Here is a 72,089-nt window from a genome sequence, read left to right on the forward strand (position 1 = left end):
CTGAAGATGATTCCAGCATTAATTTCATTGTGCTTATGCTCATTTTTAAGATTTTGACATTTTCACCTTAAGTGTACAATCAGGGGCTGAAAACGCGTTTAAAGCAATAAAAAGTTCATTTTGGCTCTCACACCTAAACTAAACGTTGTAGACTCAAAGTTTTTGCTGTATTTAGTGTATTCTAGCATCCTGAAGATGATTCCAGCATTAATTTCATTGTGCTTATGCTCATTTTTAAGATTTTGACATTTTCACCTAAAGTGCACAATCAGGCTGAAAACGCGTTTAAAGCAATAAAAAGTTCATTTTGGCTCTCACACCTAAACTAAACGTTGTAGACTCAAAATTTTTGCTGTATTTAGTGTATTCTAGCATCCTGAAGATGATTCCAGCATTAATTTCATTGTGCTTATGCTCATTTTGAAGATTTTGACATTTTCACCTTAAGTGTACAATCAGGGGCTGAAAACGCGTTTAAAGCAATAAAAAGTTCATTTTGGCTCTCACACCTAAACTAAACGTTGTAGACTCAAAATTTTTGCTGTATTTAGTGTATTCTAGCATCCTGAAGATGATTCCAGCATTAATTTCATTGTGCTTATGCTCATTTTTAAGATTTTGACATTTTCACCTAAAGTGCACAATCAGGCTGAAAACGCGTTTAAAGCAATAAAAAGTTCATTTTGGCTCTCACACCTAAACTAAACGTTGTAGACTCAAAATTTTTGCTGTATTTAGTGTATTCTAGCATCCTGAAGATGATTCCAGCAATAATTTCATTGTGCTTATGCTCATTTTTAAGATTTTGACATTTTCACCTTAAGTGTACAATCAGGGGCTGAAAACGCGTTTAAAGCAATAAAAAGTTCATTTTGGCTCTCACACCTAAACTAAACGTTGTAGACTCAAAATTTTTGCTGTATTTAGTGTATTCTAGCATCCTGAAGATGATTCCAGCATTAATTTCATTGTGCTTATGCTCATTTTTAAGATTTTGACATTTTCACCTAAAGTGCACAATCAGGCTGAAAACGCGTTTAAAGCAATAAAAAGTTCATTTTGGCTCTCACACCTAAACTAAACGTTGTAGACTCAAAATTTTTGCTGTATTTAGTGTATTCTAGCATCCTGAAGATGATTCCAGCATTAATTTCATTGTGCTTATGCTCATTTTGAAGATTTTGACATTTTCACCTTAAGTGTACAATCAGGGGCTGAAAACGCGTTTAAAGCAATAAAAAGTTCATTTTGGCTCTCACACCTAAACTAAACGTTGTAGACTCAAAATTTTTGCTGTATTTAGTGTATTCTAGCATCCTGAAGATGATTCCAGCATTAATTTCATTGTGCTTATGCTCATTTTGAAGATTTTGACATTTTCACCTAAAGTGCACAATCAGGCTGAAAACGCGTTTAAAGCAATAAAAAGTTCATTTTGGCTCTCACACCTAAACTAAACGTTGTAGACTCAAAATTTTTGCTGTATTTAGTGTATTCTAGCATCCTGAAGATGATTCCAGCAATAATTTCATTGTGCTTATGCTCATTTTTAAGATTTTGACATTTTCACCTTAAGTGTACAATCAGGGGCTGAAAACGCGTTTAAAGCAATAAAAAGTTCATTTTGGCTCTCACACCTAAACTAAACGTTGTAGACTCAAAATTTTTGCTGTATTTAGTGTATTCTAGCATCCTGAAGATGATTCCAGCATTAATTTCATTGTGCTTATGCTCATTTTTAAGATTTTGACATTTTCACCTAAAGTGCACAATCAGGCTGAAAACGCGTTTAAAGCAATAAAAAGTTCATTTTGGCTCTCACACCTAAACTAAACGTTGTAGACTCAAAATTTTTGCTGTATTTAGTGTATTCTAGCATCCTGAAGATGATTCCAGCATTAATTTCATTGTGCTTATGCTCATTTTGAAGATTTTGACATTTTCACCTAAAGTGCACAATCAGGCTGAAAACGCATTTAAAGCCATAAAAAGTTCATTTTGGCTCTCACACCTAAACAAAACGTTGTAGACTCAACATTTTTGCTGTATTTAGTGTATTCTAGCATCCTGAAGATGATTCCAGCATTAATTTCATTGTGCTTATGCTCATTTTGAAGATTTTGACATTTTCACCTTAAGTGTACAATCAGGGGCTGAAAACGCGTTTAAAGCAATAAAAAGTTCATTTTGGCTCTCACACCTAAACTAAACGTTGTAGACTCAAAATTTTTGCTGTATTTAGTGTATTCTAGCATCCTGAAGATGATTCCAGCATTAATTTCATTGTCTTATGCTCATTTTTAAGATTTTGACATTTTCACCTAAAGTGCACAATCAGGCTGAAAACGCGTTTAAAGCAATAAAAAGTTCATTTTGGCTCTCACACCTAAACTAAACGTTGTAGACTCAAAATTTTTGCTGTATTTAGTGTATTCTAGCATCCTGAAGATGATTCCAGCATTAATTTCATTGTGCTTATGCTCATTTTGAAGATTTTGACATTTTCACCTTAAGTGTACAATCAGGGGCTGAAAACGCGTTTAAAGCAATAAAAAGTTCATTTTGGCTCTCACACCTAAACTAAACGTTGTAGACTCAAAATTTTTGCTGTATTTAGTGTATTCTAGCATCCTGAAGATGATTCCAGCATTAATTTCATTGTGCTTATGCTCATTTTGAAGATTTTGACATTTTCACCTTAAGTGTACAATCAGGGGCTGAAAACGCGTTTAAAGCAATAAAAAGTTCATTTTGGCTCTCACACCTAAACTAAACGTTGTAGACTCAAAATTTTTGCTGTATTTAGTGTATTCTAGCATCCTGAAGATGATTCCAGCATTAATTTCATTGTGCTTATGCTCATTTTGAAGATTTTGACATTTTCACCTAAAGTGCACAATCAGTCTGAAAACGCATTTAAAGCCATAAAAAGTTCATTTTGGCTCTCACACCTAAACAAAACGTTGTAGACTCAACATTTTTGCTGTATTTAGTGTATTCTAGCATCCTGAAGATGATTCCAGCAATAATTTCATTGTGCTTATGCTCATTTTTAAGATTTTGACATTTTCACCTAAAGTGCACAATCAGGGGCTGAAAACGCGTTTAAAGCAATAAAAAGTTCATTTTGGCTCTCACACCTAAACTAAACGTTGTAGACTCAAAATTTTTGCTGTATTTAGTGTATTCTAGCATCCTGAAGATGATTCCAGCATTAATTTCATTGCGCTTATGCTCATTTTTAAGATTTTGACATTTTCACCTAAAGTGCACAATCAGGCTGAAAACGCGTTTAAAGCAATAAAAAGTTCATTTTGGCTCTCACACCTAAACTAAACGTTGTAGACTCAAAATTTTTGCTGTATTTAGTGTATTCTAGCATCCTGAAGATGATTCCAGCATTAATTTCATTGTGCTTATGCTCATTTTGAAGATTTTGACATTTTCACCTTAAGTGTACAATCAGGGGCTGAAAACGCGTTTAAAGCAATAAAAAGTTCATTTTGGCTCTCACACCTAAACTAAACGTTGTAGACTCAAAATTTTTGCTGTATTTAGTGTATTCTAGCATCCTGAAGATGATTCCAGCATTAATTTCATTGTGCTTATGCTCATTTTGAAGATTTTGACATTTTCACCTTAAGTGTACAATCAGGGGCTGAAAACGCGTTTAAAGCAATAAAAAGTTCATTTTGGCTCTCACACCTAAACTAAACGTTGTAGACTCAAAACTTTTGCTGTATTTAGTGTATTCTAGCATCCTGAAGATGATTCCAGCATTAATTTCATTGTGCTTATGCTCATTTTGAAGATTTTGACATTTTCACCTAAAGTGCACAATCAGTCTGAAAACGCATTTAAAGCCATAAAAAGTTCATTTTGGCTCTCACACCTAAACAAAACGTTGTAGACTCAACATTTTTGCTGTATTTAGTGTATTCTAGCATCCTGAAGATGATTCCAGCATTAATTTCATTGTGCTTATGCTCATTTTTAAGATTTTGACATTTTCACCTTAAGTGTACAATCAGGGGCTGAAAACGCGTTTAAAGCAATAAAAAGTTCATTTTGGCTCTCACACCTAAACTAAACGTTGTAGACTCAAAATTTTTGCTGTATTTAGTGTATTCTAGCATCCTGAAGATGATTCCAGCATTAATTTCATTGTGCTTATGCTCATTTTTGAAGATTTTGACATTTTCACCTTAAGTGTACAATCAGGGGCTGAAAACGCGTTTAAAGCAATAAAAAGTTCATTTTGGCTCTCACACCTAAACTAAACGTTGTAGACTCAAAATTTTTGCTGTATTTAGTGTATTCTAGCATCCTGAAGATGATTCCAGCATTAATTTCATTGTGCTTATGCTCATTTTGAAGATTTTGACATTTTCACCTTAAGTGTACAATCAGGGGCTGAAAACGCGTTTAAAGCAATAAAAAGTTCATTTTGGCTCTCACACCTAAACTAAACGTTGTAGACTCAAAATTTTTGCTGTATTTAGTGTATTCTAGCATCCTGAAGATGATTCCAGCAATAATTTCATTGTGCTTATGCTCATTTTTAAGATTTTGACATTTTCACCTAAAGTGCACAATCAGGGGCTGAAAACGCGTTTAAAGCAATAAAAAGTTCATTTTGGCTCTCACACCTAAACTAAACGTTGTAGACTCAAAATTTTTGCTGTATTTAGTGTATTCTAGCATCCTGAAGATGATTCCAGCATTAATTTCATTGTGCTTATGCTCATTTTTAAGATTTTGACATTTTCACCTAAAGTGCACAATCAGGCTGAAAACGCGTTTAAAGCAATAAAAAGTTCATTTTGGCTCTCACACCTAAACTAAACGTTGTAGACTCAAAATTTTTGCTGTATTTAGTGTATTCTAGCATCCTGAAGATGATTCCAGCATTAATTTCATTGTGCTTATGCTCATTTTGAAGATTTTGACATTTTCACCTAAAGTGCACAATCAGGCTGAAAACGCATTTAAAGCCATAAAAAGTTCATTTTGGCTCTCACACCTAAACAAAACGTTGTAGACTCAACATTTTTGCTGTATTTAGTGTATTCTAGCATCCTGAAGATGATTCCAGCATTAATTTCATTGTGCTTATGCTCATTTGGAAGATTTTGACATTTTCACCTTAAGTGTACAATCAGGGGCTGAAAACGCGTTTAAAGCAATAAAAAGTTCATTTTGGCTCTCACACCTAAACTAAACCTTGTAGACTCAAAATTTTTGCTGTATTTAGTGTATTCTAGCATCCTGAAGATGATTCCAGCAATAATTTCATTGTGCTTATGCTCATTTTTAAGATTTTGACATTTTCACCTTAAGTGTACAATCAGGGGCTGAAAACGCGTTTAAAGCAATAAAAAGTTCATTTTGGCTCTCACACCTAAACTAAACGTTGTAGACTCAAAATTTTTGCTGTATTTAGTGTATTCTAGCATCCTGAAGATGATTCCAGCATTAATTTCATTGTGCTTATGCTCATTTTTAAGATTTTGACATTTTCACCTAAAGTGCACAATCAGGCTGAAAACGCGTTTAAAGCAATAAAAAGTTCATTTTGGCTCTCACACCTAAACTAAACGTTGTAGACTCAAAATTTTTGCTGTATTTAGTGTATTCTAGCATCCTGAAGATGATTCCAGCATTAATTTCATTGTGCTTATGCTCATTTTGAAGATTTTGACATTTTCACCTAAAGTGCACAATCAGGCTGAAAACGCATTTAAAGCCATAAAAAGTTCATTTTGGCTCTCACACCTAAACAAAACGTTGTAGACTCAACATTTTTGCTGTATTTAGTGTATTCTAGCATCCTGAAGATGATTCCAGCATTAATTTCATTGTGCTTATGCTCATTTTGAAGATTTTGACATTTTCACCTTAAGTGTACAATCAGGGGCTGAAAACGCGTTTAAAGCAATAAAAAGTTCATTTTGGCTCTCACACCTAAACTAAACGTTGTAGACTCAAAATTTTTGCTGTATTTAGTGTATTCTAGCATCCTGAAGATGATTCCAGCATTAATTTCATTGTGCTTATGCTCATTTTTAAGATTTTGACATTTTCACCTAAAGTGCACAATCAGGCTGAAAACGCGTTTAAAGCAATAAAAAGTTCATTTTGGCTCTCACACCTAAACTAAACGTTGTAGACTCAAAATTTTTGCTGTATTTAGTGTATTCTAGCATCCTGAAGATGATTCCAGCATTAATTTCATTGTGCTTATGCTCATTTTGAAGATTTTGACATTTTCACCTTAAGTGTACAATCAGGGGCTGAAAACGCGTTTAAAGCAATAAAAAGTTCATTTTGGCTCTCACACCTAAACTAAACGTTGTAGACTCAAAATTTTTGCTGTATTTAGTGTATTCTAGCATCCTGAAGATGATTCCAGCATTAATTTCATTGTGCTTATGCTCATTTTGAAGATTTTGACATTTTCACCTTAAGTGTACAATCAGGGGCTGAAAACGCGTTTAAAGCAATAAAAAGTTCATTTTGGCTCTCACACCTAAACTAAACGTTGTAGACTCAAAATTTTTGCTGTATTTAGTGTATTCTAGCATCCTGAAGATGATTCCAGCATTAATTTCATTGTGCTTATGCTCATTTTGAAGATTTTGACATTTTCACCTAAAGTGCACAATCAGTCTGAAAACGCATTTAAAGCCATAAAAAGTTCATTTTGGCTCTCACACCTAAACAAAACGTTGTAGACTCAACATTTTTGCTGTATTTAGTGTATTCTAGCATCCTGAAGATGATTCCAGCATTAATTTCATTGTGCTTATGCTCATTTTTAAGATTTTGACATTTTCACCTTAAGTGTACAATCAGGGGCTGAAAACGCGTTTAAAGCAATAAAAAGTTCATTTTGGCTCTCACACCTAAACTAAACGTTGTAGACTCAAAATTTTTGCTGTATTTAGTGTATTCTAGCATCCTGAAGATGATTCCAGCATTAATTTCATTGTGCTTATGCTCATTTATGAAGATTTTGACATTTTCACCTTAAGTGTACAATCAGGGGCTGAAAACGCGTTTAAAGCAATAAAAAGTTCATTTTGGCTCTCACACCTAAACTAAACGTTGTAGACTCAAAATTTTTGCTGTATTTAGTGTATTCTAGCATCCTGAAGATGATTCCAGCATTAATTTCATTGTGCTTATGCTCATTTTGAAGATTTTGACATTTTCACCTTAAGTGTACAATCAGGGGCTGAAAACGCGTTTAAAGCAATAAAAAGTTCATTTTGGCTCTCACACCTAAACTAAACGTTGTAGACTCAAAATTTTTGCTGTATTTAGTGTATTCTAGCATCCTGAAGATGATTCCAGCAATAATTTCATTGTGCTTATGCTCATTTTTAAGATTTTGACATTTTCACCTAAAGTGCACAATCAGGGGCTGAAAACGCGTTTAAAGCAATAAAAAGTTCATTTTGGCTCTCACACCTAAACTAAACGTTGTAGACTCAAAATTTTTGCTGTATTTAGTGTATTCTAGCATCCTGAAGATGATTCCAGCATTAATTTCATTGTGCTTATGCTCATTTTGAAGATTTTGACATTTTCACCTTAAGTGTACAATCAGGGGCTGAAAACGCGTTTAAAGCAATAAAAAGTTCATTTTGGCTCTCACACCTAAACTAAACGTTGTAGACTCAAAATTTTTGCTGTATTTAGTGTATTCTAGCATCCTGAAGATGATTCCAGCATTAATTTCATTGTGCTTATGCTCATTTTTAAGATTTTGACATTTTCACCTAAAGTGCACAATCAGGCTGAAAACGCGTTTAAAGCAATAAAAAGTTCATTTTGGCTCTCACACCTAAACTAAACGTTGTAGACTCAAAATTTTTGCTGTATTTAGTGTATTCTAGCATCCTGAAGATGATTCCAGCATTAATTTCATTGTGCTTATGCTCATTTTGAAGATTTTGACATTTTCACCTAAAGTGCACAATCAGGCTGAAAACGCATTTAAAGCCATAAAAAGTTCATTTTGGCTCTCACACCTAAACAAAACGTTGTAGACTCAACATTTTTGCTGTATTTAGTGTATTCTAGCATCCTGAAGATGATTCCAGCATTAATTTCATTGTGCTTATGCTCATTTTTAAGATTTTGACATTTTCACCTTAAGTGTACAATCAGGGGCTGAAAACGCGTTTAAAGCAATAAAAAGTTCATTTTGGCTCTCACACCTAAACTAAACGTTGTAGACTCAAAATTTTTGCTGTATTTAGTGTATTCTAGCATCCTGAAGATGATTCCAGCATTAATTTCATTGTGCTTATGCTCATTTTTAAGATTTTGACATTTTCACCTAAAGTGCACAATCAGGCTGAAAACGCGTTTAAAGCAATAAAAAGTTCATTTTGGCTCTCACACCTAAACTAAACGTTGTAGACTCAAAATTTTTGCTGTATTTAGTGTATTCTAGCATCCTGAAGATGATTCCAGCATTAATTTCATTGTGCTTATGCTCATTTTGAAGATTTTGACATTTTCACCTAAAGTGCACAATCAGGCTGAAAACGCATTTAAAGCCATAAAAAGTTCATTTTGGCTCTCACACCTAAACAAAACGTTGTAGACTCAACATTTTTGCTGTATTTAGTGTATTCTAGCATCCTGAAGATGATTCCAGCATTAATTTCATTGTGCTTATGCTCATTTTTAAGATTTTGACATTTTCACCTTAAGTGTACAATCAGGGGCTGAAAACGCGTTTAAAGCAATAAAAAGTTCATTTTGGCTCTCACACCTAAACTAAACGTTGTAGACTCAAAATTTTTGCTGTATTTAGTGTATTCTAGCATCCTGAAGATGATTCCAGCATTAATTTCATTGTGCTTATGCTCATTTTGAAGATTTTGACATTTTCACCTAAAGTGCACAATCAGGCTGAAAACGCATTTAAAGCCATAAAAAGTTCATTTTGGCTCTCACACCTAAACAAAACGTTGTAGACTCAACATTTTTGCTGTATTTAGTGTATTCTAGCATCCTGAAGATGATTCCAGCATTAATTTCATTGTGCTTATGCTCATTTTGAAGATTTTGACATTTTCACCTTAAGTGTACAATCAGGGGCTGAAAACGCGTTTAAAGCAATAAAAAGTTCATTTTGGCTCTCACACCTAAACTAAACGTTGTAGACTCAAAATTTTTGCTGTATTTAGTGTATTCTAGCATCCTGAAGATGATTCCAGCATTAATTTCATTGTGCTTATGCTCATTTTTAAGATTTTGACATTTTCACCTAAAGTGCACAATCAGGCTGAAAACGCGTTTAAAGCAATAAAAAGTTCATTTTGGCTCTCACACCTAAACTAAACGTTGTAGACTCAAAATTTTTGCTGTATTTAGTGTATTCTAGCATCCTGAAGATGATTCCAGCATTAATTTCATTGTGCTTATGCTCATTTTGAAGATTTTGACATTTTCACCTTAAGTGTACAATCAGGGGCTGAAAACGCGTTTAAAGCAATAAAAAGTTCATTTTGGCTCTCACACCTAAACTAAACGTTGTAGACTCAAAATTTTTGCTGTATTTAGTGTATTCTAGCATCCTGAAGATGATTCCAGCATTAATTTCATTGTGCTTATGCTCATTTTGAAGATTTTGACATTTTCACCTTAAGTGTACAATCAGGGGCTGAAAACGCGTTTAAAGCAATAAAAAGTTCATTTTGGCTCTCACACCTAAACTAAACGTTGTAGACTCAAAATTTTTGCTGTATTTAGTGTATTCTAGCATCCTGAAGATGATTCCAGCATTAATTTCATTGTGCTTATGCTCATTTTGAAGATTTTGACATTTTCACCTAAAGTGCACAATCAGTCTGAAAACGCATTTAAAGCCATAAAAAGTTCATTTTGGCTCTCACACCTAAACAAAACGTTGTAGACTCAACATTTTTGCTGTATTTAGTGTATTCTAGCATCCTGAAGATGATTCCAGCATTAATTTCATTGTGCTTATGCTCATTTTTAAGATTTTGACATTTTCACCTTAAGTGTACAATCAGGGGCTGAAAACGCGTTTAAAGCAATAAAAAGTTCATTTTGGCTCTCACACCTAAACTAAACGTTGTAGACTCAAAATTTTTGCTGTATTTAGTGTATTCTAGCATCCTGAAGATGATTCCAGCATTAATTTCATTGTGCTTATGCTCATTTTTGAAGATTTTGACATTTTCACCTTAAGTGTACAATCAGGGGCTGAAAACGCGTTTAAAGCAATAAAAAGTTCATTTTGGCTCTCACACCTAAACTAAACGTTGTAGACTCAAAATTTTTGCTGTATTTAGTGTATTCTAGCATCCTGAAGATGATTCCAGCATTAATTTCATTGTGCTTATGCTCATTTTGAAGATTTTGACATTTTCACCTTAAGTGTACAATCAGGGGCTGAAAACGCGTTTAAAGCAATAAAAAGTTCATTTTGGCTCTCACACCTAAACTAAACGTTGTAGACTCAAAATTTTTGCTGTATTTAGTGTATTCTAGCATCCTGAAGATGATTCCAGCAATAATTTCATTGTGCTTATGCTCATTTTTAAGATTTTGACATTTTCACCTAAAGTGCACAATCAGGGGCTGAAAACGCGTTTAAAGCAATAAAAAGTTCATTTTGGCTCTCACACCTAAACTAAACGTTGTAGACTCAAAATTTTTGCTGTATTTAGTGTATTCTAGCATCCTGAAGATGATTCCAGCATTAATTTCATTGTGCTTATGCTCATTTTTAAGATTTTGACATTTTCACCTAAAGTGCACAATCAGGCTGAAAACGCGTTTAAAGCAATAAAAAGTTCATTTTGGCTCTCACACCTAAACTAAACGTTGTAGACTCAAAATTTTTGCTGTATTTAGTGTATTCTAGCATCCTGAAGATGATTCCAGCATTAATTTCATTGTGCTTATGCTCATTTTGAAGATTTTGACATTTTCACCTAAAGTGCACAATCAGGCTGAAAACGCATTTAAAGCCATAAAAAGTTCATTTTGGCTCTCACACCTAAACAAAACGTTGTAGACTCAACATTTTTGCTGTATTTAGTGTATTCTAGCATCCTGAAGATGATTCCAGCATTAATTTCATTGTGCTTATGCTCATTTTTAAGATTTTGACATTTTCACCTTAAGTGTACAATCAGGGGCTGAAAACGCGTTTAAAGCAATAAAAAGTTCATTTTGGCTCTCACACCTAAACTAAACGTTGTAGACTCAAAATTTTTGCTGTATTTAGTGTATTCTAGCATCCTGAAGATGATTCCAGCATTAATTTCATTGTGCTTATGCACATTTTTAAGATTTTGACATTTTCACCTAAAGTGCACAATCAGGCTGAAAACGCGTTTAAAGCAATAAAAAGTTCATTTTGGCTCTCACACCTAAACTAAACGTTGTAGACTCAAAATTTTTGCTGTATTTAGTGTATTCTAGCATCCTGAAGATGATTCCAGCATTAATTTCATTGTGCTTATGCTCATTTTGAAGATTTTGACATTTTCACCTAAAGTGCACAATCAGGCTGAAAACGCATTTAAAGCCATAAAAAGTTCATTTTGGCTCTCACACCTAAACAAAACGTTGTAGACTCAACATTTTTGCTGTATTTAGTGTATTCTAGCATCCTGAAGATGATTCCAGCATTAATTTCATTGTGCTTATGCTCATTTTGAAGATTTTGACATTTTCACCTTAAGTGTACAATCAGGGGCTGAAAACGCGTTTAAAGCAATAAAAAGTTCATTTTGGCTCTCACACCTAAACTAAACGTTGTAGACTCAAAATTTTTGCTGTATTTAGTGTATTCTAGCATCCTGAAGATGATTCCAGCATTAATTTCATTGTGCTTATGCTCATTTTTAAGATTTTGACATTTTCACCTAAAGTGCACAATCAGGCTGAAAACGCGTTTAAAGCAATAAAAAGTTCATTTTGGCTCTCACACCTAAACTAAACGTTGTAGACTCAAAATTTTTGCTGTATTTAGTGTATTCTAGCATCCTGAAGATGATTCCAGCATTAATTTCATTGTGCTTATGCTCATTTTGAAGATTTTGACATTTTCACCTTAAGTGTACAATCAGGGGCTGAAAACGCGTTTAAAGCAATAAAAAGTTCATTTTGGCTCTCACACCTAAACTAAACGTTGTAGACTCAAAATTTTTGCTGTATTTAGTGTATTCTAGCATCCTGAAGATGATTCCAGCATTAATTTCATTGTGCTTATGCTCATTTTGAAGATTTTGACATTTTCACCTTAAGTGTACAATCAGGGGCTGAAAACGCGTTTAAAGCAATAAAAAGTTCATTTTGGCTCTCACACCTAAACTAAACGTTGTAGACTCAAAATTTTTGCTGTATTTAGTGTATTCTAGCATCCTGAAGATGATTCCAGCATTAATTTCATTGTGCTTATGCTCATTTTGAAGATTTTGACATTTTCACCTAAAGTGCACAATCAGTCTGAAAACGCATTTAAAGCCATAAAAAGTTCATTTTGGCTCTCACACCTAAACAAAACGTTGTAGACTCAACATTTTTGCTGTATTTAGTGTATTCTAGCATCCTGAAGATGATTCCAGCATTAATTTCATTGTGCTTATGCTCATTTTTAAGATTTTGACATTTTCACCTTAAGTGTACAATCAGGGGCTGAAAACGCGTTTAAAGCAATAAAAAGTTCATTTTGGCTCTCACACCTAAACTAAACGTTGTAGACTCAAAATTTTTGCTGTATTTAGTGTATTCTAGCATCCTGAAGATGATTCCAGCATTAATTTCATTGTGCTTATGCTCATTTTTGAAGATTTTGACATTTTCACCTTAAGTGTACAATCAGGGGCTGAAAACGCGTTTAAAGCAATAAAAAGTTCATTTTGGCTCTCACACCTAAACTAAACGTTGTAGACTCAAAATTTTTGCTGTATTTAGTGTATTCTAGCATCCTGAAGATGATTCCAGCATTAATTTCATTGTGCTTATGCTCATTTTGAAGATTTTGACATTTTCACCTTAAGTGTACAATCAGGGGCTGAAAACGCGTTTAAAGCAATAAAAAGTTCATTTTGGCTCTCACACCTAAACTAAACGTTGTAGACTCAAAATTTTTGCTGTATTTAGTGTATTCTAGCATCCTGAAGATGATTCCAGCAATAATTTCATTGTGCTTATGCTCATTTTTAAGATATTGACATTTTCACCTAAAGTGCACAATCAGGGGCTGAAAACGCGTTTAAAGCAATAAAAAGTTCATTTTGGCTCTCACACCTAAACTAAACGTTGTAGACTCAAAATTTTTGCTGTATTTAGTGTATTCTAGCATCCTGAAGATGATTCCAGCATTAATTTCATTGTGCTTATGCTCATTTTTAAGATTTTGACATTTTCACCTAAAGTGCACAATCAGGCTGAAAACGCGTTTAAAGCAATAAAAAGTTCATTTTGGCTCTCACACCTAAACTAAACGTTGTAGACTCAAAATTTTTGCTGTATTTAGTGTATTCTAGCATCCTGAAGATGATTCCAGCATTAATTTCATTGTGCTTATGCTCATTTTGAAGATTTTGACATTTTCACCTAAAGTGCACAATCAGGCTGAAAACGCATTTAAAGCCATAAAAAGTTCATTTTGGCTCTCACACCTAAACAAAACGTTGTAGACTCAACATTTTTGCTGTATTTAGTGTATTCTAGCATCCTGAAGATGATTCCAGCATTAATTTCATTGTGCTTATGCTCATTTGGAAGATTTTGACATTTTCACCTTAAGTGTACAATCAGGGGCTGAAAACGCGTTTAAAGCAATAAAAAGTTCATTTTGGCTCTCACACCTAAACTAAACCTTGTAGACTCAAAATTTTTGCTGTATTTAGTGTATTCTAGCATCCTGAAGATGATTCCAGCAATAATTTCATTGTGCTTATGCTCATTTTTAAGATTTTGACATTTTCACCTTAAGTGTACAATCAGGGGCTGAAAACGCGTTTAAAGCAATAAAAAGTTCATTTTGGCTCTCACACCTAAACTAAACGTTGTAGACTCAAAATTTTTGCTGTATTTAGTGTATTCTAGCATCCTGAAGATGATTCCAGCATTAATTTCATTGTGCTTATGCTCATTTTTAAGATTTTGACATTTTCACCTAAAGTGCACAATCAGGCTGAAAACGCGTTTAAAGCAATAAAAAGTTCATTTTGGCTCTCACACCTAAACTAAACGTTGTAGACTCAAAATTTTTGCTGTATTTAGTGTATTCTAGCATCCTGAAGATGATTCCAGCATTAATTTCATTGTGCTTATGCTCATTTTGAAGATTTTGACATTTTCACCTAAAGTGCACAATCAGGCTGAAAACGCATTTAAAGCCATAAAAAGTTCATTTTGGCTCTCACACCTAAACAAAACGTTGTAGACTCAACATTTTTGCTGTATTTAGTGTATTCTAGCATCCTGAAGATGATTCCAGCATTAATTTCATTGTGCTTATGCTCATTTTGAAGATTTTGACATTTTCACCTTAAGTGTACAATCAGGGGCTGAAAACGCGTTTAAAGCAATAAAAAGTTCATTTTGGCTCTCACACCTAAACTAAACGTTGTAGACTCAAAATTTTTGCTGTATTTAGTGTATTCTAGCATCCTGAAGATGATTCCAGCATTAATTTCATTGTGCTTATGCTCATTTTTAAGATTTTGACATTTTCACCTAAAGTGCACAATCAGGCTGAAAACGCGTTTAAAGCAATAAAAAGTTCATTTTGGCTCTCACACCTAAACTAAACGTTGTAGACTCAAAATTTTTGCTGTATTTAGTGTATTCTAGCATCCTGAAGATGATTCCAGCATTAATTTCATTGTGCTTATGCTCATTTTGAAGATTTTGACATTTTCACCTTAAGTGTACAATCAGGGGCTGAAAACGCGTTTAAAGCAATAAAAAGTTCATTTTGGCTCTCACACCTAAACTAAACGTTGTAGACTCAAAATTTTTGCTGTATTTAGTGTATTCTAGCATCCTGAAGATGATTCCAGCATTAATTTCATTGTGCTTATGCTCATTTTGAAGATTTTGACATTTTCACCTTAAGTGTACAATCAGGGGCTGAAAACGCGTTTAAAGCAATAAAAAGTTCATTTTGGCTCTCACACCTAAACTAAACGTTGTAGACTCAAAATTTTTGCTGTATTTAGTGTATTCTAGCATCCTGAAGATGATTCCAGCATTAATTTCATTGTGCTTATGCTCATTTTGAAGATTTTGACATTTTCACCTAAAGTGCACAATCAGTCTGAAAACGCATTTAAAGCCATAAAAAGTTCATTTTGGCTCTCACACCTAAACAAAACGTTGTAGACTCAACATTTTTGCTGTATTTAGTGTATTCTAGCATCCTGAAGATGATTCCAGCATTAATTTCATTGTGCTTATGCTCATTTTTAAGATTTTGACATTTTCACCTTAAGTGTACAATCAGGGGCTGAAAACGCGTTTAAAGCAATAAAAAGTTCATTTTGGCTCTCACACCTAAACTAAACGTTGTAGACTCAAAATTTTTGCTGTATTTAGTGTATTCTAGCATCCTGAAGATGATTCCAGCATTAATTTCATTGTGCTTATGCTCATTTTTGAAGATTTTGACATTTTCACCTTAAGTGTACAATCAGGGGCTGAAAACGCGTTTAAAGCAATAAAAAGTTCATTTTGGCTCTCACACCTAAACTAAACGTTGTAGACTCAAAATTTTTGCTGTATTTAGTGTATTCTAGCATCCTGAAGATGATTCCAGCATTAATTTCATTGTGCTTATGCTCATTTTGAAGATTTTGACATTTTCACCTTAAGTGTACAATCAGGGGCTGAAAACGCGTTTAAAGCAATAAAAAGTTCATTTTGGCTCTCACACCTAAACTAAACGTTGTAGACTCAAAATTTTTGCTGTATTTAGTGTATTCTAGCATCCTGAAGATGATTCCAGCAATAATTTCATTGTGCTTATGCTCATTTTTAAGATTTTGACATTTTCACCTAAAGTGCACAATCAGGCTGAAAACGCGTTTAAAGCAATAAAAAGTTCATTTTGGCTCTCACACCTAAACTAAACGTTGTAGACTCAAAATTTTTGCTGTATTTAGTGTATTCTAGCATCCTGAAGATGATTCCAGCATTAATTTCATTGTGCTTATGCTCATTTTGAAGATTTTGACATTTTCACCTAAAGTGCACAATCAGTCTGAAAACGCATTTAAAGCCATAAAAAGTTCATTTTGGCTCTCACACCTAAACAAAACGTTGTAGACTCAACATTTTTGCTGTATTTAGTGTATTCTAGCATCCTGAAGATGATTCCAGCATTAATTTCATTGTGCTTATGCTCATTTTTAAGATTTTGACATTTTCACCTTAAGTGTACAATCAGGGGCTGAAAACGCGTTTAAAGCAATAAAAAGTTCATTTTGGCTCTCACACCTAAACTAAACGTTGTAGACTCAAAATTTTTGCTGTATTTAGTGTATTCTAGCATCCTGAAGATGATTCCAGCATTAATTTCATTGTGCTTATGCTCATTTTTGAAGATTTTGACATTTTCACCTTAAGTGTACAATCAGGGGCTGAAAACGCGTTTAAAGCAATAAAAAGTTCATTTTGGCTCTCACACCTAAACTAAACGTTGTAGACTCAAAATTTTTGCTGTATTTAGTGTATTCTAGCATCCTGAAGATGATTCCAGCATTAATTTCATTGTGCTTATGCTCATTTTGAAGATTTTGACATTTTCACCTTAAGTGTACAATCAGGGGCTGAAAACGCGTTTAAAGCAATAAAAAGTTCATTTTGGCTCTCACACCTAAACTAAACGTTGTAGACTCAAAATTTTTGCTGTATTTAGTGTATTCTAGCATCCTGAAGATGATTCCAGCAATAATTTCATTGTGCTTATGCTCATTTTTAAGATTTTGACATTTTCACCTAAAGTGCACAATCAGGGGCTGAAAACGCGTTTAAAGCAATAAAAAGTTCATTTTGGCTCTCACACCTAAACTAAACGTTGTAGACTCAAAATTTTTGCTGTATTTAGTGTATTCTAGCATCCTGAAGATGATTCCAGCATTAATTTCATTGTGCTTATGCTCATTTTTAAGATTTTGACATTTTCACCTAAAGTGCACAATCAGGCTGAAAACGCGTTTAAAGCAATAAAAAGTTCATTTTGGCTCTCACACCTAAACTAAACGTTGTAGACTCAAAATTTTTGCTGTATTTAGTGTATTCTAGCATCCTGAAGATGATTCCAGCATTAATTTCATTGTGCTTATGCTCATTTTGAAGATTTTGACATTTTCACCTAAAGTGCACAATCAGGCTGAAAACGCATTTAAAGCCATAAAAAGTTCATTTTGGCTCTCACACCTAAACAAAACGTTGTAGACTCAACATTTTTGCTGTATTTAGTGTATTCTAGCATCCTGAAGATGATTCCAGCATTAATTTCATTGTGCTTATGCTCATTTTGAAGATTTTGACATTTTCACCTTAAGTGTACAATCAGGGGCTGAAAACGCGTTTAAAGCAATAAAAAGTTCATTTTGGCTCTCACACCTAAACTAAACGTTGTAGACTCAAAATTTTTGCTGTATTTAGTGTATTCTAGCATCCTGAAGATGATTCCAGCATTAATTTCATTGTGCTTATGCTCATTTTTAAGATTTTGACATTTTCACCTAAAGTGCACAATCAGGCTGAAAACGCGTTTAAAGCAATAAAAAGTTCATTTTGGCTCTCACACCTAAACTAAACGTTGTAGACTCAAAATTTTTGCTGTATTTAGTGTATTCTAGCATCCTGAAGATGATTCCAGCATTAATTTCATTGTGCTTATGCTCATTTTGAAGATTTTGACATTTTCACCTTAAGTGTACAATCAGGGGCTGAAAACGCGTTTAAAGCAATAAAAAGTTCATTTTGGCTCTCACACCTAAACTAAACGTTGTAGACTCAAAATTTTTGCTGTATTTAGTGTATTCTAGCATCCTGAAGATGATTCCAGCATTAATTTCATTGTGCTTATGCTCATTTTGAAGATTTTGACATTTTCACCTTAAGTGTACAATCAGGGGCTGAAAACGCGTTTAAAGCAATAAAAAGTTCATTTTGGCTCTCACACCTAAACTAAACGTTGTAGACTCAAAATTTTTGCTGTATTTAGTGTATTCTAGCATCCTGAAGATGATTCCAGCATTAATTTCATTGTGCTTATGCTCATTTTGAAGATTTTGACATTTTCACCTAAAGTGCACAATCAGTCTGAAAACGCATTTAAAGCCATAAAAAGTTCATTTTGGCTCTCACACCTAAACAAAACGTTGTAGACTCAACATTTTTGCTGTATTTAGTGTATTCTAGCATCCTGAAGATGATTCCAGCATTAATTTCATTGTGCTTATGCTCATTTTTAAGATTTTGACATTTTCACCTTAAGTGTACAATCAGGGGCTGAAAACGCGTTTAAAGCAATAAAAAGTTCATTTTGGCTCTCACACCTAAACTAAACGTTGTAGACTCAAAATTTTTGCTGTATTTAGTGTATTCTAGCATCCTGAAGATGATTCCAGCATTAATTTCATTGTGCTTATGCTCATTTATGAAGATTTTGACATTTTCACCTTAAGTGTACAATCAGGGGCTGAAAACGCGTTTAAAGCAATAAAAAGTTCATTTTGGCTCTCACACCTAAACTAAACGTTGTAGACTCAAAATTTTTGCTGTATTTAGTGTATTCTAGCATCCTGAAGATGATTCCAGCATTAATTTCATTGTGCTTATGCTCATTTTGAAGATTTTGACATTTTCACCTTAAGTGTACAATCAGGGGCTGAAAAAGCGTTTAAAGCAATAAAAAGTTCATTTTGGCTCTCACACCTAAACTAAACGTTGTAGACTCAAAATTTTTGCTGTATTTAGTGTATTCTAGCATCCTGAAGATGATTCCAGCAATAATTTCATTGTGCTTATGCTCATTTTTAAGATTTTGACATTTTCACCTAAAGTGCACAATCAGGGGCTGAAAACGCGTTTAAAGCAATAAAAAGTTCATTTTGGCTCTCACACCTAAACTAAACGTTGTAGACTCAAAATTTTTGCTGTATTTAGTGTATTCTAGCATCCTGAAGATGATTCCAGCATTAATTTCATTGTGCTTATGCTCATTTTGAAGATTTTGACATTTTCACCTTAAGTGTACAATCAGGGGCTGAAAACGCGTTTAAAGCAATAAAAAGTTCATTTTGGCTCTCACACCTAAACTAAACGTTGTAGACTCAACATTTTTGCTGTTTTAGTGTATTCTAGCATCCTGAAGATGATTCCAGCATTAATTTCATTGTGCTTATGCTCATTTTTAAGATTTTGACATTTTCACCTAAAGTGCACAATCAGGCTGAAAACGCGTTTAAAGCAATAAAAAGTTCATTTTGGCTCTCACACCTAAACTAAACGTTGTAGACTCAAAATTTTTGCTGTATTTAGTGTATTCTAGCATCCTGAAGATGATTCCAGCATTAATTTCATTGTGCTTATGCTCATTTTGAAGATTTTGACATTTTCACCTAAAGTGCACAATCAGGCTGAAAACGCATTTAAAGCCATAAAAAGTTCATTTTGGCTCTCACACCTAAACAAAACGTTGTAGACTCAACATTTTTGCTGTATTTAGTGTATTCTAGCATCCTGAAGATGATTCCAGCATTAATTTCATTGTGCTTATGCTCATTTTTAAGATTTTGACATTTTCACCTTAAGTGTACAATCAGGGGCTGAAAACGCGTTTAAAGCAATAAAAAGTTCATTTTGGCTCTCACACCTAAACTAAACGTTGTAGACTCAAAATTTTTGCTGTATTTAGTGTATTCTAGCATCCTGAAGATGATTCCAGCATTAATTTCATTGTGCTTATGCTCATTTTTAAGATTTTGACATTTTCACCTAAAGTGCACAATCAGGCTGAAAACGCGTTTAAAGCAATAAAAAGTTCATTTTGGCTCTCACACCTAAACTAAACGTTGTAGACTCAAAATTTTTGCTGTATTTAGTGTATTCTAGCATCCTGAAGATGATTCCAGCATTAATTTCATTGTGCTTATGCTCATTTTGAAGATTTTGACATTTTCACCTAAAGTGCACAATCAGGCTGAAAACGCATTTAAAGCCATAAAAAGTTCATTTTGGCTCTCACACCTAAACAAAACGTTGTAGACTCAACATTTTTGCTGTATTTAGTGTATTCTAGCATCCTGAAGATGATTCCAGCATTAATTTCATTGTGCTTATGCTCATTTTGAAGATTTTGACATTTTCACCTTAAGTGTACAATCAGGGGCTGAAAACGCGTTTAAAGCAATAAAAAGTTCATTTTGGCTCTCACACCTAAACTAAACGTTGTAGACTCAAAATTTTTGCTGTATTTAGTGTATTCTAGCATCCTGAAGATGATTCCAGCATTAATTTCATTGTGCTTATGCTCATTTTTAAGATTTTGACATTTTCACCTAAAGTGCACAATCAGGCTGAAAACGCGTTTAAAGCAATAAAAAGTTCATTTTGGCTCTCACACCTAAACTAAACGTTGTAGACTCAAAATTTTTGCTGTATTTAGTGTATTCTAGCATCCTGAAGATGATTCCAGCATTAATTTCATTGTGCTTATGCTCATTTTGAAGATTTTGACATTTTCACCTTAAGTGTACAATCAGGGGCTGAAAACGCGTTTAAAGCAATAAAAAGTTCATTTTGGCTCTCACACCTAAACTAAACGTTGTAGACTCAAAATTTTTGCTGTATTTAGTGTATTCTAGCATCCTGAAGATGATTCCAGCATTAATTTCATTGTGCTTATGCTCATTTTGAAGATTTTGACATTTTCACCTTAAGTGTACAATCAGGGGCTGAAAACGCGTTTAAAGCAATAAAAAGTTCATTTTGGCTCTCACACCTAAACTAAACGTTGTAGACTCAAAATTTTTGCTGTATTTAGTGTATTCTAGCATCCTGAAGATGATTCCAGCATTAATTTCATTGTGCTTATGCTCATTTTGAAGATTTTGACATTTTCACCTAAAGTGCACAATCAGTCTGAAAACGCATTTAAAGCCATAAAAAGTTCATTTTGGCTCTCACACCTAAACTAAACGTTGTAGACTCAAAATTTTTGCTGTATTTAGTGTATTCTAGCATCCTGAAGATGATTCCAGCATTAATTTCATTGTGCTTATGCTCATTTTGAAGATTTTGACATTTTCACCTTAAGTGTACAATCAGGGGCTGAAAACGCGTTTAAAGCAATAAAAAGTTCATTTTGGCTCTCACACCTAAACTAAACGTTGTAGACTCAAAATTTTTGCTGTATTTAGTGTATTCTAGCATCCTGAAGATGATTCCAGCAATAATTTCATTGTGCTTATGCTCATTTTTAAGATTTTGACATTTTCACCTAAAGTGCACAATCAGGGGCTGAAAACGCGTTTAAAGCAATAAAAAGTTCATTTTGGCTCTCACACCTAAACTAAACGTTGTAGACTCAAAATTTTTGCTGTATTTAGTGTATTCTAGCATCCTGAAGATGATTCCAGCATTAATTTCATTGTGCTTATGCTCATTTTTAAGATTTTGACATTTTCACCTAAAGTGCACAATCAGGCTGAAAACGCGTTTAAAGCAATAAAAAGTTCATTTTGGCTCTCACACCTAAACTAAACGTTGTAGACTCAAAATTTTTGCTGTATTTAGTGTATTCTAGCATCCTGAAGATGATTCCAGCATTAATTTCATTGTGCTTATGCTCATTTTGAAGATTTTGACATTTTCACCTAAAGTGCACAATCAGGCTGAAAACGCATTTAAAGCCATAAAAAGTTCATTTTGGCTCTCACACCTAAACAAAACGTTGTAGACTCAACATTTTTGCTGTATTTAGTGTATTCTAGCATCCTGAAGATGATTCCAGCATTAATTTCATTGTGCTTATGCTCATTTGGAAGATTTTGACATTTTCACCTTAAGTGTACAATCAGGGGCTGAAAACGCGTTTAAAGCAATAAAAAGTTCATTTTGGCTCTCACACCTAAACTAAACCTTGTAGACTCAAAATTTTTGCTGTATTTAGTGTATTCTAGCATCCTGAAGATGATTCCAGCAATAATTTCATTGTGCTTATGCTCATTTTTAAGATTTTGACATTTTCACCTTAAGTGTACAATCAGGGGCTGAAAACGCGTTTAAAGCAATAAAAAGTTCATTTTGGCTCTCACACCTAAACTAAACGTTGTAGACTCAAAATTTTTGCTGTATTTAGTGTATTCTAGCATCCTGAAGATGATTCCAGCATTAATTTCATTGTGCTTATGCTCATTTTTAAGATTTTGACATTTTCACCTAAAGTGCACAATCAGGCTGAAAACGCGTTTAAAGCAATAAAAAGTTCATTTTGGCTCTCACACCTAAACTAAACGTTGTAGACTCAAAATTTTTGCTGTATTTAGTGTATTCTAGCATCCTGAAGATGATTCCAGCATTAATTTCATTGTGCTTATGCTCATTTTGAAGATTTTGACATTTTCACCTAAAGTGCACAATCAGGCTGAAAACGCATTTAAAGCCATAAAAAGTTCATTTTGGCTCTCACACCTAAACAAAACGTTGTAGACTCAACATTTTTGCTGTATTTAGTGTATTCTAGCATCCTGAAGATGATTCCAGCATTAATTTCATTGTGCTTATGCTCATTTTGAAGATTTTGACATTTTCACCTTAAGTGTACAATCAGGGGCTGAAAACGCGTTTAAAGCAATAAAAAGTTCATTTTGGCTCTCACACCTAAACTAAACGTTGTAGACTCAAAATTTTTGCTGTATTTAGTGTATTCTAGCATCCTGAAGATGATTCCAGCATTAATTTCATTGTGCTTATGCTCATTTTTAAGATTTTGACATTTTCACCTAAAGTGCACAATCAGGCTGAAAACGCGTTGAAAGCAATAAAAAGTTCATTTTGGCTCTCACACCTAAACTAAACGTTGTAGACTCAAAATTTTTGCTGTATTTAGTGTATTCTAGCATCCTGAAGATGATTCCAGCATTAATTTCATTGTGCTTATGCTCATTTTGAAGATTTTGACATTTTCACCTTAAGTGTACAATCAGGGGCTGAAAACGCGTTTAAAGCAATAAAAAGTTCATTTTGGCTCTCACACCTAAACTAAACGTTGTAGACTCAAAATTTTTGCTGTATTTAGTGTATTCTAGCATCCTGAAGATGATTCCAGCATTAATTTCATTGTGCTTATGCTCATTTTGAAGATTTTGACATTTTCACCTTAAGTGTACAATCAGGGGCTGAAAACGCGTTTAAAGCAATAAAAAGTTCATTTTGGCTCTCACACCTAAACTAAACGTTGTAGACTCAAAATTTTTGCTGTATTTAGTGTATTCTAGCATCCTGAAGATGATTCCAGCATTAATTTCATTGTGCTTATGCTCATTTTGAAGATTTTGACATTTTCACCTAAAGTGCACAATCAGTCTGAAAACGCATTTAAAGCCATAAAAAGTTCATTTTGGCTCTCACACCTAAACAAAACGTTGTAGACTCAACATTTTTGCTGTATTTAGTGTATTCTAGCATCCTGAAGATGATTCCAGCATTAATTTCATTGTGCTTATGCTCATTTTTAAGATTTTGACATTTTCACCTTAAGTGTACAATCAGGGGCTGAAAACGCGTTTAAAGCAATAAAAAGTTCATTTTGGCTCTCACACCTAAACTAAACGTTGTAGACTCAAAATTTTTGCTGTATTTAGTGTATTCTAGCATCCTGAAGATGATTCCAGCATTAATTTCATTGTGCTTATGCTCATTTTTGAAGATTTTGACATTTTCACCTTAAGTGTACAATCAGGGGCTGAAAACGCGTTTAAAGCAATAAAAAGTTCATTTTGGCTCTCACACCTAAACTAAACGTTGTAGACTCAAAATTTTTGCTGTATTTAGTGTATTCTAGCATCCTGAAGATGATTCCAGCATTAATTTCATTGTGCTTATGCTCATTTTGAAGATTTTGACATTTTCACCTTAAGTGTACAATCAGGGGCTGAAAACGCGTTTAAAGCAATAAAAAGTTCATTTTGGCTCTCACACCTAAACTAAACGTTGTAGACTCAAAATTTTTGCTGTATTTAGTGTATTCTAGCATCCTGAAGATGATTCCAGCAATAATTTCATTGTGCTTATGCTCATTTTTAAGATTTTGACATTTTCACCTAAAGTGCACAATCAGGCTGAAAACGCGTTTAAAGCAATAAAAAGTTCATTTTGGCTCTCACACCTAAACTAAACGTTGTAGACTCAAAATTTTTGCTGTATTTAGTGTATTCTAGCATCCTGAAGATGATTCCAGCATTAATTTCATTGTGCTTATGCTCATTTTGAAGATTTTGACATTTTCACCTAAAGTGCACAATCAGTCTGAAAACGCATTTAAAGCCATAAAAAGTTCATTTTGGCTCTCACACCTAAACAAAACGTTGTAGACTCAACATTTTTGCTGTATTTAGTGTATTCTAGCATCCTGAAGATGATTCCAGCATTAATTTCATTGTGCTTATGCTCATTTTTAAGATTTTGACATTTTCACCTTAAGTGTACAATCAGGGGCTGAAAACGCGTTTAAAGCAATAAAAAGTTCATTTTGGCTCTCACACCTAAACTAAACGTTGTAGACTCAAAATTTTTGCTGTATTTAGTGTATTCTAGCATCCTGAAGATGATTCCAGCATTAATTTCATTGTGCTTATGCTCATTTTTGAAGATTTTGACATTTTCACCTTAAGTGTACAATCAGGGGCTGAAAACGCGTTTAAAGCAATAAAAAGTTCATTTTGGCTCTCACACCTAAACTAAACGTTGTAGACTCAAAATTTTTGCTGTATTTAGTGTATTCTAGCATCCTGAAGATGATTCCAGCATTAATTTCATTGTGCTTATGCTCATTTTGAAGATTTTGACATTTTCACCTTAAGTGTACAATCAGGGGCTGAAAACGCGTTTAAAGCAATAAAAAGTTCATTTTGGCTCTCACACCTAAACTAAACGTTGTAGACTCAAAATTTTTGCTGTATTTAGTGTATTCTAGCATCCTGAAGATGATTCCAGCAATAATTTCATTGTGCTTATGCTCATTTTTAAGATTTTGACATTTTCACCTAAAGTGCACAATCAGGGGCTGAAAACGCGTTTAAAGCAATAAAAAGTTCATTTTGGCTCTCACACCTAAACTAAACGTTGTAGACTCAAAATTTTTGCTGTATTTAGTGTATTCTAGCATCCTGAAGATGATTCCAGCATTAATTTCATTGGGCTTATGCTCATTTTTAAGATTTTGACATTTTCACCTAAAGTGCACAATCAGGCTGAAAACGCGTTTAAAGCAATAAAAAGTTCATTTTGGCTCTCACACCTAAACTAAACGTTGTAGACTCAAAATTTTTGCTGTATTTAGTGTATTCTAGCATCCTGAAGATGATTCCAGCATTAATTTCATTGTGCTTATGCTCATTTTGAAGATTTTGACATTTTCACCTAAAGTGCACAATCAGGCTGAAAACGCATTTAAAGCCATAAAAAGTTCATTTTGGCTCTCACACCTAAACAAAACGTTGTAGACTCAACATTTTTGCTGTATTTAGTGTATTCTAGCATCCTGAAGATGATTCCAGCATTAATTTCATTGTGCTTATGCTCATTTTTAAGATTTTGACATTTTCACCTAAAGTGCACAATCAGGCTGAAAACGCGTTTAAAGCAATAAAAAGTTCATTTTGGCTCTCACACCTAAACTAAACGTTGTAGACTCAAAATTTTTGCTGTATTTAGTGTATTCTAGCATCCTGAAGATGATTCCAGCATTAATTTCATTGTGCTTATGCTCATTTTGAAGATTTTGACATTTTCACCTAAAGTGCACAATCAGGCTGAAAACGCATTTAAAGCCATAAAAAGTTCATTTTGGCTCTCACACCTAAACAAAACGTTGTAGACTCAACATTTTTGCTGTATTTAGTGTATTCTAGCATCCTGAAGATGATTCCAGCATTAATTTCATTGTGCTTATGCTCATTTTTAAGATTTTGACATTTTCACCTTAAGTGTACAATCAGGGGCTGAAAACGGGTTTAAAGCAATAAAAAGTTCATTTTGGCTCTCACACCTAAACTAAACGTTGTAGACTCAAAATTTTTGCTGTATTTAGTGTATTCTAGCATCCTGAAGATGATTCCAGCATTAATTTCATTGTGCTTATGCTCATTTTTAAGATTTTGACATTTTCACCTAAAGTGCACAATCAGGCTGAAAACGCGTTTAAAGCAATAAAAAGTTCATTTTGGCTCTCACACCTAAACTAAACGTTGTAGACTCAAAATTTTTGCTGTATTTAGTGTATTCTAGCATCCTGAAGATGATTCCAGCATTAATTTCATTGTGCTTATGCTCATTTTGAAGATTTTGACATTTTCACCTAAAGTGCACAATCAGGCTGAAAACGCATTTAAAGCCATAAAAAGTTCATTTTGGCTCTCACACCTAAACAAAACGTTGTAGACTCAACATTTTTGCTGTATTTAGTGTATTCTAGCATCCTGAAGATGATTCCAGCATTAATTTCATTGTGCTTATGCTCATTTTTAAGATTTTGACATTTTCACCTTAAGTGTACAATCAGGGGCTGAAAACGCGTTTAAAGCAATAAAAAGTTCATTTTGGCTCTCACACCTAAACTAAACGTTGTAGACTCAAAATTTTTGCTGTATTTAGTGTATTCTAGCATCCTGAAGATGATTCCAGCATTAATTTCATTGTGCTTATGCTCATTTTTAAGATTTTGACATTTTCACCTAAAGTGAACAATCAGTTTGAAAACGCGTTTAAAGCAATAAAAAGTTCATTTTGGCTCTCACACCTAAACTAAACGTTGTAGACTCAAAATTTTTGCTGTATTTAGTGTATTCTAGCATCCTGAAGATGATTCCAGCATTAATTTCATTGTGCTTATGCTCATTTTGAAGATTTTGACATTTTCACCTAAAGTGCACAATCAGGCTGAAAACGCATTTAAAGCCATAAAAAGTTCATTTTGGCTCTCACACCTAAACAAAACGTTGTAGACTCAACATTTTTGCTGTATTTAGTGTATTCTAGCATCCTGAAGATGATTCCAGCATTAATTTCATTGTGCTTATGCTCATTTTGAAGATTTTGACATTTTCACCTTAAGTGTACAATCAGGGGCTGAAAACGCGTTTAAAGCAATAAAAAGTTCATTTTGGCTCTCACACCTAAACTAAACGTTGTAGACTCAAAATTTTTGCTGTATTTAGTGTATTCTAGCATCCTGAAGATGATTCCAGCAATAATTTCATTGTGCTTATGCTCATTTTGAAGATTTTGACATTTTCACCTTAAGTGTACAATCAGGGGCTGAAAACGCGTTTAAAGCAATAAAAAGTTCATTTTGGCTCTCACACCTAAACTAAACCTTGTAGACTCAAAATTTTTGCTGTATTTAGTGTATTCTAGCATCCTGAAGATGATTCCAGCATTAATTTCATTGTGCTTATGCTCATTTTTAAGATTTTGACATTTTCACCTAAAGTGCACAATCAGGCTGAAAACGCGTTTAAAGCAATAAAAAGTTCATTTTGGCTCTCACACCTAAACTAAACGTTGTAGACTCAAAATTTTTGCTGTATTTAGTGTATTCTAGCATCCTGAAGATGATTCCAGCATTAATTTCATTGTGCTTATGCTCATTTTGAAGATTTTGACATTTTCACCTTAAGTGTACAATCAGGGGCTGAAAACGCGTTTAAAGCAATAAAAAGTTCATTTTGGCTCTCACACCTAAACTAAACGTTGTAGACTCAAAATTTTTGCTGTATTTAGTGTATTCTAGCATCCTGAAGATGATTCCAGCATTAATTTTATTGTGCTTATGCTCATTTTTAAGATTTTGACATTTTCACCTAAAGTGCACAATCAGGCTGAAAACGCGTTTAAAGCAATCAAAAGTTCTTTTTGGCTCTCACACCTAAACTAAACGTTGTAGACTCAAAATTTTTGCTGTATTTAGTGTATTCTAGCATCCTGAAGATGATTCCAGCATTAATTTCATTGTGCTTATGCTCATTTTGAAGATTTTGACATTTTCACCTAAAGTGCACAATCAGTCTGAAAACGCATTTAAAGCCATAAAAAGTTCATTTTGGCTCTCACACCTAAACAAAACGTTGTAGACTCAACATTTTTGCTGTATTTAGTGTATTCTAGCATCCTGAAGATGATTCCAGCATTAATTTCATTGTGCTTATGCTCATTTTTAAGATTTTGACATTTTCACCTCAAGTGTACAATCGGGGGCTGAAAACGCGTTTAAAGCAATAAAAAGTTCATTTTGGCTCTCACACCTAAACTAAACGTTGTAGACTCAAATTTTTTGCTGTATTTAGTGTATTCTAGCATCCTGAAGATGATTCCAGCATTAATTTCATTGTGCTTATGCTCATTTTTGAAGATTTTGACATTTTCACCTTAAGTGTACAATCAGGGGCTGAAAACGCGTTTAAAGCAATAAAAAGTTCATTTTGGCTCTCACACCTAAACTAAACGTTGTAGACTCAAAATTTTTGCTGTATTTAGTGTATTCTAGCATCCTGAAGATGATTCCAGCATTAATTTCATTGTGCTTATGCTCATTTTGAAGATTTTGACATTTTCACCTTAAGTGTACAATCAGGGGCTGAAAACGCGTTTAAAGCAATAAAAAGTTCATTTTGGCTCTCACACCTAAACTAAACGTTGTAGACTCAAATTTTTTGCTGTATTTAGTGTATTCTAGCATCCTGAAGATGATTCCAGCAATAATTTCATTGTGCTTATGCTCATTTTTAAGATTTTGACATTTTCACCTAAAGTGCACAATCAGGGGCTGAAAACGCGTTTAAAGCAATAAAAAGTTCATTTTGGCTCTCACACCTAAACTAAACGTTGTAGACTCAAAATTTTTGCTGTATTTAGTGTATTCTAGCATCCTAAAGATGATTCCAGCATTAATTTCATTGTGCTTATGCTCATTTTGAAGATTTTGACATTTTCACCTTAAGTGTACAATCAGGGGCTGAAAACGCGTTTAAAGCAATAAAAAGTTCATTTTGGCTCTCACACCTAAACTAAACGTTGTAGACTCAAAATTTTTGCTGTATTTAGTGTATTCTAGCATCCTGAAGATGATTCCAGCATTAATTTCATTGTGCTTATGCTCATTTTTAAGATTTTGACATTTTCACCTAAAGTGCACAATCAGGCTGAAAACGCGTTTAAAGCAATAAAAAGTTCATTTTGGCTCTCACACCTAAACTAAACGTTGTAGACTCAAAATTTTTGCTGTATTTAGTGTATTCTAGCATCCTGAAGATGATTCCAGCATTAATTTCATTGTGCTTATGCTCATTTTTAAGATTTTGACATTTTCACCTAAAGCGCACAATCAGGCTGAAAACGCGTTTAAAGCAATAAAAAGTTCATTTTGGCTCTCACACCTAAACTAAACGTTGTAGACTCAAAATTTTTGCTGTATTTAGTGTATTCTAGCATCCTGAAGATGATTCCAGCATTAATTTCATTGTGCTTATGCTCATTTTGAAGATTTTGACATTTTCACCTAAAGTGCACAATCAGGCTGAAAACGCATTTAAAGCCATAAAAAGTTCATTTTGGCTCTCACACCTAAACAAAACGTTGTAGACTCAACATTTTTGCTGTATTTAGTGTATTCTAGCATCCTGAAGATGATTCCAGCATTAATTTCATTGTGCTTATGCTCATTTTGAAGATTTTGACATTTTCACCTTAAGTGTACAATCAGGGGCTGAAAACGCGTTTAAAGCAATAAAAAGTTCATTTTGGCTCTCACACCTAAACTAAACCTTGTAGACTCAAAATTTTTGCTGTATTTAGTGTATTCTAGCATCCTGAAGATGATTCCAGCAATAATTTCATTGTGCTTATGCTCATTTTGAAGATTTTGACATTTTCACCTTAAGTGTACAATCAGGGGCTGAAAACGCGTTTAAAGCAATAAAAAGTTCATTTTGGCTCTCACACCTAAACTAAACCTTGTAGACTCAAAATTTTTGCTGTATTTAGTGTATTCTAGCATCCTGAAGATGATTCCAGCATTAATTTCATTGTGCTTATGCTCATTTTTAAGATTTTGACATTTTCACCTAAAGTGCACAATCAGGCTGAAAACGCGTTTAAAGCAATAAAAAGTTCATTTTGGCTCTCACACCTAAACTAAACGTTGTAGACTCAAAATTTTTGCTGTATTTAGTGTATTCTAGCATCCTGAAGATGATTCCAGCATTAATTTTATTGTGCTTATGCTCATTTTGAAGATTTTGACATTTTCACCTAAAGTGCACAATCAGTCTGAAAACGCATTTAAAGCCATAAAAAGTTCATTTTGGCTCTCACACCTAAACAAAACGTTGTAGACTCAACATTTTTGCTGTATTTAGTGTATTCTAGCATCCTGAAGATGATTCCAGCATTAATTTCATTGTGCTTATGCTCATTTTTAAGATTTTGACATTTTCACCTTAAGTGTACAATCAGGGGCTGAAAACGCGTTTAAAGCAATAAAAAGTTCATTTTGGCTCTCACACCTAAACTAAACGTTGTAGACTCAAAATTTTTGCTGTATTTAGTGTATTCTAGCATCCTGAAGATGATTCCAGCATTAATTTCATTGTGCTTATGCTCATTTTTAAGATTTTGACATTTTCACCTAAAGTGCACAATCAGGCTGAAAACGCGTTTAAAGCAATAAAAAGTTCATTTTGGCTCTCACACCTAAACTAAACGTTGTAGACTCAAAATTTTTGCTGTATTTAGTGTATTCTAGCATCCTGAAGATGATTCCAGCATTAATTTCATTGTGCTTATGCTCATTTTGAAGATTTTGACATTTTCACCTAAAGTGCACAATCAGGCTGAAAACGCATTTAAAGCCATAAAAAGTTCATTTTGGCTCTCACACCTAAACAAAACGTTGTAGACTCAACATTTTTGCTGTATTTAGTGTATTCTAGCATCCTGAAGATGATTCCAGCATTTATTTCATTGTGCTTATGCTCATTTGGAAGATTTTGACATTTTCACCTTAAGTGTACAATCAGGGGCTGAAAACGCGTTTAAAGCAATAAAAAGTTCATTTTGGCTCTCACACCTAAACTAAACCTTGTAGACTCAAAATTTTTGCTGTATTTAGTGTATTCTAGCATCCTGAAGATGATTCCAGCAATAATTTCATTGTGCTTATGCTCATTTTTAAGATTTTGACATTTTCACCTTAAGTGTACAATCAGGGGCTGAAAACGCGTTTAAAGCAATAAAAAGTTCATTTTGGCTCTCACACCTAAACTAAACGTTGTAGACTCAAAATTTTTGCTGTATATAGTGTATTCTAGCATCCTGAAGATGATTCCAGCATTAATTTCATTGTGCTTATGCTCATTTTTAAGATTTTGACATTTTCACCTAAAGTGCACAATCAGGCTGAAAACGCGTTTAAAGCAATAAAAAGTTCATTTTGGCTCTCACACCTAAACTAAACGTTGTAGACTCAAAATTTTTGCTGTATTTAGTGTATTCTAGCATCCTGAAGATGATTCCAGCATTAATTTCATTGTGCTTATGCTCATTTTGAAGATTTTGACATTTTCACCTAAAGTGCACAATCAGTCTGAAAACGCATTTAAAGCCATAAAAAGTTCATTTTGGCTCTCACACCTAAACAAAACGTTGTAGACTCAACATTTTTGCTGTATTTAGTGTATTCTAGCATCCTGAAGATGATTCCAGCATTAATTTCATTGTGCTTATGCTCATTTTTAAGATTTTGACATTTTCACCTTAAGTGTACAATCAGGGGCTGAAAACGCGTTTAAAGCAATAAAAAGTTCATTTTGGCTCTCACACCTAAACTAAACGTTGTAGACTCAAAATTTTTGCTGTATTTAGTGTATTCTAGCATCCTGAAGATGATTCCAGCATTAATTTCATTGTGCTTATGCTCATTTTTAAGATTTTGACATTTTCACCTAAAGTGCACAATCAGGCTGAAAACGCGTTTAAAGCAATAAAAAGTTCATTTTGGCTCTCACACCTAAACTAAACGTTGTAGACTCAAAATTTTTGCTGTATTTAGTGTATTCTAGCATCCTGAAGATGATTCCAGCATTAATTTCATTGTGCTTATGCTCATTTTGAAGATTTTGACATTTTCACCTAAAGTGCACAATCAGGCTGAAAACGCATTTAAAGCCATAAAAAGTTCATTTTGGCTCTCACACCTAAACAAAACGTTGTAGACTCAACATTTTTGCTGTATTTAGTGTATTCTAGCATCCTGAAGATGATTCCAGCATTTATTTCATTGTGCTTATGCTCATTTGGAAGATTTTGACATTTTCACCTTAAGTGTACAATCAGGGGCTGAAAACGCGTTTAAAGCAATAAAAAGTTCATTTTGGCTCTCACACCTAAACTAAACCTTGTAGACTCAAAATTTTTGCTGTATTTAGTGTATTCTAGCATCCTGAAGATGATTCCAGCAATAATTTCATTGTGCTTATGCTCATTTTTAAGATTTTGACATTTTCACCTTAAGTGTACAATCAGGGGCTGAAAACGCGTTTAAAGCAATAAAAAGTTCATTTTGGCTCTCACACCTAAACTAAACGTTGTAGACTCAAAATTTTTGCTGTATTTAGTGTATTCTAGCATCCTGAAGATGATTCCAGCATTAATTTCATTGTGCTTATGCTCATTTTTAAGATTTTGACATTTTCACCTAAAGTGCACAATCAGGCTGAAAACGCGTTTAAAGCAATAAAAAGTTCATTTTGGCTCTCACACCTAAACTAAACGTTGTAGACTCAAAATTTTTGCTGTATTTAGTGTATTCTAGCATCCTGAAGATGATTCCAGCATTAATTTCATTGTGCTTATGCTCATTTTGAAGATTTTGACATTTTCACCTAAAGTGCACAATCAGGCTGAAAACGCATTTAAAGCCATAAAAAGTTCATTTTGGCTCTCACACCTAAACTAAACGTTGTAGACTCAAAATTTTTGCTGTATTTAGTGTATTCTAGCATCCTGAAGATGATTCCAGCATTAATTTCATTGTGCTTATGCTCATTTTTGAAGATTTTGACATTTTCACCTTAAGTGTACAATCAGGGGCTGAAAACGCGTTTAAAGCAATAAAAAGTTCATTTTGGCTCTCACACCTAAACTAAACGTTGTAGACTCAAAATTTTTGCTGTATTTAGTGTATTCTAGCATCCTGAAGATGATTCCAGCATTAATTTAATTGTGCTTATGCTCATTTTGAAGATTTTGACATTTTCACCTTAAGTGTACAATCAGGGGCTGAAAACGCGTTTAAAGCAATAAAAAGTTCATTTTGGCTCTCACACCTAAACTAAACGTTGTAGACTCAAAATTTTTGCTGTATTTAGTGTATTCTAGCATCCTGAAGATGATTCCAGCAATAATTTCATTGTGCTTATGCTCATTTTTAAGATTTTGACATTTTCACCTAAAGTGCACAATCAGGGGCTGAAAACGCGTTTAAAGCAATAAAAAGTTCATTTTGGCTCTCACACCTAAACTAAACGTTGTAGACTCAAAATTTTTGCTGTATTTAGTGTATTCTAGCATCCTAAAGATGATTCCAGCATTAATTTCATTGTGCTTATGCTCATTTTGAAGATTTTGACATTTTCACCTTAAGTGTACAATCAGGGGCTGAAAACGCGTTTAAAGCAATAAAAAGTTCATTTTGGCTCTCACACCTAAACTAAACGTTGTAGACTCAAAATTTTTGCTGTATTTAGTGTATTCTAGCATCCTGAAGATGATTCCAGCATTAATTTCATTGTGCTTATGCTCATTTTTAAGATTTTGACATTTTCACCTAAAGTGCACAATCAGGCTGAAAACGCGTTTAAAGCAATAAAAAGTTCATTTTGGCTCTCACACCTAAACTAAACGTTGTAGACTCAAAATTTTTGCTGTATTTAGTGTATTCTAGCATCCTGAAGATGATTCCAGCATTAATTTCATTGTGCTTATGCTCATTTTTAAGATTTTGACATTTTCACCTAAAGCGCACAATCAGGCTGAAAACGCGTTTAAAGCAATAAAAAGTTCATTTTGGCTCTCACACCTAAACTAAACGTTGTAGACTCAAAATTTTTGCTGTATTTAGTGTATTCTAGCATCCTGAAGATGATTCCAGCATTAATTTCATTGTGCTTATGCTCATTTTGAAGATTTTGACATTTTCACCTAAAGTGCATTATCAGGCTGAAAACGCATTTAAAGCCATAAAAAGTTCATTTTGGCTCTCACACCTAAACAAAACGTTGTAGACTCAACATTTTTGCTGTATTTAGTGTATTCTAGCATCCTGAAGATGATTCCAGCATTAATTTCATTGTGCTTATGCTCATTTTGAAGATTTTGACATTTTCACCTTAAGTGTACAATCAGGGGCTGAAAACGCGTTTAAAGCAATAAAAAGTTCATTTTGGCTCTCACACCTAAACTAAACCTTGTAGACTCAAAATTTTTGCTGTATTTAGTGTATTCTAGCATCCTGAAGATGATTCCAGCAATAATTTCATTGTGCTTATGCTCATTTTGAAGATTTTGACATTTTCACCTTAAGTGTACAATCAGGGGCTGAAAACGCGTTTAAAGCAATAAAAAGTTCATTTTGGCTCTCACACCTAAACTAAACCTTGTAGACTCAAAATTTTTGCTGTATTTAGTGTATTCTAGCATCCTGAAGATGATTCCAGCATTAATTTCATTGTGCTTATGCTCATTTTTAAGATTTTGACATTTTCACCTAAAGTGCACAATCAGGCTGAAAACGCGTTTAAAGCAATAAAAAGTTCATTTTGGCTCTCACACCTAAACTAAACGTTGTAGACTCAAAATTTTTGCTGTATTTAGTGTATTCTAGCATCCTGAAGATGATTCCAACATTAATTTCATTGTGCTTATGCTCATTTTGAAGATTTTGACATTTTCACCTTAAGTGTACAATCAGGGGCTGAAAACGCGTTTAAAGCAATAAAAAGTTCATTTTGGCTCTCACACCTAAACTAAACGTTGTAGACTCAAAATTTTTGCTGTATTTAGTGTATTCTAGCATCCTGAAGATGATTCCAGCATTAATTTTATTGTGCTTATGCTCATTTTTAAGATTTTGACATTTTCACCTAAAGTGCACAATCAGGCTGAAAACGCGTTTAAAGCAATCAAAAGTTCATTTTGGCTCTCACACCTAAACTAAACGTTGTAGACTCAAAATTTTTGCTGTATTTAGTGTATTCTAGCATCCTGAAGATGATTCCAGCATTAATTTCATTGTGCTTATGCTCATTTTGAAGATTTTGACATTTTCACCTAAAGTGCACAATCAGTCTGAAAACGCATTTAAAGCCATAAAAAGTTCATTTTGGCTCTCACACCTAAACAAAACGTTGTAGACTCAACATTTTTGCTGTATTTACTGTATTCTAGCATCCTGAAGATGATTCCAGCATTAATTTCATTGTGCTTATGCTCATTTTTAAGATTTTGACATTTTCACCTTAAGTGTACAATCAGGGGCTGAAAACGCGTTTAAAGCAATAAAAAGTTCATTTTGGCTCTCACACCTAAACTAAACGTTGTAGACTCAAAATTTTTGCTGTATTTAGTGTATTCTAGCATCCTGAAGATGATTCCAGCATTAATTTCATTGTGCTTATGCTCATTTTTAAGATTTTGACATTTTCACCTAAAGTGCACAATCAGGCTGAAAACGCGTTTAAAGCAATAAAAAGTTCATTTTGGCTCTCACACCTAAACTAAACGTTGTAGACTCAAAATTTTTGCTGTATTTAGTGTATTCTAGCATCCTGAAGATGATTCCAGCATTAATTTCATTGTGCTTATGCTCATTTTGAAGATTTTGACATTTTCACCTAAAGTGCACAATCAGGCTGAAAACGCATTTAAAGCCATAAAAAGTTCATTTTGGCTCTCACACCTAAACAAAACGTTGTAGACTCAACATTTTTGCTGTATTTAGTGTATTCTAGCATCCTGAAGATGATTCCAGCATTTATTTCATTGTGCTTATGCTCATTTGGAAGATTTTGACATTTTCACCTTAAGTGTACAATCAGGGGCTGAAAACGCGTTTAAAGCAATAAAAAGTTCATTTTGGCTCTCACACCTAAACTAAACCTTGTAGACTCAAAATTTTTGCTGTATTTAGTGTATTCTAGCATCCTGAAGATGATTCCAGCAATAATTTCATTGTGCTTATGCTCATTTTTAAGATTTTGACATTTTCACCTTAAGTGTACAATCAGGGGCTGAAAACGCGTTTAAAGCAATAAAAAGTTCATTTTGGCTCTCACACCTAAACTAAACGTTGTAGACTCAAAATTTTTGCTGTATATAGTGTATTCTAGCATCCTGAAGATGATTCCAGCATTAATTTCATTGTGCTTATGCTCATTTTTAAGATTTTGACATTTTCACCTAAAGTGCACAATCAGGCTGAAAACGCGTTTAAAGCAATAAAAAGTTCATTTTGGCTCTCACACCTAAACTAAACGTTGTAGACTCAAAATTTTTGCTGTATTTAGTGTATTCTAGCATCCTGAAGATGATTCCAGCATTAATTTCATTGTGCTTATGCTCATTTTGAAGATTTTGACATTTTCACCTAAAGTGCACAATCAGTCTGAAAACGCATTTAAAGCCATAAAAAGTTCATTTTGGCTCTCACACCTAAACAAAACGTTGTAGACTCAACATTTTTGCTGTATTTAGTGTATTCTAGCATCCTGAAGATGATTCCAGCATTAATTTCATTGTGCTTATGCTCATTTTTAAGATTTTGACATTTTCACCTTCAGTGTACAATCAGGGGCTGAAAACGCGTTTAAAGCAATAAAAAGTTCATTTTGGCTCTCACACCTAAACTAAACGTTGTAGACTCAAAATTTTTGCTGTATTTAGTGTATTCTAGCATCCTGAAGATGATTCCAGCATTAATTTCATTGTGCTTATGCTCATTTTTAAGATTTTGACATTTTCACCTAAAGTGCACAATCAGGCTGAAAACGCGTTTAAAGCAATAAAAAGTTCATTTTGGCTCTCACACCTAAACTAAACGTTGTAGACTCAAAATTTTTGCTGTATTTAGTGTATTCTAGCATCCTGAAGATGATTCCAGCATTAATTTCATTGTGCTTATGCTCATTTTGAAGATTTTGACATTTTCACCTAAAGTGCACAATCAGGCTGAAAACGCATTTAAAGCCATAAAAAGTTCATTTTGGCTCTCACACCTAAACAAAACGTTGTAGACTCAACATTTTTGCTGTATTTAGTGTATTCTAGCATCCTGAAGATGATTCCAGCATTTATTTCATTGTGCTTATGCTCATTTGGAAGATTTTGACATTTTCACCTTAAGTGTACAATCAGGGGCTGAAAACGCGTTTAAAGCAATAAAAAGTTCATTTTGGCTCTCACACCTAAACTAAACCTTGTAGACTCAAAATTTTTGCTGTATTTAGTGTATTCTAGCATCCTGAAGATGATTCCAGCAATAATTTCATTGTGCTTATGCTCATTTTTAAGATTTTGACATTTTCACCTTAAGTGTACAATCAGGGGCTGAAAACGCGTTTAAAGCAATAAAAAGTTCATTTTGGCTCTCACACCTAAACTAAACGTTGTAGACTCAAAATTTTTGCTGTATTTAGTGTATTCTAGCATCCTGAAGATGATTCCAGCATTAATTTCATTGTGCTTATGCTCATTTTTAAGATTTTGACATTTTCACCTAAAGTGCACAATCAGGCTGAAAACGCGTTTAAAGCAATAAAAAGTTCATTTTGGCTCTCACACCTAAACTAAACGTTGTAGACTCAAAATTTTTGCTGTATTTAGTGTATTCTAGCATCCTGAAGATGATTCCAGCATTAATTTCATTGTGCTTATGCTCATTTTGAAGATTTTGACATTTTCACCTAAAGTGCACAATCAGGCTGAAAACGCATTTAAAGCCATAAAAAGTTCATTTTGGCTCTCACACCTAAACAAAACGTTGTAGACTCAACATTTTTGCTGTATTTAGTGTATTCTAGCATCCTGAAGATGATTCCAGCATTAATTTCATTGTGCTTATGCTCATTTTGAAGATTTTGACATTTTCACCTTAAGTGTACAATCAGGGGCTGAAAACGCGTTTAAAGCAATAAAAAGTTCATTTTGGCTCTCACACCTAAACTAAACGTTGTAGACTCAAAATTTTTGCTGTATTTAGTGTATTCTAGCATCCTGAAGATGATTCCAGCATTAATTTCATTGTGCTTATGCTCATTTTTAAGATTTTGACATTTTCACCTAAAGTGCACAATCAGGCTGAAAACGCGTTTAAAGCAATAAAAAGTTCATTTTGGCTCTCACACCTAAACTAAACGTTGTAGACTCAAAATTTTGGCTGTATTTAGTGTATTCTAGCATCCTGAAGATGATTCCAGCATTAATTTCATTGTGCTTATGCTCATTTTGAAGATTTTGACATTTTCACCTGAAGTGTACAATCAGGGGCTGAAAACGCGTTTAAAGCAATAAAAAGTTCATTTTGGCTCTCACACCTAAACTAAACGTTGTAGACTCAAAATTTTTGCTGTATTTAGTGTATTCTAGCATCCTGAAGATGATTCCAGCATTAATTTTATTGTGCTTATGCTCATTTTTAAGATTTTGACATTTTCACCTAAAGTGCACAATCAGGCTGAAAACGCGTTTAAAGCAATCAAAAGTTCATTTTGGCTCTCACACCTAAACAAAACGTTGTAGACTCAACATTTTTGCTGTATTTAGTGTATTCTAGCATCCTGAAGATGATTCCAGCAATAATTTCATTGTGCTTATGCTCATTTTTAAGATTTTGACATTTTCACCTTAAGTGTACAATCAGGGGCTGAAAACGCGTTTAAAGCAATAAAAAGTTCATTTTGGCTCTCACACCTAAACTAAACGTTGTAGACTCAAAATTTTTGCTGTATTTAGTGTATTCTAGCATCCTGAAGATGATTCCAGCATTAATTTCATTGTGCTTATGCTCATTTTTAAGATTTTGACATTTTCACCTAAAGTGCACAATCAGGCTGAAAACGCGTTTAAAGCAATAAAAAGTTCATTTTGGCTCTCACACCTAAACTAAACGTTGTAGACTCAAAATTTTTGCTGTATTTAGTGTATTCTAGCATCCTGAAGATGATTCCAGCATTAATTTCATTGTGCTTATGCTCATTTTTAAGATTTTGACATTTTCACCTAAAGTGCACAATCAGGCTGAAAACGCGTTTAAAGCAATAAAAAGTTCATTTTGGCTCTCACACCTAAACTAAACGTTGTAGACTCAAAATTTTTGCTGTATTTAGTGTATTCTAGCATCCTGAAGATGATTCCAGCATTAATTTCATTGTGCTTATGCTCATTTTGAAGATTTTGACATTTTCACCTAAAGTGCACAATCAGGCTGAAAACGCATTTAAAGCCATAAAAAGTTCATTTTGGCTCTCACACCTAAACAAAACGTTGTAGACTCAACATTTTTGCTGTATTTAGTGTATTCTAGCATCCTGAAGATGATTCCAGCATTTATTTCATTGTGCTTATGCTCATTTGGAAGATTTTGACATTTTCACCTTAAGTGTACAATCAGGGGCTGAAAACGCGTTTAAAGCAATAAAAAGTTCATTTTGGCTCTCACACCTAAACTAAACCTTGTAGATTCAAAATTTTTGCTGTATTTAGTGTATTCTAGCATCCTGAAGATGATTCCAGCAATAATTTCATTGTGCTTATGCTCATTTTTAAGATTTTGACATTTTCACCTTAAGTGTACAATCAGGGGCTGAAAACGCGTTTAAAGCAATAAAAAGTTCATTTTGGCTCTCACACCTAAACTAAACGTTGTAGACTCAAAATTTTTGCTGTATTTAGTGTATTCTAGCATCCTGAAGATGATTCCAGCATTAATTTCATTGTGCTTATGCTCATTTTTAAGATTTTGACATTTTCACCTAAAGTGCACAATCAGGCTGAAAACGCGTTTAAAGCAATAAAAAGTTCATTTTGGCTCTCACACCTAAACTAAACGTTGTAGACTCAAAATTTTTGCTGTATTTAGTGTATTCTAGCATCCTGAAGATGATTCCAGCATTAATTTCATTGTGCTTATGCTCATTTTGAAGATTTTGACATTTTCACCTAAAGTGCACAATCAGGCTGAAAACGCATTTAAAGCCATAAAAAGTTCATTTTGGCTCTCACACCTAAACAAAACGTTGTAGACTCAACATTTTTGCTGTATTTAGTGTATTCTAGCATCCTGAAGATGATTCCAGCATTAATTTCATTGTGCTTATGCTCATTTTGAAGATTTTGACATTTTCACCTTAAGTGTACAATCAGGGGCTGAAAACGCGTTTAAAGCAATAAAAAGTTAATTTTGGCTCTCACACCTAAACTAAACGTTGTAGACTCAAAATTTTTGCTGTATTTAGTGTATTCTAGCATCCTGAAGATGATTCCAGCATTAATTTCATTGTGCTTATGCTCATTTTTAAGATTTTGACATTTTCACCTAAAGTGCACAATCAGGCTGAAAACGCGTTTAAAGCAATAAAAAGTTCATTTTGGCTCTCACACCTAAACTAAACGTTGTAGACTCAAAATTTTTGCTGTATTTAGTGTATTCTAGCATCCTGAAGATGATTCCAGCATTAATTTCATTGTGCTTATGCTCATTTTGAAGATTTTGACATTTTCACCTTAAGTGTACAATCAGGGGCTGAAAACGCGTTTAAAGCAATAAAAAGTTCATTTTGGCTCTCACACCTAAACTAAACGTTGTAGACTCAAAATTTTTGCTGTATTTAGTGTATTCTAGCATCCTGAAGATGATTCCAGCATTAATTTTATTGTGCTTATGCTCATTTTTAAGATTTTGACATTTTCACCTAAAGTGCACAATCAGGCTGAAAACGCGTTTAAAACAATCAAAAGTTCATTTTGGCTCTCACACCTAAACTAAACGTTGTAGACTCAAAATTTTTGCTGTATTTAGTGTATTCTAGCATCCTGAAGATGATTCCAGCATTAATTTCATTGTGCTTATGCTCATTTTGAAGATTTTGACATTTTCACCTAAAGTGCACAATCAGTCTGAAAACGCATTTAAAGCCATAAAAAGTTCATTTTGGCTCTCACACCTAAACAAAACGTTGTAGACTCAACATTTTTGCTGTATTTAGTGTATTCTAGCATCCTGAAGATGATTCCAGCATTAATTTCATTGTGCTTATGCTCATTTTTAAGATTTTGACATTTTCACCTTAAGTGTACAATCAGGGGCTGAAAACGCGTTTAAAGCAATAAAAAGTTCATTTTGGCTCTCACACCTAAACTAAACGTTGTAGACTCAAAATTTTTGCTGTATTTAGTGTATTCTAGCATCCTGAAGATGATTCCAGCATTAATTTCATTGTGCTTATGCTCATTTTTAAGATTTTGACATTTTCACCTAAAGTGCACAATCAGGCTGAAAACGCGTTTAAAGCAATAAAAAGTTCATTTTGGCTCTCACACCTAAACTAAACGTTGTAGACTCAAAATTTTTGCTGTATTTAGTGTATTCTAGCATCCTGAAGATGATTCCAGCATTAATTTCATTGTGCTTATGCTCATTTTGAAGATTTTGACATTTTCACCTAAAGTGCACAATCAGGCTGAAAACGCATTTAAAGCCATAAAAAGTTCATTTTGGCTCTCACACCTAAACAAAACGTTGTAGACTCAACATTTTTGCTGTATTTAGTGTATTCTAGCATCCTGAAGATGATTCCAGCATTAATTTCATTGTGCTTATGCTCATTTGGAAGATTTTGACATTTTCACCTTAAGTGTACAATCAGGGGCTGAAAACGCGTTTAAAGCAATAAAAAGTTCATTTTGGCTCTCACACCTAAACTAAACCTTGTAGACTCAAAATTTTTGCTGTATTTAGTGTATTCTAGCATCCTGAAGATGATTCCAGCAATAATTTCATTGTGCTTATGCTCATTTTTAAGATTTTGACATTTTCACCTAAAGTGCACAATCAGGCTGAAAACGCGTTTAAAGCAATAAAAAGTTCATTTTGGCTCTCACACCTAAACTAAACGTTGTAGACTCAAAATTTTTGCTGTATTTAGTGTATTCTAGCATCCTGAAGATGATTCCAGCATTAATTTCATTGTGCTTATGCTCATTTTGAAGATTTTGACATTTTCACCTTAAGTGTACAATCAGGGGCTGAAAACGCGTTTAAAGCAATAAAAAGTTCATTTTGGCTCTCACACCTAAACTAAACGTTGTAGACTCAAAATTTTTGCTGTATTTAGTGTATTCTAGCATCCTGAAGATGATTCCAGCATTAATTTTATTGTGCTTATGCTCATTTTTAAGATTTTGACATTTTCACCTAAAGTGCACAATCAGGCTGAAAACGCGTTTAAAGCAATCAAAAGTTCATTTTGGCTCTCACACCTAAACTAAACGTTGTAGACTCAAAATTTTTGCTGTATTTAGTGTATTCTAGCATCCTGAAGATGATTCCAGCATTAATTTCATTGTGCTTATGCTCATTTTGAAGATTTTGACATTTTCACCTAAAGTGCACAATCAGTCTGAAAACGCATTTAAAGCCATAAAAAGTTCATTTTGGCTCTCACACCTAAACAAAACGTTGTAGACTCAACATTTTTGCTGTATTTAGTGTATTCTAGCATCCTGAAGATGATTCCAGCATTAATTTCATTGTGCTTATGCTCATTTTTAAGATTTTGACATTTTCACCTTAAGTGTACAATCAGGGGCTGAAAACGCGTTTAAAGCAATAAAAAGTTCATTTTGGCTCTCACACCTAAACTAAACGTTGTAGACTCAAAATTTTTGCTGTATTTAGTGTATTCTAGCATCCTGAAGATGATTCCAGCATTAATTTCATTGTGCTTATGCTCATTTTTAAGATTTTGACATTTTCACCTAAAGTGCACAATCAGGCTGAAAACGCGTTTAAAGCAATAAAAAGTTCATTTTGGCTCTCACACCTAAACTAAACGTTGTAGACTCAAAATTTTTGCTGTATTTAGTGTATTCTAGCATCCTGAAGATGATTCCAGCATTAATTTCATTGTGCTTATGCTCATTTTGAAGATTTTGACATTTTCACCTAAAGTGCACAATCAGGCTGAAAACGCATTTAAAGCCATAAAAAGTTCATTTTGGCTCTCACACCTAAACAAAACGTTGTAGACTCAACATTTTTGCTGTATTTAGTGTATTCTAGCATCCTGAAGATGATTCCAGCATTAATTTCATTGTGCTTATGCTCATTTGGAAGATTTTGACATTTTCACCTTAAGTGTACAATCAGGGGCTGAAAACGCGTTTAAAGCAATAAAAAGTTCATTTTGGCTCTCACACCTAAACTAAACCTTGTAGACTCAAAATTTTTGCTGTATTTAGTGTATTCTAGCATCCTGAAGATGATTCCAGCAATAATTTCATTGTGCTTATGCTCATTTTTAAGATTTTGACATTTTCACCTTAAGTGTACAATCAGGGGCTGAAAACGCGTTTAAAGCAATAAAAAGTTCATTTTGTCTCTCACACCTAAACTAAACGTTGTAGACTCAAAATTTTTGCTGTATTTAGTGTATTCTAGCATCCTGAAGATGATTCCAGCATTAATTTCATTGTGCTTATGCTCATTTTTAAGATTTTGACATTTTCACCTAAAGTGCACAATCAGGCTGAAAACGCGTTTAAAGCAATAAAAAGTTCATTTTGGCTCTCACACCTAAACTAAACGTTGTAGACTCAAAATTTTTGCTGTATTTAGTGTATTCTAGCATCCTGAAGATGATTCCAGCATTAATTTCATTGTGCTTATGCTCATTTTGAAGATTTTGACATTTTCACCTAAAGTGCACAATCAGGCTGAAAACGCATTTAAAGCCATAAAAAGTTCATTTTGGCTCTCACACCTAAACAAAACGTTGTAGACTCAACATTTTTGCTGTATTTAGTGTATTCTAGCATCCTGAAGATGATTCCAGCATTAATTTCATTGTGCTTATGCTCATTTTGAAGATTTTGACATTTTCACCTTAAGTGTACAATCAGGGGCTGAAAACGCGTTTAAAGCAATAAAAAGTTCATTTTGGCTCTCACACCTAAACTAAACGTTGTAGACTCAAAATTTTTGCTGTATTTAGTGTATTCTAGCATCCTGAAGATGATTCCAGCATTAATTTCATTGTGCTTATGCTCATTTTTAAGATTTTGACATTTTCACCTAAAGTGCACAATCAGGCTGAAAACGCGTTTAAAGCAATAAAAAGTTCATTTTGGCTCTCACACCTAAACTAAACGTTGTAGACTCAAAATTTTTGCTGTATTTAGTGTATTCTAGCATCCTGAAGATGATTCCAGCATTAATTTCATTGTGCTTATGCTCATTTTGAAGATTTTGACATTTTCACCTTAAGTGTACAATCAGGGGCTGAAAACGCGTTTAAAGCAATAAAAAGTTCATTTTGGCTCTCACACCTAAACTAAACGTTGTAGACTCAAAATTTTTGCTGTATTTAGTGTATTCTAGCATCCTGAAGATGATTCCAGCATTAATTTCATTGTGCTTATGCTCATTTTGAAGATTTTGACATTTTCACCTTAAGTGTACAATCAGGGGCTGAAAACGCGTTTAAAGCAATAAAAAGTTCATTTTGGCTCTCACACCTAAACTAAACGTTGTAGACTCAAAATTTTTGCTGTATTTAGTGTATTCTAGCATCCTGAAGATGATTCCAGCATTAATTTCATTGTGCTTATGCTCATTTTGAAGATTTTGACATTTTCACCTTAAGTGTACAATCAGGGGCTGAAAACGCGTTTAAAGCAATAAAAAGTTCATTTTGGCTCTCACACCTAAACTAAACGTTGTAGACTCAAAATTTTTGCTGTATTTAGTGTATTCTAGCATCCTGAAGATGATTCCAGCATTAATTTCATTGTGCTTATGCTCATTTTGAAGATTTTGACATTTTCACCTAAAGTGCACAATCAGGCTGAAAACGCGTTTAAAGCAATAAAAAGTTCATTTTGGCTCTCACACCTAAACTAAACGTTGTAGACTCAAAATTTTTGCTGTATTTAGTGTATTCTAGCATCCTGAAGATGATTCCAGCATTAATTTCATTGTGCTTATGCTCATTTTTAAGATTTTGACATTTTCACCTAAAGTGCACAATCAGGCTGAAAACGCATTTAAAGCCATAAAAAGTTCATTTTGGCTCTCACACCTAAACAAAACGTTGTAGACTCAACATTTTTGCTGTATTTAGTGTATTCTAGCATCCTGAAGATGATTCCAGCATTAATTTCATTGTGCTTATGCTCATTTTTAAGATTTTGACATTTTCACCTTAAGTGTACAATCAGGGGCTGAAAACGCGTTTAAAGCAATAAAAAGTTCATTTTGGCTCTCACACCTAAACTAAACGTTGTAGACTCAAAGTTTTTGCTGTATTTAGTGTATTCTAGCATCCTGAAGATGATTCCAGCATTAATTTCATTGTGCTTATGCTCATTTTTAAGATTTTGACATTTTCACCTAAAGTGCACAATCAGGCTGAAAACGCGTTTAAAGCAATAAAAAGTTCATTTTGGCTCTCACACCTAAACTAAACGTTGTAGACTCAAAATTTTTGCTGTATTTAGTGTATTCTAGCATCCTGAAGATGATTCCAGCATTAATTTCATTGTGCTTATGCTCATTTTGAAGATTTTGACATTTTCACCTTAAGTGTACAATCAGGGGCTGAAAACGCGTTTAAAGCAATAAAAAGTTCATTTTGGCTCTCACACCTAAACTAAACGTTGTAGACTCAAAATTTTTGCTGTATTTAGTGTATTCTAGCATCCTGAAGATGATTCCAGCATTAATTTCATTGTGCTTATGCTCATTTTGAAGATTTTGACATTTTCACCTTAAGTGTACAATCAGGGGCTGAAAACGCGTTTAAAGCAATAAAAAGTTCATTTTGGCTCTCACACCTAAACTAAACGTTGTAGACTCAAAATTTTTGCTGTATTTAGTGTATTCTAGCATCCTGAAGATGATTCCAGCATTAATTTTATTGTGCTTATGCTCATTTTGAAGATTTTGACATTTTCACCTAAAGTGCACAATCAGGCTGAAAACGCGTTTAAAGCAATAAAAAGTTCATTTTGGCTCTCACACCTAAACTAAACGTTGTAGACTCAAAAATTTTGATGTATTTAGTGTATTCTAGCATCCTGAAGATGATTCCAGCATTAATTTCATTGTGCTTATGCTCATTTTGAAGATTTTGACATTTTCACCTAAAGTGCACAATCAGGCTGAAAACGCATTTAAAGCCATAAAAAGTTCATTTTGGCTCTCACACCTAAACAAAACGTTGTAGACTCAACATTTTTGCTGTATTTAGTGTATTCTAGCATCCTGAAGATGATTCCAGCATTAATTTCATTGTGCTTATGCTCATTTGGAAGATTTTGACATTTTCACCTTAAGTGTACAATCAGGGGCTGAAAACGCGTTTAAAGCAATAAAAAGTTCATTTTGGCTCTCACACCTAAACTAAACGTTGTAGACTCAAAATTTTTGCTGTATTTAGTGTATTCTAGCATCCTGAAGATGATTCCAGCAATAATTTCATTGTGCTTATGCTCATTTTTAAGATTTTGACATTTTCACCTTAAGTGTACAATCAGGGGCTGAAAACGCGTTTAAAGCAATAAAAAGTTCATTTTGGCTCTCACACCTAAACTAAACGTTGTAGACTCAAAATTTTTGCTGTATTTAGTGTATTCTAGCATCCTGAAGATGATTCCAGCATTAATTTCATTGTGCTTATGCTCATTTTTAAGATTTTGACATTTTCACCTAAAGTGCACAATCAGGCTGAAAACGCGTTTAAAGCAATAAAAAGTTCATTTTGGCTCTCACACCTAAACTAAACGTTGTAGACTCAAAATTTTTGCTGTATTTAGTGTATTCTAGCATCCTGAAGATGATTCCAGCATTAATTTCATTGTGCTTATGCTCATTTTGAAGATTTTGACATTTTCACCTTAAGTGTACAATCAGGGGCTGAAAACGCGTTTAAAGCAATAAAAAGTTCATTTTGGCTCTCACACCTAAACTAAACGTTGTAGACTCAAAATTTTTGCTGTATTTAGTGTATTCTAGCATCCTGAAGATGATTCCAGCATTAATTTCATTGTGCTTATGCTCATTTTGAAGATTTTGACATTTTCACCTAAAGTGCACAATCAGGCTGAAAACGCATTTAAAGCCATAAAAAGTTCATTTTGGCTCTCACACCTAAACAAAACGTTGTAGACTCAACATTTTTGCTGTATTTAGTGTATTCTAGCATCCTGAAGATGATTCCAGCATTAATTTCATTGTGCTTATGCTCATTTGGAAGATTTTGACATTTTCACCTTAAGTGTACAATCAGGGGCTGAAAACGCGTTTAAAGCAATAAAAAGTTCATTTTGGCTCTCACACCTAAACTAAACCTTGTAGACTCAAAATTTTTGCTGTATTTAGTGTATTCTAGCATCCTGAAGATGATTCCAGCAATAATTTCATTGTGCTTATGCTCATTTTTAAGATTTTGACATTTTCACCTAAAGTGCACAATCAGGCTGAAAACGCGTTTAAAGCAATAAAAAGTTCATTTTGGCTCTCACACCTAAACTAAACGTTGTAGACTCAAAATTTTTGCTGTATTTAGTGTATTCTAGCATCCTGAAGATGATTCCAGCATTAATTTCATTGTGCTTATGCTCATTTTGAAGATTTTGACATTTTCACCTTAAGTGTACAATCAGGGGCTGAAAACGCGTTTAAAGCAATAAAAAGTTCATTTTGGCTCTCACACCTAAACTAAACGTTGTAGACTCAAAATTTTTGCTGTATTTAGTGTATTCTAGCATCCTGAAGATGATTCCAGCATTAATTTTATTGTGCTTATGCTCATTTTTAAGATTTTGACATTTTCACCTAAAGTGCACAATCAGGCTGAAAACGCGTTTAAAGCAATCAAAAGTTCATTTTGGCTCTCACACCTAAACTAAACGTTGTAGACTCAAAATTTTTGCTGTATTTAGTGTATTCTAGCATCCTGAAGATGATTCCAGCATTAATTTCATTGTGCTTATGCTCATTTTGAAGATTTTGACATTTTCACCTAAAGTGCACAATCAGTCTGAAAACGCATTTAAAGCCATAAAAAGTTCATTTTGGCTCTCACACCTAAACAAAACGTTGTAGACTCAACATTTTTGCTGTATTTAGTGTATTCTAGCATCCTGAAGATGATTCCAGCATTAATTTCATTGTGCTTATGCTCATTTTTAAGATTTTGACATTTTCACCTTAAGTGTACAATCAGGGGCTGAAAACGCGTTTAAAGCAATAAAAAGTTCATTTTGGCTCTCACACCTAAACTAAACGTTGTAGACTCAAAATTTTTGCTGTATTTAGTGTATTCTAGCATCCTGAAGATGATTCCAGCATTAATTTCATTGTGCTTATGCTCATTTTTAAGATTTTGACATTTTCACCTAAAGTGCACAATCAGGCTGAAAACGCGTTTAAAGCAATAAAAAGTTCATTTTGGCTCTCACACCTAAACTAAACGTTGTAGACTCAAAATTTTTGCTGTATTTAGTGTATTCTAGCATCCTGAAGATGATTCCAGCATTAATTTCATTGTGCTTATGCTCATTTTGAAGATTTTGACATTTTCACCTAAAGTGCACAATCAGGCTGAAAACGCATTTAAAGCCATAAAAAGTTCATTTTGGCTCTCACACCTAAACAAAACGTTGTAGACTCAACATTTTTGCTGTATTTAGTGTATTCTAGCATCCTGAAGATGATTCCAGCATTAATTTCATTGTGCTTATGCTCATTTGGAAGATTTTGACATTTTCACCTTAAGTGTACAATCAGGGGCTGAAAACGCGTTTAAAGCAATAAAAAGTTCATTTTGGCTCTCACACCTAAACTAAACGTTGTAGACTCAAAATTTTTGCTGTATTTAGTGTATTCTAGCATCCTGAAGATGATTCCAGCATTAATTTCATTGTGCTTATGCTCATTTTTAAGATTTTGACATTTTCACCTAAAGTGCACAATCAGGCTGAAAACGCATTTAAAGCCATAAAAAGTTCATTTTGGCTCTCACACCTAAACAAAACGTTGTAGACTCAACATTTTTGCTGTATTTAGTGTATTCTAGCATCCTGAAGATGATTCCAGCATTAATTTCATTGTGCTTATGCTCATTTTTAAGATTTTGACATTTTCACCTTAAGTGTACAATCAGGGGCTGAAAACGCGTTTAAAGCAATAAAAAGTTCATTTTGGCTCTCACACCTAAACTAAACGTTGTAGACTCAAAGTTTTTGCTGTATTTAGTGTATTCTAGCATCCTGAAGATGATTCCAGCATTAATTTCATTGTGCTTATGCTCATTTTTAAGATTTTGACATTTTCACCTAAAGTGCACAATCAGGCTGAAAACGCGTTTAAAGCAATAAAAAGTTCATTTTGGCTCTCACACCTAAACTAAACGTTGTAGACTCAAAATTTTTGCTGTATTTAGTGTATTCTAGCATCCTGAAGATGATTCCAGCATTAATTTCATTGTGCTTATGCTCATTTTGAAGATTTTGACATTTTCACCTTAAGTGTACAATCAGGGGCTGAAAACGCGTTTAAAGCAATAAAAAGTTCATTTTGGCTCTCACACCTAAACTAAACCTTGTAGACTCAAAATTTTTGCTGTATTTAGTGTATTCTAGCATCCTGAAGATGATTCCAGCATTAATTTCATTGTGCTTATGCTCATTTTGAAGATTTTGACATTTTCACCTAAAGTGCACAATCAGGCTGAAAACGCGTTTAAAGCAATAAAAAGTTCATTTTGGCTCTCACACCTAAACTAAACGTTGTAGACTCAAAATTTTTGCTGTATTTAGTGTATTCTAGCATCCTGAAGATGATTCCAGCATTAATTTCATTGTGCTTATGCTCATTTTGAAGATTTTGACATTTTCACCTAAAGTGCACAATCAGGCTGAAAACGCATTTAAAGCCATAAAAAGTTCATTTTGGCTCTCACACCTAAACAAAACGTTGTAGACTCAACATTTTTGCTGTATTTAGTGTATTCTAGCATCCTGAAGATGATTCCAGCATTAATTTCATTGTGCTTATGCTCATTTTGAAGATTTTGACATTTTCACCTTAAGTGTACAATCAGGGGCTGAAAACGCGTTTAAAGCAATAAAAAGTTCATTTTGGCTCTCACACCTAAACTAAACGTTGTAGACTCAAAATTTTTGCTGTATTTAGTGTATTCTAGCATCCTGAAGATGATTCCAGCATTAATTTTATTGTGCTTATGCTCATTTTGAAGATTTTGACATTTTCACCTAAAGTGCACAATCAGGCTGAAAACGCGTTTAAAGCAATAAAAAGTTCATTTTGGCTCTCACACCTAAACTAAACGTTGTAGACTCAAAATTTTTGATGTATTTAGTGTATTCTAGCATCCTGAAGATGATTCCAGCATTAATTTCATTGTGCTTATGCTCATTTTGAAGATTTTGACATTTTCACCTAAAGTGCACAATCAGGCTGAAAACGCATTTAAAGCCATAAAAAGTTCATTTTGGCTCTCACACCTAAACAAAACGTTGTAGACTCAACATTTTTGCTGTATTTAGTGTATTCTAGCATCCTGAAGATGATTCCAGCATTAATTTCATTGTGCTTATGCTCATTTGGAAGATTTTGACATTTTCACCTTAAGTGTACAATCAGGGGCTGAAAACGCGTTTAAAGCAATAAAAAGTTCATTTTGGCTCTCACACCTAAACTAAACCTTGTAGACTCAAAATTTTTGCTGTATTTAGTGTATTCTAGCATCCTGAAGATGATTCCAGCATTAATTTCATTGTGCTTATGCTCATTTTGAAGATTTTGACATTTTCACCTAAAGTGCACAATCAGGCTGAAAACGCGTTTAAAGCAATAAAAAGTTCATTTTGGCTCTCACACCTAAACTAAACGTTGTAGACTCAAAATTTTTGCTGTATTTAGTGTATTCTAGCATCCTGAAGATGATTCCAGCATTAATTTCATTGTGCTTATGCTCATTTTGAAGATTTTGACATTTTCACCTAAAGTGCACAATCAGGCTGAAAACGCATTTAAAGCCATAAAAAGTTCATTTTGGCTCTCACACCTAAACAAAACGTTGTAGACTCAACATTTTTGCTGTATTTAGTGTATTCTAGCATCCTGAAGATGATTCCAGCATTAATTTCATTGTGCTTATGCTCATTTTGAAGATTTTGACATTTTCACCTTAAGTGTACAATCAGGGGCTGAAAACGCGTTTAAAGCAATAAAAAGTTCATTTTGGCTCTCACACCTAAACTAAACGTTGTAGACTCAAAATTTTTGCTGTATTTAGTGTATTCTAGCATCCTGAAGATGATTCCAGCATTAATTTCATTGTGCTTATGCTCATTTTTAAGATTTTGACATTTTCACCTAAAGTGCACAATCAGGCTGAAAACGCGTTTAAAGCAATAAAAAGTTCATTTTGGCTCTCACACCTAAACTAAACGTTGTAGACTCAAAATTTTTGCTGTATTTAGTGTATTCTAGCATCCTGAAGATGATTCCAGCATTAATTTCATTGTGCTTATGCTCATTTTGAAGATTTTGACATTTTCACCTTAAGTGTACAATCAGGGGCTGAAAACGCGTTTAAAGCAATAAAAAGTTCATTTTGGCTCTCACACCTAAACTAAACGTTGTAGACTCAAAATTTTTGCTGTATTTAGTGTATTCTAGCATCCTGAAGATGATTCCAGCATTAATTTCATTATGCTTATGCTCATTTTGAAGATTTTGACATTTTCACCTTAAGTGTACAATCAGGGGCTGAAAACGCGTTTAAAGCAATAAAAAGTTCATTTTGGCTCTCACACCTAAACTAAACGTTGTAGACTCAAAATTTTTGCTGTATTTAGTGTATTCTAGCATCCTGAAGATGATTCCAGCATTAATTTCATTGTGCTTATGCTCATTTTGAAGATTTTGACATTTTCACCTTAAGTGTACAATCAGGGGCTGAAAACGCGTTTAAAGCAATAAAAAGTTCATTTTGGCTCTCACACCTAAACTAAACGTTGTAGACTCAAAATTTTTGCTGTATTTAGTGTATTCTAGCATCCTGAAGATGATTCCAGCATTAATTTCATTGTGCTTATGCTCATTTTGAAGATTTTGACATTTTCACCTAAAGTGCACAATCAGGCTGAAAACGCGTTTAAAGCAATAAAAAGTTCATTTTGGCTCTCACACCTAAACTAAACGTTGTAGACTCAAAATTTTTGCTGTATTTAGTGTATTCTAGCATCCTGAAGATGATTCCAGCATTAATTTCATTGTGCTTATGCTCATTTTTAAGATTTTGACATTTTCACCTAAAGTGCACAATCAGGCTGAAAACGCATTTAAAGCCATAAAAAGTTCATTTTGGCTCTCACACCTAAACAAAACGTTGTAGACTCAACATTTTTGCTGTATTTAGTGTATTCTAGCATCCTGAAGATGATTCCAGCATTAATTTCATTGTGCTTATGCTCATTTTTAAGATTTTGACATTTTCACCTTAAGTGTACAATCAGGGGCTGAAAACGCGTTTAAAGCAATAAAAAGTTCATTTTGGCTCTCACACCTAAACTAAACGTTGTAGACTCAAAGTTTTTGCTGTATTTAGTGTATTCTAGCATCCTGAAGATGATTCCAGCATTAATTTCATTGTGCTTATGCTCATTTTTAAGATTTTGACATTTTCACCTTAAGTGTACAATCAGGGGCTGAAAACGCGTTTAAAGCAATAAAAAGTTCATTTTGGCTCTCACACCTAAACTAAACGTTGTAGACTCAAAATTTTTGCTGTATTTAGTGTATTCTAGCATCCTGAAGATGATTCCAGCATTAATTTCATTGTGCTTATGCTCATTTTGAAGATTTTGACATTTTCACCTTAAGTGTACAATCAGGGGCTGAAAACGCGTTTAAAGCAATAAAAAGTTCATTTTGGCTCTCACACCTAAACTAAACGTTGTAGACTCAAAATTTTTGCTGTATTTAGTGTATTCTAGCATCCTGAAGATGATTCCAGCATTAATTTTATTGTGCTTATGCTCATTTTGAAGATTTTGACATTTTCACCTAAAGTGCACAATCAGGCTGAAAACGCGTTTAAAGCAATAAAAAGTTCATTTTGGCTCTCACACCTAAACTAAACGTTGTAGACTCAAAATTTTTGATGTATTTAGTGTATTCTAGCATCCTGAAGATGATTCCAGCATTAATTTCATTGTGCTTATGCTCATTTTGAAGATTTTGACATTTTCACCTAAAGTGCACAATCAGGCTGAAAACGCATTTAAAGCCATAAAAAGTTCATTTTGGCTCTCACACCTAAACAAAACGTTGTAGACTCAACATTTTTGCTGTATTTAGTGTATTCTAGCATCCTGAAGATGATTCCAGCATTAATTTCATTGTGCTTATGCTCATTTGGAAGATTTTGACATTTTCACCTTAAGTGTACAATCAGGGGCTGAAAACGCGTTTAAAGCAATAAAAAGTTCATTTTGGCTCTCACACCTAAACTAAACCTTGTAGACTCAAAATTTTTGCTGTATTTAGTGTATTCTAGCATCCTGAAGATGATTCCAGCAATAATTTCATTGTGCTTATGCTCATTTTTAAGATTTTGACATTTTCACCTTAAGTGTACAATCAGGGGCTGAAAACGCGTTTAAAGCAATAAAAAGTTCATTTTGGCTCTCACACCTAAACTAAACGTTGTAGACTCAAAATTTTTGCTGTATTTAGTGTATTCTAGCATCCTGAAGATGATTCCAGCATTAATTTCATTGTGCTTATGCTCATTTTTAAGATTTTGACATTTTCACCTAAAGTGCACAATCAGGCTGAAAACGCGTTTAAAGCAATAAAAAGTTCATTTTGGCTCTCACACCTAAACTAAACGTTGTAGACTCAAAATTTTTGCTGTATTTAGTGTATTCTAGCATCCTGAAGATGATTCCAGCAATAATTTCATTGTGCTTATGCTCATTTTTAAGATTTTGACATTTTCACCTTAAGTGTACAATCAGGGGCTGAAAACGCGTTTAAAGCAATAAAAAGTTAATTTTGGCTCTCACACCTAAACTAAACGTTGTAGACTCAAAATTTTTGCTGTATTTAGTGTATTCTAGCATCCTGAAGATGATTCCAGCATTAATTTCATTGTGCTTATGCTCATTTTTAAGATTTTGACATTTTCACCTAAAGTGCACAATCAGGCTGAAAACGCGTTTAAAGCAATAAAAAGTTCATTTTGGCTCTCACACCTAAACTAAACGTTGTAGACTCAAAATTTTTGCTGTATTTAGTGTATTCTAGCATCCTGAAGATGATTCCAGCATTAATTTCATTGTGCTTATGCTCATTTTGAAGATTTTGACATTTTCACCTAAAGTGCACAATCAGGGGCTGAAAACGCGTTTAAAGCAATAAAAAGTTCATTTTGGCTCTCACACCTAAACTAAACGTTGTAGACTCAAAATTTTTGCTGTATTTAGTGTATTCTAGCATCCTAAAGATGATTCCAGCATTAATTTCATTGTGCTTATGCTCATTTTGAAGATTTTGACATTTTCACCTTAAGTGTACAATCAGGGGCTGAAAACGCGTTTAAAGCAATAAAAAGTTCATTTTGGCTCTCACACCTAAACTAAACGTTGTAGACTCAAAATTTTTGCTGTATTTAGTGTATTCTAGCATCCTGAAGATGATTCCAGCATTAATTTCATTGTGCTTATGCTCATTTTTAAGATTTTGACATTTTCACCTAAAGTGCACAATCAGGCTGAAAACGCGTTTAAAGCAATAAAAAGTTCATTTTGGCTCTCACACCTAAACTAAACGTTGTAGACTCAAAATTTTTGCTGTATTTAGTGTATTCTAGCATCCTGAAGATGATTCCAGCATTAATTTCATTGTGCTTATGCTCATTTTTAAGATTTTGACATTTTCACCTAAAGCGCACAATCAGGCTGAAAACGCGTTTAAAGCAATAAAAAGTTCATTTTGGCTCTCACACCTAAACTAAACGTTGTAGACTCAAAATTTTTGCTGTATTTAGTGTATTCTAGCATCCTGAAGATGATTCCAGCATTAATTTCATTGTGCTTATGCTCATTTTGAAGATTTTGACATTTTCACCTAAAGTGCATTATCAGGCTGAAAACGCATTTAAAGCCATAAAAAGTTCATTTTGGCTCTCACACCTAAACAAAACGTTGTAGACTCAACATTTTTGCTGTATTTAGTGTATTCTAGCATCCTGAAGATGATTCCAGCATTAATTTCATTGTGCTTATGCTCATTTTGAAGATTTTGACATTTTCACCTTAAGTGTACAATCAGGGGCTGAAAACGCGTTTAAAGCAATAAAAAGTTCATTTTGGCTCTCACACCTAAACTAAACCTTGTAGACTCAAAATTTTTGCTGTATTTAGTGTATTCTAGCATCCTGAAGATGATTCCAGCAATAATTTCATTGTGCTTATGCTCATTTTGAAGATTTTGACATTTTCACCTTAAGTGTACAATCAGGGGCTGAAAACGCGTTTAAAGCAATAAAAAGTTCATTTTGGCTCTCACACCTAAACTAAACCTTGTAGACTCAAAATTTTTGCTGTATTTAGTGTATTCTAGCATCCTGAAGATGATTCCAGCATTAATTTCATTGTGCTTATGCTCATTTTTAAGATTTTGACATTTTCACCTAAAGTGCATAATCAGGCTGAAAACGCGTTTAAAGCAATAAAAAGTTCATTTTGGCTCTCACACCTAAACTAAACGTTGTAGACTCAAAATTTTTGCTGTATTTAGTGTATTCTAGCATCCTGAAGATGATTCCAGCATTAATTTCATTGTGCTTATGCTCATTTTTAAGATTTTGACATTTTCACCTAAAGTGCACAATCAGGCTGAAAACGCGTTTAAAGCAATAAAAAGTTCATTTTGGCTCTCACACCTAAACTAAACGTTGTAGACTCAAAATTTTTGCTGTATTTAGTGTATTCTAGCATCCTGAAGATGATTCCAGCATTAATTTCATTGTGCTTATGCTCATTTTGAAGATTTTGACATTTTCACCTAAAGTGCACAATCAGGCTGAAAACGCATTTAAAGCCATAAAAAGTTCATTTTGGCTCTCACACCTAAACAAAACGTTGTAGACTCAACATTTTTGCTGTATTTAGTGTATTCTAGCATCCTGAAGATGATTCCAGCATTTATTTCATTGTGCTTATGCTCATTTGGAAGATTTTGACATTTTCACCTTAAGTGTACAATCAGGGGCTGAAAACGCGTTTAAAGCAATAAAAAGTTCATTTTGGCTCTCACACCTAAACTAAACCTTGTAGACTCAAAATTTTTGCTGTATTTAGTGTATTCTAGCATCCTGAAGATGATTCCAGCAATAATTTCATTGTGCTTATGCTCATTTTTAAGATTTTGACATTTTCACCTTAAGTGTACAATCAGGGGCTGAAAACGCGTTTAAAGCAATAAAAAGTTCATTTTGGCTCTCACACCTAAACTAAACGTTGTAGACTCAAAATTTTTGCTGTATATAGTGTATTCTAGCATCCTGAAGATGATTCCAGCATTAATTTCATTGTGCTTATGCTCATTTTTAAGATTTTGACATTTTCACCTAAAGTGCACAATCAGGCTGAAAACGCGTTTAAAGCAATAAAAAGTTCATTTTGGCTCTCACACCTAAACTAAACGATGTAGACTCAAAATTTTTGCTGTATTTAGTGTATTCTAGAATCCTGAAGATGATTCCAGCATTAATTTCATTGTGCTTATGCTCATTTTGAAGATTTTGACATTTTCACCTAAAGTGCACAATCAGTCTGAAAACGCATTTAAAGCCATAAAAAGTTCATTTTGGCTCTCACACCTAAACAAAACGTTGTAGACTCAACATTTTTGCTGTATTTAGTGTATTCTAGCATCCTGAAGATGATTCCAGAATTAATTTCATTGTGCTTATGCTCATTTTTAAGATTTTGACATTTTCACCTTAAGTGTACAATCAGGGGCTGAAAACGCGTTTAAAGCAATAAAAAGTTCATTTTGGCTCTCACACCTAAACTAAACGTTGTAGACTCAAAATTTTTGCTGTATTTAGTGTATTCTAGCATCCTGAAGATGATTCCAGCATTAATTTCATTGTGCTTATGCTCATTTTTAAGATTTTGACATTTTCACCTAAAGTGCACAATCAGGCTGAAAACGCGTTTAAAGCAATAAAAAGTTCATTTTGGCTCTCACACCTAAACTAAACGTTGTAGACTCAAAATTTTTGCTGTATTTAGTGTATTCTAGCATCCTGAAGATGATTCCAGCATTAATTTCATTGTGCTTATGCTCATTTTGAAGATTTTGACATTTTCACCTAAAGTGCACAATCAGGCTGAAAACGCATTTAAAGCCATAAAAAGTTCATTTTGGCTCTCACACCTAAACAAAACGTTGTAGACTCAACATTTTTGCTGTATTTAGTGTATTCTAGCATCCTGAAGATGATTCCAGCATTTATTTCATTGTGCTTATGCTCATTTGGAAGATTTTGACATTTTCACCTTAAGTGTACAATCAGGGGCTGAAAACGCGTTTAAAGCAATAAAAAGTTCATTTTGGCTCTCACACCTAAACTAAACCTTGTAGACTCAAAATTTTTGCTGTATTTAGTGTATTCTAGCATCCTGAAGATGATTCCAGCAATAATTTCATTGTGCTTATGCTCATTTTTAAGATTTTGACATTTTCACCTTAAGTGTACAATCAGGGGCTGAAAACGCGTTTAAAGCAATAAAAAGTTCATTTTGGCTCTCACACCTAAACTAAACGTTGTAGACTCAAAATTTTTGCTGTATTTAGTGTATTCTAGCATCCTGAAGATGATTCCAGCATTAATTTCATTGTGCTTATGCTCATTTTGAAGATTTTGACATTTTCACCTAAAGTGCACAATCAGGCTGAAAACGCATTTAAAGCCATAAAAAGTTCATTTTGGCTCTCACACCTAAACAAAACGTTGTAGACTCAACATTTTTGCTGTATTTAGTGTATTCTAGCATCCTGAAGATGATTCCAGCATTAATTTCATTGTGCTTATGCTCATTTTGAAGATTTTGACATTTTCACCTTAAGTGTACAATCAGGGGCTGAAAACGCGTTTAAAGCAATAAAAAGTTCATTTTGGCTCTCACACCTAAACTAAACGTTGTAGACTCAAAATTTTTGCTGTATTTAGTGTATTCTAGCATCCTGAAGATGATTCCAGCATTAATTTCATTGTGCTTATGCTCATTTTTAAGATTTTGACATTTTCACCTAAAGTGCACAATCAGGCTGAAAACGCGTTTAAAGCAATAAAAAGTTCATTTTGGCTCTCACACCTAAACTAAACGTTGTAGACTCAAAATTTTTGCTGTATTTAGTGTATTCTAGCATCCTGAAGATGATTCCAGCATTAATTTCATTGTGCTTATGCTCATTTTGAAGATTTTGACATTTTCACCTAAAGTGCACAATCAGTCTGAAAACGCATTTAAAGCCATAAAAAGTTCATTTTGGCTCTCACACCTAAACAAAACGTTGTAGACTCAACATTTTTGCTGTATTTAGTGTATTCTAGCATCCTGAAGATGATTCCAGCATTAATTTCATTGTGCTTATGCTCATTTTTAAGATTTTGACATTTTCACCTTAAGTGTACAATCAGGGGCTGAAAACGCGTTTAAAGCAATAAAAAGTTCATTTTGGCTCTCACACCTAAACTAAACGTTGTAGACTCAAAATTTTTGCTGTATTTAGTGTATTCTAGCATCCTGAAGATGATTCCAGCATTAATTTCATTGTGCTTATGCTCATTTTTAAGATTTTGACATTTTCACCTAAAGTGCACAATCAGGCTGAAAACGCATTTAAAGCCATAAAAAGTTCATTTTGGCTCTCACACCTAAACAAAACGTTGTAGACTCAACATTTTTGCTGTATTTAGTGTATTCTAGCATCCTGAAGATGATTCCAGCATTTATTTCATTGTGCTTATGCTCATTTGGAAGATTTTGACATTTTCACCTTAAGTGTACAATCAGGGGCTGAAAACGCGTTTAAAGCAATAAAAAGTTCATTTTGGCTCTCACACCTAAACTAAACCTTGTAGACTCAAAATTTTTGCTGTATTTAGTGTATTCTAGCATCCTGAAGATGATTCCAGCAATAATTTCATTGTGCTTATGCTCATTTTTAAGATTTTGACATTTTCACCTTAAGTGTACAATCAGGGGCTGAAAACGCGTTTAAAGCAATAAAAAGTTCATTTTGGCTCTCACACCTAAACTAAACGTTGTAGACTCAAAATTTTTGCTGTATATAGTGTATTCTAGCATCCTGAAGATGATTCCAGCATTAATTTCATTGTGCTTATGCTCATTTTTAAGATTTTGACATTTTCACCTAAAGTGCACAATCAGGCTGAAAACGCGTTTAAAGCAATAAAAAGTTCATTTTGGCTCTCACACCTAAACTAAACGTTGTAGACTCAAAATTTTTGCTGTATTTAGTGTATTCTAGCATCCTGAAGATGATTCCAGCATTAATTTCATTGTGCTTATGCTCATTTTGAAGATTTTGACATTTTCACCTAAAGTGCACAATCAGTCTGAAAACGCATTTAAAGCCATAAAAAGTTCATTTTGGCTCTCACACCTAAACAAAACGTTGTAGACTCAACATTTTTGCTGTATTTAGTGTATTCTAGCATCCTGAAGATGATTCCAGCATTAATTTCATTGTGCTTATGCTCATTTTTAAGATTTTGACATTTTCACCTTCAGTGTACAATCAGGGGCTGAAAACGCGTTTAAAGCAATAAAAAGTTCATTTTGGCTCTCACACCTAAACTAAACGTTGTAGACTCAAAATTTTTGCTGTATTTAGTGTATTCTAGCATCCTGAAGATGATTCCAGCATTAATTTCATTGTGCTTATGCTCATTTTTAAGATTTTGACATTTTCACCTAAAGTGCACAATCAGGCTGAAAACGCGTTTAAAGCAATAAAAAGTTCATTTTGGCTCTCACACCTAAACTAAACGTTGTAGACTCAAAATTTTTGCTGTATTTAGTGTATTCTAGCATCCTGAAGATGATTCCAGCATTAATTTCATTGTGCTTATGCTCATTTTGAAGATTTTGACATTTTCACCTAAAGTGCACAATCAGGCTGAAAACGCATTTAAAGCCATAAAAAGTTCATTTTGGCTCTCACACCTAAACAAAACGTTGTAGACTCAACATTTTTGCTGTATTTAGTGTATTCTAGCATCCTGAAGATGATTCCAGCATTTATTTCATTGTGCTTATGCTCATTTGGAAGATTTTGACATTTTCACCTTAAGTGTACAATCAGGGGCTGAAAACGCGTTTAAAGCAATAAAAAGTTCATTTTGGCTCTCACACCTAAACTAAACCTTGTAGACTCAAAATTTTTGCTGTATTTAGTGTATTCTAGCATCCTGAAGATGATTCCAGCAATAATTTCATTGTGCTTATGCTCATTTTTAAGATTTTGACATTTTCACCTTAAGTGTACAATCAGGGGCTGAAAACGCGTTTAAAGCAATAAAAAGTTCATTTTGGCTCTCACACCTAAACTAAACGTTGTAGACTCAAAATTTTTGCTGTATTTAGTGTATTCTAGCATCCTGAAGATGATTCCAGCATTAATTTCATTGTGCTTATGCTCATTTTTAAGATTTTGACATTTTCACCTAAAGTGCACAATCAGGCTGAAAACGCGTTTAAAGCAATAAAAAGTTCATTTTGGCTCTCACACCTAAACTAAACGTTGTAGACTCAAAATTTTTGCTGTATTTAGTGTATTCTAGCATCCTGAAGATGATTCCAGCATTAATTTCATTGTGCTTATGCTCATTTTGAAGATTTTGACATTTTCACCTAAAGTGCACAATCAGGCTGAAAACGCATTTAAAGCCATAAAAAGTTCATTTTGGCTCTCACACCTAAACAAAACGTTGTAGACTCAACATTTTTGCTGTATTTAGTGTATTCTAGCATCCTGAAGATGATTCCAGCATTAATTTCATTGTGCTTATGCTCATTTTGAAGATTATGACATTTTCACCTTAAGTGTACAATCAGGGGCTGAAAACGCGTTTAAAGCAATAAAAAGTTCATTTTGGCTCTCACACCTAAACTAAACGTTGTAGACTCAAAATTTTTGCTGTATTTAGTGTATTCTAGCATCCTGAAGATGATTCCAGCATTAATTTCATTGTGCTTATGCTCATTTTTAAGATTTTGACATTTTCACCTAAAGTGCACAATCAGGCTGAAAACGCGTTTAAAGCAATAAAAAGTTCATTTTGGCTCTCACACCTAAACTAAACGTTGTAGACTCAAAATTTTGGCTGTATTTAGTGTATTCTAGCATCCTGAAGATGATTCCAGCATTAATTTCATTGTGCTTATGCTCATTTTGAAGATTTTGACATTTTCACCTTAAGTGTACAATCAGGGGCTGAAAACGCGTTTAAAGCAATAAAAAGTTCATTTTGGCTCTCACACCTAAACTAAACGTTGTAGACTCAAAATTTTTGCTGTATTTAGTGTATTCTAGCATCCTGAAGATGATTCCAGCATTAATTTTATTGTGCTTATGCTCATTTTTAAGATTTTGACATTTTCACCTAAAGTGCACAATCAGGCTGAAAACGCGTTTAAAGCAATCAAAAGTTCATTTTGGCTCTCACACCTAAACTAAACGTTGTAGACTCAAAATTTTTGCTGTATTTAGTGTATTCTAGCATCCTGAAGATGATTCCAGCATTAATTTCATTGTGCTTATGCTCATTTTGAAGATTTTGACATTTTCACCTAAAGTGCACAATCAGTCTGAAAACGCATTTAAAGCCATAAAAAGTTCATTTTGGCTCTCACACCTAAACAAAACGTTGTAGACTCAACATTTTTGCTGTATTTAGTGTATTCTAGCATCCTGAAGATGATTCCAGCAATAATTTCATTGTGCTTATGCTCATTTTTAAGATTTTGACATTTTCACCTTAAGTGTACAATCAGGGGCTGAAAACGCGTTTAAAGCAATAAAAAGTTCATTTTGGCTCTCACACCTAAACTAAACGTTGTAGACTCAAAATTTTTGCTGTATTTAGTGTATTCTAGCATCCTGAAGATGATTCCAGCATTAATTTCATTGTGCTTATGCTCATTTTTAAGATTTTGACATTTTCACCTAAAGTGCACAATCAGGCTGAAAACGCGTTTAAAGCAATAAAAAGTTCATTTTGGCTCTCACACCTAAACTAAACGTTGTAGACTCAAAATTTTTGCTGTATTTAGTGTATTCTAGCATCCTGAAGATGATTCCAGCATTAATTTCATTGTGCTTATGCTCATTTTTAAGATTTTGACATTTTCACCTAAAGTGCACAATCAGGCTGAAAACGCGTTTAAAGCAATAAAAAGTTCATTTTGGCTCTCACACCTAAACTAAACGTTGTAGACTCAAAATTTTTGCTGTATTTAGTGTATTCTAGCATCCTGAAGATGATTCCAGCATTAATTTCATTGTGCTTATGCTCATTTTGAAGATTTTGACATTTTCACCTAAAGTGCACAATCAGGCTGAAAACGCATTTAAAGCCATAAAAAGTTCATTTTGGCTCTCACACCTAAACAAAACGTTGTAGACTCAACATTTTTGCTGTATTTAGTGTATTCTAGCATCCTGAAGATGATTCCAGCATTTATTTCATTGTGCTTATGCTCATTTGGAAGATTTTGACATTTTCACCTTAAGTGTACAATCAGGGGCTGAAAACGCGTTTAAAGCAATAAAAAGTTCATTTTGGCTCTCACACCTAAACTAAACCTTGTAGATTCAAAATTTTTGCTGTATTTAGTGTATTCTAGCATCCTGAAGATGATTCCAGCAATAATTTCATTGTGCTTATGCTCATTTTTAAGATTTTGACATTTTCACCTTAAGTGTACAATCAGGGGCTGAAAACGCGTTTAAAGCAATAAAAAGTTCATTTTGGCTCTCACACCTAAACTAAACGTTGTAGACTCAAAATTTTTGCTGTATTTAGTGTATTCTAGCATCCTGAAGATGATTCCAGCATTAATTTCATTGTGCTTATGCTCATTTTTAAGATTTTGACATTTTCACCTAAAGTGCACAATCAGGCTGAAAACGCGTTTAAAGCAATAAAAAGTTCATTTTGGCTCTCACACCTAAACTAAACGTTGTAGACTCAAAATTTTTGCTGTATTTAGTGTATTCTAGCATCCTGAAGATGATTCCAGCATTAATTTCATTGTGCTTATGCTCATTTTGAAGATTTTGACATTTTCACCTAAAGTGCACAATCAGGCTGAAAACGCATTTAAAGCCATAAAAAGTTCATTTTGGCTCTCACACCTAAACAAAACGTTGTAGACTCAACATTTTTGCTGTATTTAGTGTATTCTAGCATCCTGAAGATGATTCCAGCATTAATTTCATTGTGCTTATGCTCATTTTGAAGATTTTGACATTTTCACCTTAAGTGTACAATCAGGGGCTGAAAACGCGTTTAAAGCAATAAAAAGTTAATTTTGGCTCTCACACCTAAACTAAACGTTGTAGACTCAAAATTTTTGCTGTATTTAGTGTATTCTAGCATCCTGAAGATGATTCCAGCATTAATTTCATTGTGCTTATGCTCATTTTTAAGATTTTGACATTTTCACCTAAAGTGCACAATCAGGCTGAAAACGCGTTTAAAGCAATAAAAAGTTCATTTTGGCTCTCACACCTAAACTAAACGTTGTAGACTCAAAATTTTTGCTGTATTTAGTGTATTCTAGCATCCTGAAGATGATTCCAGCATTAATTTCATTGTGCTTATGCTCATTTTGAAGATTTTGACATTTTCACCTTAAGTGTACAATCAGGGGCTGAAAACGCGTTTAAAGCAATAAAAAGTTCATTTTGGCTCTCACACCTAAACTAAACGTTGTAGACTCAAAATTTTTGCTGTATTTAGTGTATTCTAGCATCCTGAAGATGATTCCAGCATTAATTTTATTGTGCTTATGCTCATTTTTAAGATTTTGACATTTTCACCTAAAGTGCACAATCAGGCTGAAAACGCGTTTAAAGCAATCAAAAGTTCATTTTGGCTCTCACACCTAAACTAAACGTTGTAGACTCAAAATTTTTGCTGTATTTAGTGTATTCTAGCATCCTGAAGATGATTCCAGCATTAATTTCATTGTGCTTATGCTCATTTTGAAGATTTTGACATTTTCACCTAAAGTGCACAATCAGTCTGAAAACGCATTTAAAGCCATAAAAAGTTCATTTTGGCTCTCACACCTAAACAAAACGTTGTAGACTCAACATTTTTGCTGTATTTAGTGTATTCTAGCATCCTGAAGATGATTCCAGCATTAATTTCATTGTGCTTATGCTCATTTTTAAGATTTTGACATTTTCACCTTAAGTGTACAATCAGGGGCTGAAAACGCGTTTAAAGCAATAAAAAGTTCATTTTGGCTCTCACACCTAAACTAAACGTTGTAGACTCAAAATTTTTGCTGTATTTAGTGTATTCTAGCATCCTGAAGATGATTCCAGCATTAATTTCATTGTGCTTATGCTCATTTTTAAGATTTTGACATTTTCACCTAAAGTGCACAATCAGGCTGAAAACGCGTTTAAAGCAATAAAAAGTTCATTTTGGCTCTCACACCTAAACTAAACGTTGTAGACTCAAAATTTTTGCTGTATTTAGTGTATTCTAGCATCCTGAAGATGATTCCAGCATTAATTTCATTGTGCTTATGCTCATTTTGAAGATTTTGACATTTTCACCTAAAGTGCACAATCAGGCTGAAAACGCGTTTAAAGCAATAAAAAGTTCATTTTGGCTCTCACACCTAAACTAAACGTTGTAGACTCAAAATTTTTGCTGTATTTAGTGTATTCTAGCATCCTGAAGATGATTCCAGCATTAATTTCATTGTGCTTATGCTCATTTTTAAGATTTTGACATTTTCACCTAAAGTGCACAATCAGGCTGAAAACGCATTTAAAGCCATAAAAAGTTCATTTTGGCTCTCACACCTAAACAAAACGTTGTAGACTCAACATTTTTGCTGTATTTAGTGTATTCTAGCATCCTGAAGATGATTCCAGCATTAATTTCATTGTGCTTATGCTCATTTTTAAGATTTTGACATTTTCACCTTAAGTGTACAATCAGGGGCTGAAAACGCGTTTAAAGCAATAAAAAGTTCATTTTGGCTCTCACACCTAAACTAAACGTTGTAGACTCAAAGTTTTTGCTGTATTTAGTGTATTCTAGCATCCTGAAGATGATTCCAGCATTAATTTCATTGTGCTTATGCTCATTTTTAAGATTTTGACATTTTCACCTTAAGTGTACAATCAGGGGCTGAAAACGCGTTTAAAGCAATAAAAAGTTCATTTTGGCTCTCACACCTAAACTAAACGTTGTAGACTCAAAATTTTTGCTGTATTTAGTGTATTCTAGCATCCTGAAGATGATTCCAGCATTAATTTCATTGTGCTTATGCTCATTTTGAAGATTTTGACATTTTCACCTTAAGTGTACAATCAGGGGCTGAAAACGCGTTTAAAGCAATAAAAAGTTCATTTTGGCTCTCACACCTAAACTAAACGTTGTAGACTCAAAATTTTTGCTGTATTTAGTGTATTCTAGCATCCTGAAGATGATTCCAGCATTAATTTTATTGTGCTTATGCTCATTTTGAAGATTTTGACATTTTCACCTAAAGTGCACAATCAGGCTGAAAACGCGTTTAAAGCAATAAAAAGTTCATTTTGGCTCTCACACCTAAACTAAACGTTGTAGACTCAAAATTTTTGATGTATTTAGTGTATTCTAGCATCCTGAAGATGATTCCAGCATTAATTTCATTGTGCTTATGCTCATTTTGAAGATTTTGACATTTTCACCTAAAGTGCACAATCAGGCTGAAAACGCATTTAAAGCCATAAAAAGTTCATTTTGGCTCTCACACCTAAACAAAACGTTGTAGACTCAACATTTTTGCTGTATTTAGTGTATTCTAGCATCCTGAAGATGATTCCAGCATTAATTTCATTGTGCTTATGCTCATTTGGAAGATTTTGACATTTTCACCTTAAGTGTACAATCAGGGGCTGAAAACGCGTTTAAAGCAATAAAAAGTTCATTTTGGCTCTCACACCTAAACTAAACCTTGTAGACTCAAAATTTTTGCTGTATTTAGTGTATTCTAGCATCCTGAAGATGATTCCAGCAATAATTTCATTGTGCTTATGCTCATTTTTAAGATTTTGACATTTTCACCTTAAGTGTACAATCAGGGGCTGAAAACGCGTTTAAAGCAATAAAAAGTTCATTTTGGCTCTCACACCTAAACTAAACGTTGTAGACTCAAAATTTTTGCTGTATTTAGTGTATTCTAGCATCCTGAAGATGATTCCAGCATTAATTTCATTGTGCTTATGCTCATTTTTAAGATTTTGACATTTTCACCTAAAGTGCACAATCAGGCTGAAAACGCGTTTAAAGCAATAAAAAGTTCATTTTGGCTCTCACACCTAAACTAAACGTTGTAGACTCAAAATTTTTGCTGTATTTAGTGTATTCTAGCATCCTGAAGATGATTCCAGCAATAATTTCATTGTGCTTATGCTCATTTTTAAGATTTTGACATTTTCACCTTAAGTGTACAATCAGGGGCTGAAAACGCGTTTAAAGCAATAAAAAGTTCATTTTGGCTCTCACACCTAAACTAAACGTTGTAGACTCAAAATTTTTGCTGTATTTAGTGTATTCTAGCATCCTGAAGATGATTCCAGCATTAATTTCATTGTGCTTATGCTCATTTTTAAGATTTTGACATTTTCACCTAAAGTGCACAATCAGGCTGAAAACGCGTTTAAAGCAATAAAAAGTTCATTTTGGCTCTCACACCTAAACTAAACGTTGTAGACTCAAAATTTTTGCTGTATTTAGTGTATTCTAGCATCCTGAAGATGATTCCAGCATTAATTTCATTGTGCTTATGCTCATTTTTAAGATTTTGACATTTTCACCTAAAGCGCACAATCAGGCTGAAAACGCGTTTAAAGCAATAAAAAGTTCATTTTGGCTCTCACACCTAAACTAAACGTTGTAGACTCAAAATTTTTGCTGTATTTAGTGTATTCTAGCATCCTGAAGATGATTCCAGCATTAATTTCATTGTGCTTATGCTCATTTTGAAGATTTTGACATTTTCACCTAAAGTGCATTATCAGGCTGAAAACGCATTTAAAGCCATAAAAAGTTCATTTTGGCTCTCACACCTAAACAAAACGTTGTAGACTCAACATTTTTGCTGTATTTAGTGTATTCTAGCATCCTGAAGATGATTCCAGCATTAATTTCATTGTGCTTATGCTCATTTTGAAGATTTTGACATTTTCACCTTAAGTGTACAATCAGGGGCTGAAAACGCGTTTAAAGCAATAAAAAGTTCATTTTGGCTCTCACACCTAAACTAAACCTTGTAGACTCAAAATTTTTGCTGTATTTAGTGTATTCTAGCATCCTGAAGATGATTCCAGCAATAATTTCATTGTGCTTATGCTCATTTTGAAGATTTTGACATTTTCACCTTAAGTGTACAATCAGGGGCTGAAAACGCGTTTAAAGCAATAAAAAGTTCATTTTGGCTCTCACACCTAAACTAAACCTTGTAGACTCAAAATTTTTGCTGTATTTAGTGTATTCTAGCATCCTGAAGATGATTCCAGCATTAATTTCATTGTGCTTATGCTCATTTTTAAGATTTTGACATTTTCACCTAAAGTGCATAATCAGGCTGAAAACGCGTTTAAAGCAATAAAAAGTTCATTTTGGCTCTCACACCTAAACTAAACGTTGTAGACTCAAAATTTTTGCTGTATTTAGTGTATTCTAGCATCCTGAAGATGATTCCAGCATTAATTTCATTGTGCTTATGCTCATTTTGAAGATTTTGACATTTTCACCTTAAGTGTACAATCAGGGGCTGAAAACGCGTTTAAAGCAATAAAAAGTTAATTTTGGCTCTCACACCTAAACTAAACGTTGTAGACTCAAAATTTTTGCTGTATTTAGTGTATTCTAGCATCCTGAAGATGATTCCAGCATTAATTTTATTGTGCTTATGCTCAATTTTAAGATTTTGACATTTTCACCTAAAGTGCACAATCAGGCTGAAAACGCGTTTAAAGCAATCAAAAGTTCATTTTGGCTCTCACACCTAAACTAAACGTTGTAGACTCAAAATTTTTGCTGTATTTAGTGTATTCTAGCATCCTGAAGATGATTCCAGCATTAATTTCATTGTGCTTATGCTCATTTTGAAGATTTTGACATTTTCACCTAAAGTGCACAATCAGTCTGAAAACGCATTTAAAGCCATAAAAAGTTCATTTTGGCTCTCACACCTAAACAAAACGTTGTAGACTCAACATTTTTGCTGTATTTACTGTATTCTAGCATCCTGAAGATGATTCCAGCATTAATTTCATTGTGCTTATGCTCATTTTTAAGATTTTGACATTTTCACCTTAAGTGTACAATCAGGGGCTGAAAACGCGTTTAAAGCAATAAAAAGTTCATTTTGGCTCTCACACCTAAACTAAACGTTGTAGACTCAAAATTTTTGCTGTATTTAGTGTATTCTAGCATCCTGAAGATGATTCCAGCATTAATTTCATTGTGCTTATGCTCATTTTTAAGATTTTGACATTTTCACCTAAAGTGCACAATCAGGCTGAAAACGCGTTTAAAGCAATAAAAAGTTCATTTTGGCTCTCACACCTAAACTAAACGTTGTAGACTCAAAATTTTTGCTGTATTTAGTGTATTCTAGCATCCTGAAGATGATTCCAGCATTAATTTCATTGTGCTTATGCTCATTTTGAAGATTTTGACATTTTCACCTAAAGTGCACAATCAGGCTGAAAACGCATTTAAAGCCATAAAAAGTTCATTTTGGCTCTCACACCTAAACAAAACGTTGTAGACTCAACATTTTTGCTGTATTTAGTGTATTCTAGCATCCTGAAGATGATTCCAGCATTTATTTCATTGTGCTTATGCTCATTTGGAAGATTTTGACATTTTCACCTTAAGTGTACAATCAGGGGCTGAAAACGCGTTTAAAGCAATAAAAAGTTCATTTTGGCTCTCACACCTAAACTAAACCTTGTAGACTCAAAATTTTTGCTGTATTTAGTGTATTCTAGCATCCTGAAGATGATTCCAGCAATAATTTCATTGTGCTTATGCTCATTTTTAAGATTTTGACATTTTCACCTTAAGTGTACAATCAGGGGCTGAAAACGCGTTTAAAGCAATAAAAAGTTCATTTTGGCTCTCACACCTAAACTAAACGTTGTAGACTCAAAATTTTTGCTGTATATAGTGTATTCTAGCATCCTGAAGATGATTCCAGCATTAATTTCATTGTGCTTATGCTCATTTTTAAGATTTTGACATTTTCACCTAAAGTGCACAATCAGGCTGAAAACGCGTTTAAAGCAATAAAAAGTTCATTTTGGCTCTCACACCTAAACTAAACGATGTAGACTCAAAATTTTTGCTGTATTTAGTGTATTCTAGAATCCTGAAGATGATTCCAGCATTAATTTCATTGTGCTTATGCTCATTTTGAAGATTTTGACATTTTCACCTAAAGTGCACAATCAGTCTGAAAACGCATTTAAAGCCATAAAAAGTTCATTTTGGCTCTCACACCTAAACAAAACGTTGTAGACTCAACATTTTTGCTGTATTTAGTGTATTCTAGCATCCTGAAGATGATTCCAGAATTAATTTCATTGTGCTTATGCTCATTTTTAAGATTTTGACATTTTCACCTTAAGTGTACAATCAGGGGCTGAAAACGCGTTTAAAGCAATAAAAAGTTCATTTTGGCTCTCACACCTAAACTAAACGTTGTAGACTCAAAATTTTTGCTGTATTTAGTGTATTCTAGCATCCTGAAGATGATTCCAGCATTAATTTCATTGTGCTTATGCTCATTTTTAAGATTTTGACATTTTCACCTAAAGTGCACAATCAGGCTGAAAACGCGTTTAAAGCAATAAAAAGTTCATTTTGGCTCTCACACCTAAACTAAACGTTGTAGACTCAAAATTTTTGCTGTATTTAGTGTATTCTAGCATCCTGAAGATGATTCCAGCATTAATTTCATTGTGCTTATGCTCATTTTGAAGATTTTGACATTTTCACCTAAAGTGCACAATCAGGCTGAAAACGCATTTAAAGCCATAAAAAGTTCATTTTGGCTCTCACACCTAAACAAAACGTTGTAGACTCAACATTTTTGCTGTATTTAGTGTATTCTAGCATCCTGAAGATGATTCCAGCATTTATTTCATTGTGCTTATGCTCATTTGGAAGATTTTGACATTTTCACCTTAAGTGTACAATCAGGGGCTGAAAACGCGTTTAAAGCAATAAAAAGTTCATTTTGGCTCTCACACCTAAACTAAACCTTGTAGACTCAAAATTTTTGCTGTATTTAGTGTATTCTAGCATCCTGAAGATGATTCCAGCAATAATTTCATTGTGCTTATGCTCATTTTTAAGATTTTGACATTTTCACCTTAAGTGTACAATCAGGGGCTGAAAACGCGTTTAAAGCAATAAAAAGTTCATTTTGGCTCTCACACCTAAACTAAACGTTGTAGACTCAAAATTTTTGCTGTATTTAGTGTATTCTAGCATCCTGAAGATGATTCCAGCATTAATTTCATTGTGCTTATGCTCATTTTGAAGATTTTGACATTTTCACCTAAAGTGCACAATCAGGCTGAAAACGCATTTAAAGCCATAAAAAGTTCATTTTGGCTCTCACACCTAAACAAAACGTTGTAGACTCAACATTTTTGCTGTATTTAGTGTATTCTAGCATCCTGAAGATGATTCCAGCATTAATTTCATTGTGCTTATGCTCATTTTGAAGATTTTGACATTTTCACCTTAAGTGTACAATCAGGGGCTGAAAACGCGTTTAAAGCAATAAAAAGTTCATTTTGGCTCTCACACCTAAACTAAACGTTGTAGACTCAAAATTTTTGCTGTATTTAGTGTATTCTAGCATCCTGAAGATGATTCCAGCATTAATTTCATTGTGCTTATGCTCATTTTTAAGATTTTGACATTTTCACCTAAAGTGCACAATCAGGCTGAAAACGCGTTTAAAGCAATAAAAAGTTCATTTTGGCTCTCACACCTAAACTAAACGTTGTAGACTCAAAATTTTTGCTGTATTTAGTGTATTCTAGCATCCTGAAGATGATTCCAGCATTAATTTCATTGTGCTTATGCTCATTTTGAAGATTTTGACATTTTCACCTAAAGTGC

Source organism: Vanacampus margaritifer, unplaced genomic scaffold (assembly GCF_051991255.1).
Source record: "Vanacampus margaritifer isolate UIUO_Vmar unplaced genomic scaffold, RoL_Vmar_1.0 HiC_scaffold_27, whole genome shotgun sequence".
NCBI lineage: Eukaryota > Metazoa > Chordata > Actinopteri > Syngnathiformes > Syngnathidae > Vanacampus > Vanacampus margaritifer.